This window comes from Schistocerca serialis, chromosome 10 (genome assembly GCF_023864345.2).
Source record: "Schistocerca serialis cubense isolate TAMUIC-IGC-003099 chromosome 10, iqSchSeri2.2, whole genome shotgun sequence".
NCBI classification, from domain to species: Eukaryota; Metazoa; Arthropoda; class Insecta; order Orthoptera; family Acrididae; genus Schistocerca; species Schistocerca serialis.
The window spans coordinates 1,606,416-1,678,504 of NC_064647.1; positions in this window are offsets into that span (position 1 = coordinate 1,606,416).

The window sequence follows — 72,089 nt, forward strand, 5'->3', positions numbered from 1 at the left end:
AGAGTCAGTCTTCTTGTACTTAAGTCGTCATTGTGCCTTTTATATTTAATCCCTATGCAATTTCTGTGTTTGATCGTCAATAAGAAGGTCCAAGGGATACAGTAAACCTGTAGTGAAGCGTCGGAATCTATAACTAGTGTCACAGGAATGGTTCAAAACATTGTCAGTAAGAAGAGTCGGTCTTCATGTACTTAAGTCTGCATTGTGCCTTTTGTATATAATTCCGATGCAATTTCTGTGTTTCATCGTCTATAAGAAGGTCCAAGGGATACAGTAAACCTGAAGTGAAGCATCGGAATCTAAAACTAGTGCCACAGGAATGGCTCAAAACATAGACAGTAAGAAGAGTCAGTCTTCTTGTACTTTAGTCGGCATTGTGCCTTTTCTATTAAAATCCGATGCAATCTCTGTGTTTCATCGTCAAAAAGAAGATCACAGGGATACAGTAAACCTGAAGTGAAGCATCGGAATCTATAACTAGTGTCACAGGAATGGTTCAAAACATAGTCAGTAAGAAGAGTCAGTCTTCTTGCACTTAAGTCGGCATTGTGCCTTTCGTATTTAATTCCGATGCAATTTCTGTGTTTCGCCGTCAATAAGAAGGACAGTGGGATACAGTAAACCTGAAGTGAAGCATCGGAATCTATAACTAGTGTCACAGGAATGGTTCAAACATAGACAGTAAGAAGAGTCAGTTTTCTTGTACTTAAGTCGGCATTGTGCCTTTTGTATTTAATTCCGATGCAATTTCTGTGTTTCATCGTCAATAAGAACTTCCAAGGTATACAGTAAACCTCAAGTGTAGCATCGGAATCTATAACTAGTGTCACAGGAATGGTTCAAAATATAGGCAGTAAGAAGAGTCAGTCTTCTTTTACATAAGTCGGCATTGTGCCTTTTATACCTAATGAAGATGCAATTTCTGTGTTTCATCGTCAATAACAAGGTCCAAGGGATACAGTGAACCTGGAGTGAAGCATCGGAATCCATAACTAGTGTCAATGGAATGGGTCAAAACATAGAGAGTTAGAAGAGTCAGTCTTCTTGTACTTAAGTCGGCATTATGCCTTTTGTATTTCATTCCGATGCAATTTCTGTGATTCATCGTCAATAAGAAGGTCAGAGGGATACAGTAAACCTGAAGTGAAACATCGGAATGTATTGCTAGTGTCACAGGAATGGTTCAAAACAGAGTCAGTAAGAAGAGTCAGTCTTCTTGTCCTTAAGTCGGCATTGTGCCTTTTGTATTTAATTCCGATGAAATTTCTGTGTTTCATCGTCAATAAGAAGGTCCAAGGGATACAGTAAACCTAGAGGTAAGCATTGGAATCAATAACTAGTGTCACAGGAATGGTTCAAAACATAGACAGTATGAAGAGTCAGTCTTCTTGTCCTTAAGTCGGCATTGTGCCTTTTGTATTTAATTCCGAAGCAATCTCTGTGTTTTATCGGCAATAAGGTCAGAGGGATACAGTAAACCTGAAGTGAAGCATCGGAATCTATAACTAGTGTCACAGGAATGGTTCAAAACATAGACAGTACGAAGAGTCAGACTTCTTGTACTTAAGTCGGCATTGTGACTTTTGTATTTAATTCCGAAGCAATTTCTGTGTTTTATCGGCAATAAGGTCAGAGGGATACAGTAAACCTGAAGTGAAGCATCGGAATCTATAACTAGTGTCACAGGAATGGTTCAAAACATAGACAGTACCAAGAGTCAGACTTCTTGTACTTAAGTCGGCATTGTGCCCTTTGTACTTATTTCCGATGCAATTTCTGTGTTTCATTGTCAATTAGATGGTCAGAGTGATACAGTAAATCTGAAATGAAGCATCGGAATCCAAAACTAGTGTCGCAGGAATGGTTCAAAACATAGACAGTAGGAAGAGTCAGTCTTCTTGTACTTCAGTCGGCATTGTGCCTTTTGTATTTAATTCCGATGCAATTTCTGTGTTTCATCGTCAATAACAAGGTCCAAGGGATACAGTGAACCTGGAGTGAAGCATCGGAATCCATAACTAGTGTCAATGGAATGGGTCAAAACATAGAGATTAAGAAGAGTCAGTCTTCTTGTACTTAAGTCGGCATTATGCATTTTGTTTTTAATTCCGATGCAATTTCTGTGTTTCATCGTCAATAAGAAGGTCAGAGGGATACAGTAAACCTGAAGTGAAGCATCGGAATCTATAACTAGTGTCACAGGAATGGTTCAAAACATAGACAGTACGAAGAGTCAGACTTCTTGTACTTAAGTCGGCATTGTGCCTTTTGTACTTATTTCCGATGCAATTTCTGTGTTTCATTGTCAATTAGATGGTCAGAGTGATACAGTGAACCTGAAATGAAGCATCGGAATCCAAAACTAGTGTCGCAGGAATGGTTCAAAACATAGAAAGTAGGAAGAGTCAGTCTTCTTGTACTTCAGTCGGCATTGTGCCTTTTGTATTTAATTCCGATGCAATTCCTGTGTTTCATCGTCAATAAGAAGGTCCAAGGTACACAGTAAACCTGAAGTAAAGTATCGGAATCTATAACTAGTGTCACAGGAATGGTTCAAACTATAATCAGTAAGAAGAGTCAGTCTTCTTGTACTTAAGACGGCATTGTGCCTTTTCTATTTAATTCCGATGCAATTTCTGTGTTTCATCGTCAATAACAAGGTCCAAGGGATACAGTAAACCTAGAGTGAAGCATCGGAATCTATAACTAGTGTCACAAGAATAGTACAATACATAGACAGTAAGAAGAGTCAGTCTTCTTTTACTTAAGTCGTCATTGTGCATTTTATATTTAATCCCTATGCAATTTCTGTGTTTGATCGTCAATAAGAAGGTCCAAGGGATACAGTAAACCTGTAGTGAAGCGTCGGAATCTATAACTAGTGTCACAGGAATGGTTCAAAACATTGTCAGTAAGAAGAGTCAGTCTTCTTGTACTTAAGTCGGCATTGTGCCTTTCGTATTTAATTCCGATGCAATTTCTGTGTTTCACCGTCAATAAGAAGGTCAGAGGCATACAGTAAACCGGAAGTGAATCATCGGAATCTATAACTAGTGTCACAGGAATGGTTCAAACATAGACAGTAAGAAGAGTCAGTCTTCTTGTACTTAAGTCGGCATTGTGCCTTTTGTATTTAATTCCGATGCAATTTCTGTGATTCATGGTCAATAAGAAGGTCCAAGGGATACAGTAAACCTGGAGTGAAGCATCGGAATCTATAACTAGTGTTACAGTAATGGTTCAAAACATAGATAGTAAGAAGAGTCAGTCTTCTTGTACTTAAGTCGGCATTGTGCCTTTTGTATTTATTTCCGATGCAATTACTGTGTTTTAATCGTCAATAAGAAGGTCCAAGGAATACCGTAAACCTGAAGTGAAGCATCGGAATCTATAACTAGTGTCACTGGAACGGTTCAAAATATAGACAGTAAGAAGAGTCAGTCATCTTGTACTTTAGTCGGCATTGTGCCTTTATTGTTTACAATATACATAAATGACTTAGTTGACAACATCGGTAGCTTCGTGAGGCTATTTGCAGATGACACGGTTGTCTACAAGAAAGTAGCAACATCAGAAGACTCGTACGTACTCCAGGAGGACCTGCAGAGGATTAATGCATGGTGCGACAGCTGGCAGCTTTCCCTAAACGTAGATAAATGTAATATAATGCGCATACATAGGGGCAGAAATCCATTCCAGTACGATTATGCCATAGGTGGTAAATCATTGGAAGCGGTAACGACCGTAAAATACTTAGGAGTTACTATCCGGAGCGATCTGAAGAGGAATGATCACATAAAACAAATAGTGGGAAAAGCAGGCGCCAGGTTGAGATTCATAGGAAGAATTCTAAGAAAATGTGACTCATCGACGAAAGAAGTAGCTTACAAAACGCTTGTTCGTCCGATTCTTGAGTATTGCTCATCAGTATGGGACCCTTACCAGGTTGGATTAATAGAAGAGATAGACATGATCCAGCGAAAAGCAGCGCGATTCGTCATGGGGACATTTAGTCAGCGCGAGAGCGTTACGGAGATGCTGAACAAGCTCCAGTGGCGGACACTTCAAGAAAGGCGTTACGCAATACGGAGAGGTTTATTATCGAAATTACGAGAGAGCACATTCCGGGAAGAGATGGGCAACATATTACTACCGCCCACATATATCTCGCGTAATGATCACAACGAAAAGATCCGAGAAATTAGAGCAAATACGGAGACTTACAAGCAGTCGTTCTTTCCACGCACAATTCGTGAATGGAACAGGGAAGGGGGGATCAGATAGTGGTACAATAAGTAACCTCCGCCACACACCGTAAGGTGGCTCGCGGAGTATAGATGTAGATGTAGATGTATTTAATTGCGATGCAATTTCTGTGATTCATCGTCAATAAGAAGGTCCAAGGGATACAGTAAACCTGAAGTGAAGCATCGGACTCTATAAATCGTGTCACAGAAATGGTTCAAATCATAGACAGTAGGAAGAGTCTGTCTTCTTGTACTTAAGTCGGCATTGTGCCTTTTCTATTTAATTCCGATGCAATTTCTGTGATTCATCGTCAATAAGAAGGTCCAAGGCAAACAGTAAACCTGAAGTGAAGCATCGGAATCTAAAACTAGTGCCACAGGAATGGTTCAAAACATAGACAGTAAGAAGAGTCAGTCTTCTTGTACTTAAGTCAGCATTGTGCCTTTTCTATTTAATTCCGATGCAATCTCTGTGTTTCATCGTCATTAAGAAGGTCACAGGGATACAGTAAACCTGAAGTGAAGCATCGAAATCTATAACTAGTGTCACAGGTTTGGTTCAAAACATAGTCAGTAAGAAGAGTCAGTCTTCGTGCACTTATGTCGGCATTGTGCCTTTCGCATTTAATTCCGATGCAATATCTGTGTTTCACCGTCAATAAGAAGGACAGTGGGATACAGTAAACCTGAAGTGAAGCATCGGAATCTACAACTAGTGCCACAGGAATGGTTCAAAACATAGTCAGTAAGAAGAGAGAGTCTTCATGTCCTTAAGTCGCCATTGTGCCTTTTGTATTTAATTCCGATGCAATTTCGGTGTTTCATCGTCAATAAGAAGGTCAGAGGGATACAGTAAACCTGAAGTGAAGCATCGGAATCCACAACTAATGTCACAGGAATGGTTCAAAACATAGACAGTAGGAAGAATCAGCCTTCTTGTACTGAGGTCGGCATTGTGCCTTTTGTATTCAATTTCGATGCAATTTCTGTGTTTCATCGTCAATAAGAACTTCCAAGGTATACAGTAAACCTGAAGTGTAGCATCGGAATCTATAACTAGTGTCACAGGAATGGTTCAAAACATAGGCAGTAATAAGAGTCAGTCTTCTTGTACTTAAGTCGGCATTGTGCCTTTTCTATTTAATTCCGATGCAATTTCTGTGTTTCATCGTCAATAAGAAGGTCCAAGGGATACAGTAAACCTGAAGTGAAGCATCGGAATCTATAACTAGTGTCACAGGAATGGTTCAAAACATAGTCAGTATGAACAGTCAGTCTTCTTGTGTTTAAGTCGGCATTGTGCCTTTTGTATTTAATTCCGATGCAATTTCTGTGTTTCATCGTCAATAAGAAGGTCCAAGGGATACAGTAAACCTGAAGTGCAGCATCAGAATCCATAACTAGTTTCAATGGAATGGGTCAAAACATAGACAGTAAGAAGAGTCAGTCTTCTTGTACTTAAGTCGGCATTATGCCTTTTGTATTTAATTCCGATGCAATTTCTGTGCCTGATCGTCAATAAGAAAGTCAGAGGGATCAGTAAACCTGAAGTGAAGCATCGGAATCTATTGCTAGTGTCACAGGAATGGTTCAAAACAGAGTCAGTAAGAAGAGTCTGTCTTCTTGTCCTTTAGTCAGCATTGTGCCTTTTGTATTTAATTCCGATGCAATTTATGTGTTTCATCGTCAATAAGAAGGTCAGAGGGATACAGTAAAAATGGAGTGAAGCATCGGAATCTATAACTAGTGTCACAGGAATGGTTAAAACATAGTCAGTAAGAAGTCAGTCTTCTTGTACTTAAGTCGGCATTGTGCATTTTCAATTTAATTCCGATGCAATTTCTGTGTTTCATCGTCAATAAGAAGGCCCAAGGGATACAGTAAACCTGGAGTGAAGAATCGGAATCTATAACTAGTGTCAATGGAATGTTTCAATACATAGACAGTAAGAAGAGTCAGTCTTCTTGTACTTAAGTCGGCATTGTGCCTTTTGTATTTAATTGCGATGCAATTTCTGAGTTTCATCGTCAATAAGAAGGTCAGAGGGATACAGTAAACCTGAAGTGAATCATCGGAATCTATAACTAGTGTCACAGGAATGGTACAAAACATAGTCAGTAAAAGAGTCAGTCTTCTTCTCCTTTAGTCGGCATTGTGCCTTTTGTATTTAATTCCGATGCAATTTCGGTGTTTCATCGGCAATAAGGTCAGAGGGATACAGTAAACCTGAAGTGAAGCATCGGAATCTATAACTAGTGTCACAGGAAAGGTTCAAAACAAAGACAGTGGGAAGAGTCGGTCTTCTTGTACTTAAGTCGGCATTGTGCCCTTTGTATTTAATTCCCATGCAATTTCTGTGTTTCATTGTCAATAAGAAGGTCAGAGGGATACAGTAAACCTGAAGTGAAGCATCGGAATCCAAAACTAGTGTCACAGGAATGGTTCAAAACATAGACAGTAGGAAGAGTCAGTCTTCTTGTACTTAAGTCGGCATTCTGCCTTTTGTATTCAATTTCGATGCAATTTCTGTGTTTCATCGTCAATAAGAACTTCCAAGGTATACAGTAAACCTGAAGTGTAGCATCGGAATCTATAACAAGTGTCACAGGAATGGTTCAAAACATAGGCAGCAAGAAGAGTCAGTCTTCTTGTACTTAAGTCGGCATTGTGCCTTTTGTATTTAATTCCGATGCAATTTCTGTGTTTCATCGTCAATAAGAAGGTCAGAGGGATTCAGTAACCCTGAAGTGAATCATCGGAATCGATAACTAGTGTCACAGGAATGGTTAAAACATAGTCAGTAAGAAGTCAGTCTTCTTGTACTTAAGTCGGCGTTGTGCATTTTCAATTTAATTCCGATGCAATTTCTGTGTTTCATCGTCAATAAGAAGGCCCAAGGGATACAGTAAACCTGGAGTGAAGAATCGGAATCTATAACTAGTGTCAATGGAATGTTTCAAAAGATAGACAGTAAGAAGGGTCTGTCTTCTTGTACTTAAGTCGGCATTGTGCCTTTTGAATTTAATTGCAATGCAATTTCTGAGTTTCATCGTCAATAAGAAGGTCAGAGGGATACAGTAAACCTGAAGTGAATCATCGGAATCTATAACTAGTGTCACAGGAATGGTTCAAAACATAGTCAGTAAAAGAGTCAGTCTTCTTGTCCTTAAGTCGGCATTGTGCCTTTTGTATTTAATTCCGATGCAATTTCTGTGTTTCACCGTCAATAAGAAGGTCCAAGGGATATAGTAAACCTGGAGTGAAGCATCGGAATCTATAACTAGTGTCACAGGAATGGTTCATAACATAGACTGTAAGAAGAGTCAGTCTTCTTGTACTTATGTCGGCATTGTGCCTTTTTTATTTAATTCCGATGCATCTTCTGTGTTTCATCGTCAATAAGAATGTCCAAGGGATACAGTAAAAATGAAGTGAAACATCGGAATCTATAACTAGTGTCGCAAGAATGGTTCAAATCATTGTCAGTAAGAAGAGTCGGTCTTCATGTACTTAAGTCGGCATTGTGCCTTTTGTATATAATTCCGATGCAATTTCTGTGTTTCATCGTCTATAAGAAGGTGCAAGGGATACAGTAAACCTGAAGTGAAGCATTGGAATCTACAACAAGTGCCACAGGAATGGTTCAAAACATAGACAGTAAGAAGAGTCAGTCCTCTTGTACTTAAGTCGGCATTGTGCCTTTTCTATTTAATTCCGATGCAATCCCTGTGTTTCATCGTCAATAAGAAGGTCACAGGGAAACAGTAAACCTGATGTGAAGCATTGAAATCTATAACTAGTGTCACAGGGATGGTTCAAAACATAGTCAGTAAGAAGAGTCAGTCTTCTTGCTCTTAAGTCGGCATTGTGCCTTTCGTATTTAATTCCGATGCAATTTCTGTGTTTCACCTTCAATAAGAAGGACAGTGGAATACAGTAAACCTGAAGTGAATCATCGGAATCTATAACTAGTGTCACAGGAATGGTTCAAAACATAGTCAGTAAAAGAGTCGGTGTTCTCGTCCTTAAGTCGGCATTGTGCCTTTTGTATTTAATTCCGATGCAATTTCTGTATTTCATCGTCAATAAGAACGTCCAAGGGATACAGTAAACCTGAAGTGCAGCATCGGACTCTATAACTAGTGTCACAGAAATGGTTCAAAACGTAGACAGTAGGAAGAGACAGTCTTCTTGTACTTAAGTCGGCATTGTGCCTTTTGTTTTTAATTCCGATGCAATTTCTGTGTTTCATTCGCAATAGGAAGGTCCAAGGGAGACAGTAAACCTGAAGTGAAGCATCGCAATCTATAACTAGTGTCACAGGAATGGTTCAAAACATAGTCAGTAAGAAGAGACAGTCTTCTTGTCCTTAGGTCGCCATTGTGCCTTTTGTATTTAATTCCGAAGCAATTTCTGTGTTTCATCGGCAATTAGGTCAGAGGGACACAGTAAACCTGAAGTGAAGCATCGGAATCTATAACTAGTGTCACAGGAATGGTTCAAAACATAGACAGTAGGATGAGTCAGTTTTATGTACTTAAGTCGGCATTGTGCCTTTTGTATTTAATTCCCATGCAATTTCTGTGTTTCATTGTCAATAAGAAGGTCAGAGAGATACAGTAAACCTGAAGTGAAGCATCGGAATCCAAAACTAGTGTCACAGGAATGGTTCAAATATAGACAATAGGAAGAGTCAGTCTTCTTGTACTTAAGTCGGCATTGTGCCTTTTGTATTTAATTCCGATGCAATTTCTGTGTTTCATCGTCAATAAGAACGTACTAGGTATACAGTAAACCTGAAGTGTAGCATCGGAATTTATAACTAGTGTCACAGGAATGGTTCAAAACATAGGCAGTAAGAAGAGTCAGGTTTCTTGTACTTAAGTCGGCATTGTGCCTTTTCTATTTAATTCCGATGCAATTTCTGTGTTTCATCGTCAATATGAAGGTCCAAGGGATACAGTAAACCTGGAGTGAAGCATCGGAATCTATAACTAATAACTAGTGTCACAGGAACGGTTCAAAACATAGACAGTAAGAAGAGTCAGTCTTCTTGTACTTAAGTCGACATTGTGCCTTTTCTATTTCATTCCGATGCAATTTCTGTACTTCATCGTCAATAAGAAGGTCAGAGGGACACAAAAAACATGAAGTGAAGCATCGGAATTTATAACTAGTGTCACAGGAATGGTTCAAACCTAAGTCAGTAAGAAGAGTCAGTCTTCTTGTCCTTAAGTCGGCATTGTGCCTTTTGTATATAATTCCGATGCAATTTCTGTGTTTCATCGTCAATAAGGAGGTCCAGGGGATACAGTAAACCTGGAGTGTAGCATCGGGATCCATAACTAGTGTCACAGGAACGGTTCAAAACATAGACAGTAAGAAGAGTCAGTCTTCATGTACTAAAGTTGGCAATTTGCCTTTTGTATTTAATTCCGATGCAATTTCTGTGTTTCATCGTCAATAAAAAGGTCCAAGGGATACTGTAAACCTGAAGTGAAGCATCGGAATCCATTACTAGTGTCACAGGAATGGTTCAAAACATAGTCAGTAAGAAGATTCGGTCTTCTTGTACTTAAGTCGGCATTGTGCCTTTTCTACTTAATTCCGATGCAATTCTGTGTTTCATCGTCAATAACAAGGTCCAAGGGATACAGTGAACCTAGAGTGAAGCATCGGAATCCATAACTAGTGTCAATGGAATGGGTCAAAACATAGACAGTAAGAAGAGTCAGTCTTCTTGAACTTAAGTCGGCATTATACCTTTTGTATTTAATTCCGATGCAATTTCTGTGTTTCATCGTCAATAAGAAGGTCAGAGGGATACAGTAAACCTGAAGTGAAGCATCGGATTCTATAACTAGTGTCACAGGAATGGTTCAAACATAGACAGTAAGAAGAGTCAGTCTTCGGGTACTTAAGTCGGCATTGTCCCTTTTGTATTTAATTCCGATGCAATTTCTGTGTTTCATCGTCAATAAGAAGGTCAGAGGGATACAGTAAACCTGAAGTGAAGCATCGGAATCTATAACTATTGTCACAGGAATGGTTCGAGACATAGTCAGTAAGAAGAGTCAGTCTTCTTGTACTTAAGTCGGCATTGTGCCTTTTGTATTTAATTCCGATGCAATTTCTGTGTTTCATCGTCAATTAGAATGTCCAAGGGATACAGTAAACCTGGAGTGAAGCATCGGAATCAATAACTAGCGTCACAGGAATGGTTCAAAATATAGACAGTAAGAAGAGTCAGTCTTCATGTACTAAAGTTGGCAATTTTCCTTTTGTATTTAATTACGATGCAATTTCTGTGTTTCATCGTCAATAAGAAGGACCAAGGGATAGAGTAAACCTGGAATGAAGCATCGGAATCTACAACTAGTGTCACAAGAATGGTGCAATACATAGACAGTAAGAAGAGTCAGTCTTCTTGTACTTAAGTCGGCATTGTGCCTTTCGTATTTAATTCCGATGCATTTTCTGTTTTTCACCGTCAATAAGAAGGTCAGAGGGATACAGTAAACCTGAAGTGAAGCATCGGAATCTATAACTAGTGTCACAGGAATGGTTCAAAACATAATCAGTAAGTAGAGTCAGTCTTCTTGTACTTAAGTCGGCATTGTGCCTTTTGTATTTAATTCCTATGCAATTTCTGTGTTTCATCGTCAATAAGAAGGTCCAAGGGATACAGTAGACCTGGAGAGAAGCATCGGAATCTATAACTAGTGTCAATGGAATGGTCCAATTCATAGACAGTAAGAAGAGTCAGTGTTCTTGTACTTAAGTCGGCAATGTGCCTTTTGTATTTAATTCCGATGCAATTTCTGAGTTTCATCGTCAATATGAAGGTCAGAGGGATACAGTAACCCTGAAGTGAAACATCGGAATCTATAACTAGTGTCACAGGAATAGTTAAAACATGGTCAGTAAGAAGTCAGTCTTCTTGTACTTAAGTCGGCATTGTGCATTTTCAATTTAATTCCGATGCAATTTCTGTGTTCCATCGTCAATAAGAAGGCCCAAGGGATACAGTAAACCTGGAGTGAAGCATCGGAATCTATAACTAGTGTCAATGGAATGGTTCAATACATACCCAGTAAGAAGAGTCAGTCTTCTTGTACTTATGTCGGCATTGTGCCTTTTCTATTTAATTCCGATGCAATCTCTGTGTTTCATCGTCTATAAGAAGGTCACAGGGATACAGTAAACCTGAAGTGAATCATCGGAATCTATAACTAGTATCACAGGAATGGTTCAAAACATAGACAGTAAGAAGAGTCAGTCTTCTTGTACTTAAGTCGGCATTGTGCCTTTTGTATTTAATTCCGATGCAATTTCTGTGTTTCATCGTCAATAAGAAGCTCCAAAGGATACAGTAAACCTCCAGTGAAGCATCGGAATCTACAACTAGTGCCACAGGAATGGTTCAAAACATAGACAGTAAGAAGAGTCAGTCTTCTTGTACTTATGTCGGCATTGTGCCTTTTCTATTTAATTCCGATGCAATCTCTGTGTTTCATCGTCTATAAGAAGGTCACAGGGATACAGTAAACCTGAAGTGAATCATCGGAATCTATAACTAGTATCACAGGAATGGTTCAAAACATAGTCAGTAAAAGAGTCAGTCTTCTTGTCCTTAAGTCGGCATTGTGCCGTTTGTATTTAATTCCGATGCAATTTCTGTGTTTCATCGTCAATAAGAAGGTCCAAGGGATATAGTAAACCTGGAGTGAAGCATCGGAATCTATAACTAGTGTCACAGGAATGGTTCATAACATAGACTGTAAGAAGAGTCAGTCTTCTTGTACTTAAGTCGGCATTGTGCCTTTTTTATTTAATTCCGATGCAATTTCTGTGTTTCATCGTCAATAAGAATGTCCAAGGGATACAGTAAAAGTGAAGTGAAGCATCGGAATCTATAACTAGTGTCACAAGAATGCTTCAAATCATTGTCAGTAAGAAGAGTGCTTCTTCATGTACTTAAGACGGCATTGCGCCTTTTGTATATAATTCCGATGCAATTTCTGTGTTTCATCGTCTATAAGAAGGTCCAAGGGATACAGTAAACCTGAAGTGAAGCATTGGAATCTACAACTAGTGCTACAGGAATGGTTCAAAACTTAGACAGTAAGAAGAGTCAGTCCTCTTGTACTTAAGTCGGCATTGTGCTTTTCTATTTAATTCCGATGCAATCTCTGTGTTTCATCGTCTATAAGAAAGTCACAGGGATACAGTAAACCTGAAGTGAAGCATCGGAATCTATAACTAGTGTCACAGGAATGGTTCTATACATAGTCAGTATGAACAGTCAGTCTTCTTGTCCTTAAGTCGGCATTGTGATTTTGTATTTAATTCCGATGCAATTTCTGTGTTTCATCGTCAATAAGAACGTCCAAGGGATACAGTAAACCTGGAGTGCAGCATCGGACTCTATAACTAGTGTCACAGAAATGGTTCACAACGTAGACAGTAGGAAGAGTCAGTCTTCTTGTACTTAAGTCGGCATTGTGCCTTTTGTTTTTAATTCCGATGCAATTTCTGTGTTTCATTCGCAATAAGAAGGTCCAAGGGTGACAGTAAACCTGAAGTGAAGCATCGCAATCTATAACTAGTGTCACAGGAATGGTTCAAAACATAGTCAGTAAGAAGAGACAGTCTTCTTGTCCTTAGGTCGCCATTGTGCCTTTTATATTAAATTCCGAAGCAATTTCTGTGTTTCATCGGCAATAAGGTCAGAGGGATTCAGTAAACCTGAAGTGAAGCATCGGAATCTATAACTAGTGTCACAGGAATGGTTCTACACATAGTCAGTATGAACAGTCAGTCTTCTTGTCCTTAAGTCGGCATTGTGCCTTTTGTATTTAATTCCGATGCAATTTCTGTGTTTCATCGTCAATAAGAACGTCCAAGGGATACAGTAAACCTGAAGTGCAGCATCGGACTCTATAACTAGTGTCACAGAAATGGTTCACAACGTAGACAGTAGGAAGAGTCAGTCTTCTTGTACTTAAGTCGGCATTGTGCCTTTTCTATTTAATTCCGATGCAATTTCTGTGTTTCATCGTCAATATGAAGGTCCAAGGGATACAGTAAACCTGGAGTGAAGCATCGGAATCTATAACTAGTGTCACAGGAATGGTTCAAAACATAGACAGTAAGAAGAGTCAGTCTTCTTGTACTTAAGTCGACATTGTGCCATTTCTATTTCATTCCGATGCAATTTCTGTACTTCATCGTCAATAAGAAGGTCAGAGGGACACAAAAAACATGAAGTGAAGCATCGTAATTTATAACTAGTGTCACAGGAATGGTTCAAAACTAAGTCAGTAAGTAGAGTCAGTCATTGTGCCTTTTGTATTTAATTCCGATGCAATTTCTATGTTTCATCGTCAATAAGGAGGTCCAGGGGATACAGTAAACCTGGAGTGTAGCATCGGGATCCATTACTAGTGTCGCAAGAATGGTTCAAAACATAGACAGTAAGAAGAGTCAGTCTTCGTGTACTAAAGTTGGCAATTTGCCTTTTGTATTTAATTCCGATGCAATTTCTGTGTTTCATCGTCAATAACAAGGTCCAAGGGATACAGTGAACCTGGAGTGAAGCATCGGAATCAGTAACTAGTGTCAATGGAATGGGTCAAAACATAGACAGTAAGAAGAGTCAGTCTTCTTGAACTTAAGTCGGCATTATACCTTTTGTATTTAATTCCGATGCAATTTCTGTGTTTCGTCGTCAATAAGAAGGTCAGAGGGATACAGTAAACCTGAAGTGAAGCATCGGAATCCACAACTAGTGTCACAGGAATGGTTCAAAACATAGACAGTAGGAAGAATCAGCCTTCTTGTACTTATGTCGGCATTGTGCCTTTTGTATTTAATTCCGATGCAATTTCCGTATTTCATCGTTAGTAAGAAGGTCAGAGGGATACAGTAAACCTGAAGTGAAGCATCGGAATCTATAATTAGTGTCACAGGAATGGTTCAAGACATAGTCAGTAAGAAGAGTCAGTCTTCGGGTACTTGAGTCGGCATTGTCCCTTTTGTATTTAATTCCGATGCAATTTCTGTGTTTCATCGTCAATAAGAAGTTCCAAGGGATACAGTAAACCTGGAGTGAAGCATCGGAATCTATAACTAGTGTCACAGTAATGGTTCAAAACATAGACAGTAAGAAGAGTCAGTCTTCTTGTACTTAAGTCGGCATTGTGCCTTTTGTATTTAATTCCGATGCAATTTCTGTGTTTCATTGTTAATAAGAAGGTCAGAGGGATAAAGTAAACCTGAAGTGAAGCATCGGAATCCAAAACTAGTGTCACAGGAATGGTTCAAAACATAGACAGTGGGAAGAGTCAGTCTTCTTGTACTTAAGCCGGCATTGTGCCTTTTCTATTTAATTCAGATGCAATTTCTGTGTTTTATCGTCAATAAGAAGGTCCAAGGGATACAGTAAACCTGGAGCGAAACATCGGAATCTATGACTAGTGTCACAGGAATGGATCAAAACATAGACAGTAAGAGGAGTCAGTCTTCTTGCACTTAATTCGGCATTGTGCCTTTTCTATTTATTTCCGATGCAATTTCTGTGTTTCATCGTCAATAAGTAGGTCAGAGGGATACAGTAAACCTGAAGTGAAGCATCGGAATCTATAACTAGTGTCACAGGAATGGTTCAAAACATAGTCAGTAAGAAGAGTCGGTCTTCTTGTACTTAAGTCGGCATTGTGCCTTTTCTACTTTATTCCGATGCAATTTCTGTGTTTCATCGTCAATAACAAGGTCCAAGGGATATAGTGAACCTAGAGTGAAGCATCGGAATCCATAACTAGTGTCAATGGAATGGGTCAAAACATAGACAGTAAGAAGAGTCAGTCTTCTTGGACTTAAGTCGGCATTATACCTTTTGTATTTAATTCCGATGCAATTTCTGTGTTTCATCGTCAATAAGAAGGTCAGAGGGATACAGTAAACCTGAAGTGAAGCATCGGAATCTATAACTAGTGTCACAGGAATGGTTCAAACATAGACAGTAAGAAGAGTCAGCCTTCGGGTACTTAAGTCGGCATTGTCCCTTTTGTATTTAATTCCGATGCAATTTCTGTGTTTCATCGTCAATAAGAAGGTCAGAGGGATACAGTAAACCTGAAGTGAAGCATCGGAATCTATAACTAGTGTCACAGGAATGGTTCAAGACATAGTCAGTAAGAAGAGTCAGTCTTCTTGTACTCAAGTCGGCATTGTGCCTTTTGTATTTAATTCCGATGCAATTTCTGTGTTTCATCGTCAATAAGAAGGTCCAAGGGATTCAGTAGACCTGGAGAGATGCATCGGAATCTATAACTAGCGTCAGTGGAATGGTTCAATTCATAGACAGTAAGAAGAGTCAGTGTTCTTGTACTTAAGTCGGCAATGTGCCTTTTGTATTTAATTCCGATGCAATTTCTGAGTTTCATCGTCAATATGAAGGTCAGAGGGATACAGTAACCCTGAAGTGAAGCATCGGAATCTATAACTAATGTCACAGGAATAGTTAAAACATAGTCAGTAATAAGTCAGTCTTCATGTACTTAAGTCGGCATTGTGCATTTTCAATTTAATTCCGATGCAATCTCTGTGTTTCATCGTCTATAAGAAGGTCACAGGGATACAGTAAACCTGAAGTGAATCATCGGAATCTATAACTAGTATCACAGGAACGGTTCAAAACATAGTCAGAAAAAGAGTCAGTCTTCTTGTCCTTAAGTCGGCATTGTGCCTTTTCTATTTAATTCCGATGCAATCTCTGTGTTTCATCGTCAATAAGAAGGTCACAGGGAAACAGTAAACCTGAAGTGAAGCATTGAAATCTATAACTAGTGTCACAGGGATGGTTCAAAACATACTCAGTAAGAAGAGTCAGTCTTCTTGCACTTAAGTCGGCATTGTGCCTTTCGTATTTAATTCCGATGCAATTTCTGTGTTTCACCTTCAATAAGAAGGACAGTGGGATACAGTAAACCTGAAGGGAAGCATCGGAATCTATAACAAGTGTCACAGGTATGGTTCAAACATAGACAGTAAGTAGAGTCAGTTTTCTTGTACTTAAGTCGGCATTGTGCCATTTGTATTTAATTCCGATGCAATTTCTGTGTTTCATCGGCAATAAGAAGGTCCAAGGGATACAGTAAACCTCCAGTGAAGCATCGGAATCTACAACTAGTGCCACAGGAATGGTTCAAACATAGACAGTAAGAGGAGTCAGTCTTCTTGTACTTATGTCGGCATTGTGCCTTTTCTATTTAATTCCGATGCAAACTCTGTGTTTCATCGTCTATAAGAAGGTCACAGGGATACAGTAAACCTGAAGTGAATCATCGGAATCTATAACTAGTATCACAAAAATGGTTCAAAACATAGTCAGTAAAAGAGTCAGTCTTCTTGTCCTTAAGTCGGCATTGTGCCTTTTGTATTTAATTCCGATGCAATTTCTGTGTTTCATCGTCAATAAGAAGGTCCGAGGGATATAGTAAACCTGGAGTGAAGCATCGGAATCTATAACTAGTGTCACAGGAATGGTTCATAACATAGACTGTAAGAAGAATCAGCCTTCTTGTACTTAAGTCGGCATTGTGCCTTTTTTCCGATGCAAATTCTGTGTTTCATCGTCAATAAGAATGTCCAAGGGATACAGTAAAAGTGAAGTGAAGCATCGGAATCTATAACTAGTGTCACAAGAATGGTTCAAATCATTGTCAGTAAGAAGAGTCCTTCTTCATGTACTTAAGACGGCATTGTGCCTTTTGTATATAATTCCGATGCAATTTCTGTGTTTCATCGTCTATAAGAAGGTCCAAGGGATACAGTAAACCTGAAGTGAAGCATTGGAATCTACAACTAGTGCTACAGGAATGGTTCAAAACTTAGACAGTAAGAAGAGTCAGTCCTCTTGTACTTAAGTCGGCATTGTGCTTTTCTATTTAATTTCGATGCAATCTCTGTGTTTCATCGTCTATAAGAAAGTCACAGGGATACAGTAAACCTGAAGTGAAGCATCGGAATCTATAACTAGTGTCACAGGAATGGTTCTACACATAGTCAGTATGAACAGTCAGTCTTCTTGTCCTTAAGTCGGCATTGTGCCTTTTGTATTTAATTCCGATGCAATTTCTGTGTTTCATCGTCAATAAGAACGTCCAAGGGATACAGTAAACCTGAAGTGCAGCATCGGACTCTATAACTAGTGTCACAGAAATGGTTCACCACGTAGACAGTAGGAAGAGTCAGTCTTCTTGTACTTAAGTCGGCATTGTGCCTTTTGTTTTTAATTCCGATGCAATTTCTGTGTTTCATTCGCAATAAGAAGGTCCAAGGGAGACAGTAAACCTGAAGTGAAGCATCGCAATCTATAACTAGTGTCACAGGAATGGTTCAAAACATAGTAAGTAAGAAGAGACAGTCTTCTTGTCCTTAGGTCGCCATTGTGCCTTTTATATTAAATTCCGAAGCAATTTCTGTGTTTCATCGGCAATAAGGTCAGAGGGATACAGTAAACCTGAAGTGAAGCATCGGAATCTATAACTAGTGTCACAGGAATGGTTCTACACATAGTCAGTATGAACAGTCAGTCTTCTTGTCCTTAAGTCGGCATTGTGCCTTTTGTATTTAATTCCGATGCAATTTCTGTGTTTCATCGTCAATAAGAACGTCCAAGGGATACAGTAAACCTGAAGTGCAGCATAGGACTCTATAACTAGTGTCACAGAAATGGTTCACAACGTAGACAGTAGGAAGAGTCAGTCTTCTTGTACTTAATTCGGCATTGTGCTTTTTCTATTTAATTCCGATGCAATTTCTGTGTTTCATCGTCAATATGAAGGTCCAAGGGATACAGTAAACCTGGAGTGAAGCATCTGAATCTATAACTAGTGTCACAGGAATGGTTCAAAACATAGACAGTAAGAAGAGTCAGTCTTCTTGTACTTAAGTCGACATTGTGCCATTTCTATTTCATTCCGATGCAATTTCTGTGCTTCATCGTCAATAAGAAGGTCAGAGGGACACAAAAAACATGAAGTGAAGCATCGGAATTTATAACTAGTGTCACAGGAATGGTTCAAAACTAAGTCAGTAAGAAGAGTCAGTCATTGTGCCTTTTGTATTAAATTCCGATGTAATTTCTGTGTTTCATCGTCAATAACAAGGTCCAAGGGATACAGTGAACCTGGAGTGAAGCACCGGAATCAGTAACTAGTGTCAATGGAATGGGTCAAAACATAGACAGTAAGAAGAGTCAGTCTTCTTGAACTTAAGTCGGCATTATACCTTTTGTATTTAATTCCGATGCAATTTCTGTGTTTCATCCTCAATAAGAAGGTCAGAGGGATACAGTAAACCTGAAGTGAAGCATCGGAATCTATTGCTAGTGTCACAGGAATGGTTCAAAGCAGAGTCAGTAAGAAGAGTCAGTCTTCTTGTCCTTAAGTCGGTATTGTGCCTTTTGTATTTAATTCCGATGCAATTTCTGTGTTTCATCGTCAATAAGAAAGTCAGAGGGTTATAGTAAACCTGAAGTGAAGCATCGGAATCCACAACTAGTGTCACAGGAATGGTTCAAAACATAGACAGTAGGAAGAATCAGCCTTCTTGTACTTATGTCGGCATTGTGCCTTTTGTATTTAATTCCGATGCAATTTCCGTGTTTCATCGTTAATAAGAAGGTCAGAGGGATACAGTAAACCTGAAGTGAAGCATCGGAATCTATAACTAGTGTCACAGGAATGGTTCAAGGCATAGACAGTAAGAAGAGTCAGTCTTCGGGTACTTGAGTCGGCATTGTCCCTTTTGTATTTAATTCCGATGCAATTTCTGTGTTTCATCGTCAATAAGAAGTTCCAAGGGATACAGTAAACCTGAAGTGAAGCATCGGACTCTATAACTAGTGTCACAGCAATGGTTCAAACTATAATCACTAAGAGGAGTCAGTCTTCTTGTACTTAAGTCGGCATTGTGCCTTTTCTATTTAATTCAGATGCAATTTCTGTGTTTTATCGTCAATAAGAAGGTCCAAGGGATACAGTAAACCTGGAGCGAAACATCGGAATCTATAACTAGTGTCACAGGAATGGATCAAAACGTAGACAGTAAGAGGAGTCAGTCTTCTTGTACTTAAGTCGGCATTGTGCCTTTTCTATTTATTTCCGATGCAATTTCTGTGTTTCATGGTCAATAAGAAGGTCAGAGGGATACAGTAAACCTGAAGTGAAGCATCGGAATCTATAACTAGTGTCACTGGAATGGTTCAAAATATAGACAGTAAGAAGATTCAGTCTTCTTGTACTTAAGTCGGCATTGTGCCTTGTGTATTTAATTCCGATGCAATACCTGTGATTCATCGTCAATAAGAAGGTCCAAGCGATACAGTAAACCTGAAGTGAAGCATCGGACTCTATTACTAGTGTCACAGAATTGGTTCAAAACATAGACAGTAGGAAGAGTCAGTCATCTTGTACTTAATTCGGCATTGTGCCTTTTGTATTTAATTCCGATGAACTTTCTGTGTTTCATCGTCAATAAGAAGGTCCAAGGAATTCAGTAAACCTGAAGTGAGGCATCGGAATCTATAACTAGTGTCACTGGAATGGTTCAAAATATAGACAGTAAGAAGAGTCAGTGTTCTTGTCCTTAAGTCGGCATTGTGCCTTTTGTATTTAATTCCGATCCAATTTCTGTGATTCATAGTCAATAAGAAGTTCCAAGAGTTACAGTAAACCTGAAGTGAAGCTTTGGACTCTATAACTAGTGTCACAGAATTGGTTCAAAACATAGACAGTACGAAGAGTCAGTCCTCTTGTACTTAAGTCGGCATTGTGCCTTTTGTATTTAATTCCGATGCAATTTCTGTGTTTCATCGTCAATAAGAACTTCGAAGGTATACAGTAAACCTGAAGTGTAGCATCGGAATCTATAACTAGTGTCACAGGAATGGTTCAAAACATAGGCAGTAAGAAGAGTCAGGTTTCTTGTACTTAAGTCGGCATTGTGCCTTTTCTATTTAATTCCGATGCAATTTCTGTGTTTCATCGTCAATATGAAGGTCCAAGGGATACAGTAAACCTGGAGTGAAGCATCGGAATCTATAACTAGTGTCACAGGAATGGTTCAAAACATAGACAGTAAGAAGAGTCAGTCTTCTTGTACTTAAGTCGACATTGTGCCATTTCTATTTCATTCCGATGCAATTTCTGTACTTCATCGAAATAAGAAGGTCAGAGGGACACAAAAAACATGAAGTGAAGCATCGGAATTTATAACTAGTGTCACAGGAATGGTTCAAATCTAAGTCAGTAAGAAGAGTCAGTCATTGTGCCTTTTGTATTTAATTCCGAAGCAATTTCTGTGGTTCATCGTCAATAAGGAGGTCCAGGGGATACAGTAAACCTGGAGTGTGGCATCGGGATCCATATCTAGTGTCACAGGAATGGTACAAAACATAGACAGTAAGAAGAGTCAGTCTTCGTGTACTAAAGTTGGCAATTTGCCTTTTGTATTTAATTCCGATGCAATTTCTGTGTTTCATCGTCAATAACAAGGTCCAAGGGATACAGTGAACCTGGAGTGAAGCATCGGAATCAGTAACTAGTGTAAATGGAATGGGTCAAAACATAGACAGTAAGAAGAGTCAGTCTTCTTGAACTTAAGTGTGCATTATACCTTTTGTATTTAATTCCGATGCAATTTCTGTGTTTCATCGTCAATAAGAAGGTCAGAGGGATACAGTAAACCTGAAGTGAAGCATCGGAATCTATTGCTAGTGTCACAGGAATGGTTCAAAGCAGAGTCAGTAAGATGAGTCAGTCTTCTTGTACTTAAGTCGGCATTGTGCGTTTTCTATTTAATTCCGAAGCAATTTCTATGTTTCATCGTCAATAAAAAGGTCCAAGGGATACAGTAAACCTGGAGTGAAGCATCGGAACTATAACTAGTGTCACATTAATGGTTCAAAACATAGACAGTAAGAAGAGTCAGTCTTCTTGTACTTAAGTCGACATTGTGCCTTTTCTATTTAATTCCGATGCAATTTCTGTGTTTCATCGTCAATAAGAATGTCCAAGGTATACAGTAAACCTGAAGTAAAGCGTCGGAATCTATAACTAGTGTCAGAGCAATGGTTCAAACTATAATCACTAAGAGGAGTCAGTCTTCTTGTACTTAAGTCGGCATTGTGCCTTTTCTATTTAATTCCGATGCAATTTCTGTGTTTCATCGTCAATAAGAAGGTCCAAGGGATACAGTAAACCTGGAGCGAAGCATCGGAATCTATAACTAGTGTCACAGGAATGGATCGAAACATAGACAGTAAGAGGAGTCAGTCTTCTTGTACTTAAGTCGGCATTGTGCCTTTTCTATTTATTTCCGATGCAATTTCTGTGTTTCATCGTCAATAAGAAGGTCAGAGGGATACAGTAAACCTGAAGTGAAGCATCGGAATCTATAACTATTGTCACAGGAATGGTTCAAAACATAGTGAGTAAGAAGAGTCAGTCTTCTTGTACTTAAGTCGGCATTGTGCATTTTGTATTTAATTCCGATGCAATTTCTGTGTTTCATCGTCAATAAGAAGGTCAGAGGGCTACAGTAAACCTGAAGTGAAGCATCGGAATCTACAACTAGTGTCACAGGAATGGTTGAAACATAGACAGTAAGAATAGACAGTCTTCTTGTACTTAAGTCGGCATTGTGCCTTTTGTATTTAATTCCGATGCAATTTCTGTGTTTCATCGTCAATAAGAAGGTCCAAGGGATACAGTAAACATGAAGTGAAGCATCGGAATCTATAACTAGTGTCACAGTAATGATTCAAAACATAGTCAGTAAGAAGAAACAGTCTTCTAGTCCTTAAGTCGACATTGTGCCTTTTTTATTTAATTCCGATGCAATTTCTGTGTTTCATTGTCAACAAGAAGGTCCAAGGGATACAGCAAACCTGGAGTGGAGCATCGGAATCTATAACTAGTGTCACAGTAATGGTTCAAAACATTGACAGTAAGAAGAGTCAGTGTTCTTGTACTTAAGTCGGCATTGTACCTTTTGTATTTAGTTTCGATGGAATTTCTGTGTTTCATCGTCAAAAAGAAGGTCCAAGGAATACAGTAAACCTGAATTGAAGCATCGGAATCTATAACTAGTGTCACTGGAATGGTTCAAAATATAGACAGTAAGAAGAGTCAGTCTTCTTGTAGTTAAGTCGGCATTGTGCCTTGTGTATTTAATTCCGATGCAATTCCTGTGATTCATCGTCAATAAGAAGGTCCAAGCGATACAGTAAACCTGAAGTGAAGCATCGGACTCTATTACTAGAGTCACAGAATTGGTTCAAAACATAGACAGTAGGAAGAGTCAGTCATCTTGTACTTAATTCGGCATTGTGCCTTTTGTATTTAATTCCGATGAAATTTCTGTGTTTCATCGTCAATAAGAAGGTTCAAGGAATTCAGTAAACCTGAAGTGAAGCATCGGAATCTATAACTTGTGTCACTGGAATGGTTCAAAATATAGACAGTAAGAAGAGTCAGTCTTCTTGTCCTTAAGTCGGCATTGAGCCTTTTGTATTTAATTCCGATCCAATTTCTGTGATTCATAGTCAATAAGAAGTTCCAAGGGATACAGTAAACCTGAAGTGAAGCTTTGGACTCTATAACTAGTGTCACAGAATTGGTTCAAAACATAGACAGTAGGAAGAGTCAGTCCTCTTGTACTTAAGTCGGCATTGTGCCTTTTGTATTTAATTCCGATGCAATTTCTGTGTTTCATCGTCAATAAGAAGGTCCAAGGGAAACAGTAAACCTGAAGTGAAGCATCGGAATCTCTAACTAGTGTCACAGGAATGGTTCAAATCATAGACAGTAAGAAGAGTCAGTCTTCTTGTACTTAAGTCGGCATTGTGGCTTTTGTATTTAATTACGATGCAATTTCTGTGTTTCATCGTCAATATGAAGGTCAGAGGGATACACTAAACCTGAAGTGAAGCATCGGAATCTATAACTAGTGTCACAGGAAAGGTTCAAAACATAGTCAGTAAGAAGAGTCAGTCTTCTTGTACTTAAGTCTGCATTGTGCTTTTTTATTTAATTCCGATGCAATTTCTGTGTTTCATCGTCAATAAGAAGGTCCAAGGGATACAGTAAACCTTGAGTGAAGCATCGGAATCTATAACTAGTGTCACAGGAATGGTTCAAAACATAGACAGTAAGAAGAGTCTGTCTTCTTGTGCTTAATTTGACATTGTGTCTTTTCTATTTAATTCCGATGCATTTTCTGTGTTTCATCGTCAATAAGAATGTCCAAGGTATACAGTAAACCTGAAGTAAAGCGTCGGAATCTATAACTAGTGACACAGCAGTGGTTCAAACTATTATCACTAAGAAGAGTCAGTCTTCTTGTACTTAAGTCGGCATTGTGCTTTTTCTATTTAATTCCGATGCAATTTCTGTGTTTCATCGTCAAAAAGAAGGTCCAAGGGATACAGTAAACCAGGAGTGAAGCATCGGAATCTATAACTAGTGTCAATGGAATGGTTCAATACATAGACAGTAAGAAGAGTCAGTCTTCTTCTACTTAAGTCGGCACTGTGCCTTTTCTATTTAATTCCGAAGCAATCTCTGTGTTTCATCGTCAATAATAAGGTCAGAGGGATACAGTAAACCTGAAGTGAAGCATCGGAATCTATAACTAGTGTCACAGTAATGGTTCAAACATTGACAGTAAGAAGAGTCAGTCTTCTTGTACTTAAGTCGGCATTGTACCTTTTGTATTTAGTTTCGATGCAATTTCTGTGTTTCATCGTCAATAAGAAGGTCCAAGGAATACAGTAAACCTGAATTGAAGCATCGGAATCTATAACTAGTGTCACTGGAATGGTTCAAAATATAGACAGTAAGAAGAGTCAGTCTACTTGTAGTTAAGTCGGCATTGTGCCTTGTGTATTTAATTCCGATGCAATTCCTGTGATTCATCGTCAATAAGAAGGTCCAAGCGATACAGTAAACCTAAAGTGAAGCATCGGACTCTATTACTAGAGTCACAGAATTAGTTCAAAACATAGACAGTAGGAAGAGTCAGTCATCTTGTACTTAATTCGGCATTGTGCCTTTTGTATTTAATTCCGATGAAATTTCTGTGTTTCATCGTCAATAAGAAGGTTCAAGGAATTCAGTAAACCTGAAGTGAAGCATCGGAATCTATAACTTGTGTCACTGGAATGGTTCAAAATATAGACAGTAAGAAGAGTCAGTCTTCTTGTCCTTAAGTCGGCATTGAGCCTTTTGTATTTAATTCCGATCCAATTTCTGTGATTCATAGTCAATAAGAAGTTCCAAGGGATACAGTAAACCTGAAGTGAAGCTTTGGACTCTATAACTAGTGTCACAGAATTGGTTCAAAACATAGACAGTAGGAAGAGTCAGTCCTCTTGTACTTAAGTCGGCATTGTGCCTTTTGTATTTAATTCCGATGCAATTTCTGTGTTTCATCGTCAATAAGAAGGTCCAAGGGAGCAGTAAACCTGAAGTGAAGCATCGGAATCTCTAACTAGTGTCACAGGAATGGTTCAAATCATAGACAGTAAGAAGAGTCAGTCTTCTTGTACTTAAGTCGGCATTGTGGCTTTTGTATTTAATTACGATGCAATTTCTGTGTTTCATCGTCAATATGAAGGTCAGAGGGATACACTAAACCTGAAGTGAAGCATCGGAATCTATAACTAGTGTCACAGGAAAGGTTCAAAACATAGTCAGTAAGAAGAGTCAGTCTTCTTGTGCTTAATTTGACATTGTGTCTTTTCTATTTAATTCCGATGCATTTTCTGTGTTTCATCGTCAATAAGAATGTCCAAGGTATACAGTAAACCTGAAGTAAAGCGTCGGAATCTATAACTAGTGACACAGCAGTGGTTCAAACTATAATCACTAAGAAGAGTCAGTCTTCTTGTACTTAAGTCGGCATTGTGCTTTTTCTATTTAATTCCGATGCAATTTCTGTGTTTCATCGTCAAAAAGAAGGTCCAAGGGATACAGTAAACCAGGAGTGAAGCATCGGAATCTATAACTAGTGTCAATGGAATGGTTCAATACATAGACAGTAAGAAGAGTCAGTCTTCTTCTACTTAAGTCGGCACTGTGCCTTTTCTATTTAATTCCGAAGCAATCTCTGTGTTTCATCGTCAATAATAAGGTCAGAGGGATACAGTAAACCTGAAGTGAAGCATCGGAATCTATAACTAGTGTCACAGGAATAGTTAAAAACATAGTCAGTAAGAAGTCAGTCTTCTTGTACTTAAGTCGGCACGGAACCTTTTCAATTTAATTCCCATGCAATTTCTGTGTTTCATCGTCAATAAGAAGGTCCAAGGGATACAGTAAACCTGAAGTGAAGCATCGGAATCTATAACTAGTGTCACAGGAATGGTTCAAAACGTAGACAGTAGGAAGAGTCAGTCATCTTGTATGTAAGTGGGCATTGTGCTTTCTGTATTTAATTCCCATGCAATTTCTGTGTTTCATTGTCAATAAGAAGGTCAGAGGGATACAGTAAACCTGAAGTGAAGCATCGGAATCCAAAACTAGTGTCACAGGAATGGTTCAAAACATAGACAGTAGGAAGAGTCAGTCTTCTTGTACTTAAGTCGGCATTGTGCCTTTTGTATTTAATTGCGATGCAATATCTGTGTTTCATCGTCAATAAGAACTTCCAAGGTATACAGTAAACCTGAAGTGTAGCATCGGAATCTATAACTAGTGTCACAGGAATGGTTCAAAACATAGGCAGTAAGAAGAGTCAGGCTTCTTGTACTTAAGTCGGCATTGTGCCTTTTCTATTAAATTCCGATGCAATTTCTGTGATTCATCGTCAATAAGGAGGTCCAAGGGATACAGTAAACATGAAGTGAAGCATCGGAATCTATAACTAGTGTCACAGGAATGGTTCAAAACATAGTCAGTAAGAAGAAACAGTCTTCTTGTCCTTAAGTCGGCATTGTGCCTTTTTTATTTAATTCCGATGCAATTTCTGTGTTTCATTGTCAACAAGAAGGTCCAAGGGATACAGTAAACCTGGAGTGAAGCATCGGAATCTCTAACTAGTGTCACTCGAATGGTTCATAACATAGTCAGTAAGAAGAAACGGTCTTCTTGTCCTTAAGTCGGCATTGTGCCTTTTCTATTTAATTCCTATGCAATTTCTGTGTTTCATCGTCAATAAGAAGGTCCAAGGGATACAGTAAACCTGGAGTGAAGCATCGGAATCTATAACTAGTGTCACAGGAATGGTTCAAATCATAGACAGTAAGAAGAGTCAGTCTTCTTGTAGTTAAGTCGGCATTGTGCCTTGTGTATTTAATTCCGATACAATTCCTGTGATTCATCGTCAATAAGAAGGTCCAAGCGATACAGTAAACCTGAAGTGAAGCATCGGACTCTATTACTAGTGTCACAGAATTGGTTCAAAACATAGACAGTAGGAAGAGTCAGTCATCTTGTACTTAATTCGGCATTGTGCCTTTTGTATTTAATTCCGATGAAATTTCTGTGTTTCATCGTCAATAAGAAGGTCCAAGGAATTCAGTAAACCTGAAGTGAAGCATCGGAATCTATAACTAGTGTCACTGGAATGTTTCAAAATATAGACAGTAAGAAGAGTCAGTCTTCTTGTCCTTAAGTCGGCATTGTGCCTTTTGTATTTAATTCCGATCCAATTTCTGTGATTCATAGTCAATAAGAAGTTCCAAGAGATACATTAAACCTGAAGTGAAGCTTTGGACTCTATAACTAGTGTCACAGAATTGGTTCAAAACATAGACAGTAGGAAGAGTCAGTCCTCTTGTACTTAAGTCGGCATTGTGCCTTTTGTATATAATTCCGATGCAATTTCTGTGTTTCATCGTCAATAAGAAGGTCCAAGGGAAACAGTATACCTGAAGTGAAGCATCGGAATCTATAACTAGTGTCACAGGAATGGTTCAAATCATAGACAGTAAGAAGAGTCAGTCTTCTTGTACTTAAGTCGGCATTGTGGCTTTTGTATTTATTTACGATGCAATTTCTGTGTTTCATCGTCAATAAGAAGGTCAGAGGGATACAGTAAACCTGAAGTGAAGCATCGGAATCTATAACTAGTGTCACAGGAATGGTTCAAAACATAGTCAGTAAGAAGAGTCAGTCTTCTTGTCCTTAAGTCGGCATTGTGCCTTTTTTATTTAATTCCTATGCAATTTCTGTGTTTCATCGTCAATAAGAAGGTCCAAGGGATACAGTAAACCTGGAGTGAAGCATCGGAATCTATAACTAGTGTCACAGGAATGGTTCAAAACATAGACAGTAAGAAGAGTCAGTCTTCTTGTGCTTAATTTGACATTGTGTCTTTTCTATTTAATTCCGATGCATTTTCTGTGTTTCATCGTCAATAAGAATGTCCAAGGTATACAGTAAACCTGAAGTAAAGCGTCGGAATCTATAACTAGTGACACAGCAGTGGTTCAAACTATAATCACTAAAAAGAGTCAGTCTTCTTGTACTTAAGTCGGCATTGTGCTTTTTCTATTTAATTCCGATGCAATTTCTGTGTTTCATCGTCAAAAAGAAGGTCCAAGGGATACAGTAAACCAGGAGTGAAGCATCGGAATCTATAACTAGTGTCAATGGAATGGTTCAATACATAGACAGTAAGAAGAGTCAGTCTTCTTCTACTTAAGTCGGCACTGTGCCTTTTCTATTTAATTCCGAATTAATCTCTGTGTTTCATCGTCAATAATAAGGTCAGAGGGATACAGTAAACCTGAAGTGAAGCATCGGAATCTATAACTATTGTCACAGGAATAGTTAAAAACATAGTCAGTAAGAAGTCAGTCTTCTTGTACTTAAGTCGGCACGGAACCTTTTCAATTTAATTCCCATGCAATTTCTGTGTTTCATCGTCAATAAGAAGGTCCAAGGGAAACAGTAAACCTGAAGTGAAGCATCGGAATCTATAACTAGTGTCACAGGAATGGTTCAAAACATAGTCAGTAAGAAGAAACAGTCTTCTTGTCCTTAAGTTGGCATTGTGCCTTTTTTATTTAATTCCGATGCAATTTCTGTGTTTCATTGTCAACAAGAAGGTCCAATGGATACAGTAAACCTGGAGTGAAGCATCGGAATCTCTAACTAGTGTCACAGGAATGGTTCATAACATAGTCAGTAAGAAGAAACAGTCTTCTTGTCCTTAAGTCGGCATTGTGCCTTTTTTATTTAATTCCGATGCGATTTCTGTGTTTCATTGTCAACAAGAAGGTCCAAGGAATACAGTAAACCTGAATTGAAGTATCGGAATCTATAACTAGTGTCACTGGAATGGTTCAAAATATAGACAGTAAGAAGAGTCAGTCTTCTTGTAGTTAAGTCGGCATTGTGCCTTGTGTATTTAATTCAGATACAATTCCTGTGATTCATCGTCAATAAGAAGGTCCAAGCGATACAGTAAACCTGAAGTGAAGCATCGGACTCTATTACTAGTGTCACAGAATTGGTTCAAAACATAGACAGTAGGAAGAGTCAGTCATCTTGTACTTAAGTCGGCATTGTGCCTTTTGTATTTAATTCCGATGAAATTTCTGTGTTTCATCGTCAATAAGAAGGTCCAAGGAATTCAGTAAACCTGAAGTGAAGCATCGGAATCTATAACTAGTGTCACTGGAATGTTTCAAAATATAGACAGTAAGAAGAGTCAGTCTTCTTGTCCTTAAGTCGGCATTGTGCCTTTTGTATTTAATTCCGATCCAATTTCTGTGATTCATAGTCAATAAGAAGTTCCAAGAGATACATTAAACCTGAAGTGAAGCTTTGGACTCTATAACTAGTGTCACAGAATTGGTTCAAAACATAGACAGTAGGAAGAGTCAGTCCTCTTGTACTTAAGTCGGCATTGTGCCTTTTGTATATAATTCCGATGCAATTTCTGTGTTTCATCGTCAATAAGAAGGTCCAAGGGAAACAGTATACCTGAAGTGAAGCATCGGAATCTATAACTAGTGTCACAGGAATGGTTCAAATCATAGACAGTAAGAAGAATCAGTCTTCTTGTACTTAAGTCGGCATTGTGGCTTTTGTATTTATTTACGATGCAATTTCTGTGTTTCATCGTCAATAAGAAGGTCAGAGGGATACAGTAAACCTGAAGTGAAGCATCGGAATCTATAACTAGTGTCACAGGAATGGTTCAAAACATAGTCAGTAAGAAGAGTCAGTCTTCTTGTCCTTAAGTCGGCATTGTGCCTTTTTTATTTAATTCCTATGCAATTTCTGTGTTTCATCGTCAATAAGAAGGTCCAAGGGATACAGTAAACCTGGAGTGAAGCATCGGAATCTATAACTAGTGTCACAGGAATGGTTCAAAACATAGACAGTAAGAAGAGTCAGTCTTCTTGTGCTTAATTTGACATTGTGTCTTTTCTATTTAATTCCGATGCATTTTCTGTGTTTCATCGTCAATAAGAATGTCCAAGGTATACAGTAAACCTGAAGTAAAGCGTCGGAATCTATAACTAGTGACACAGCAGTGGTTCAAACTATAATCACTAAAAAGAGTCAGTCTTCTTGTACTTAAGTCGGCATTGTGCTTTTTCTATTTAATTCCGATGCAATTTCTGTGTTTCATCGTCAAAAAGAAGGTCCAAGGGATACAGTAAACCAGGAGTGAAGCATCGGAATCTATAACTAGTGTCAATGGAATGGTTCAATACATAGACAGTAAGAAGAGTCAGTCTTCTTCTACTTAAGTCGGCACTGTGCCTTTTCTATTTAATTCCGAATTAATCTCTGTGTTTCATCGTCAATAATAAGGTCAGAGGGATACAGTAAACCTGAAGTGAAGCATCGGAATCTATAACTATTGTCACAGGAATAGTTAAAAACATAGTCAGTAAGAAGTCAGTCTTCTTGTACTTAAGTCGGCACGGAACCTTTTCAATTTAATTCCCATGCAATTTCTGTGTTTCATCGTCAATAAGAAGGTCCAAGGGAAACAGTAAACCTGAGGTGAAGCATCGGAATCTATAACTAGTGTCACAGGAATGGTTCAAAACATAGTCAGTAAGAAGAAACAGTCTTCTTGTCCTTAAGTTGGCATTGTGCCTTTTTTATTTGATTCCGATGCAATTTCTGTGTTTCATTGTCAACAAGAAGGTCCAATGGATACAGTAAACCTGGAGTGAAGCATCGGAATCTCTAACTAGTGTCACAGGAATGGTTCATAACATAGTCAGTAAGAAGAAACAGTCTTCTTGTCCTTAAGTCGGCATTGTGCCTTTTTTATTTAATTCCGATGCGATTTCTGTGTTTCATTGTCAACAAGAAGGTCCAAGGAATACAGTAAACCTGAATTGAAGTATCGGAATCTATAACTAGTGTCACTGGAATGGTTCAAAATATAGACAGTAAGAAGAGTCAGTCTTCTTGTAGTTAAGTCGGCATTGTGCCTTGTGTATTTAATTCAGATACAATTCCTGTGATTCATCGTCAATAAGAAGGTCCAAGCGATACAGTAAACCTGAAGTGAAGCATCGGACTCTATTACTAGTGTCACAGAATTGGTTCAAAACATAGACAGTAGGAAGAGTCAGTCATCTTGTACTTAAGTCGGCATTGTGCCTTTTGTATTTAATTCCGATGAAATTTCTGTGTTTCATCGTCAATAAGAAGGTCCAAGGAATTCAGTAAACCTGAAGTGAAGCATCGGAATCTATAACTAGTGTCACTGGAATGGTTCTAAATATAGACAGTAAGAAGAGTCAGTCTTCTTGGGCTTAAGTCGGCATTGTGCCTTTTGTATTTAATTCCGATGCAATTTCTGTGTTTCATCGTCAATAAGAAGGTCCAAGGGAAACAGTATACCTGAAGTGAAGCATCGGAATCTATAACTAGTGTCACAGGAATGGTTCAAATCATAGACAGTAAGAAGAGTCAGTCTTCTTGTACTTAAGTCGGCATTGTGGCTTTTGTATTTAATTACGATGCAATTTCTGTGTTTCATCGTCAATAAGAAGGTCCAAGGGATACAGTAAACCTGAAGTAATGCATCGGAATCTATAACTAGTGTCACAGGAATTCTTCAAACATAGTCAGTAAGAAGAGTCAGTCTTCTTGTACTTAAGTCCGCATTCTGCCTTTCGTATTTAATTCCGATGCAATGTCTGTGTTTCACCGTCAATAAGAAGTTCAGAGGGATACAGTAATCCTGAAGTGAAGCATCGGAATCTATAACTAATGTCACAGGAATGGTTCAAACATTGACAGTAAGAAGAGTCAGTCTTCAGGTACTTAAGGTGGCATTGTCCCTTTTGTATTTAATTCCGATGCAATTTCCATGTTTCATCGTTAATAAGAAGGTCAGAGGGATACAGTAAACCTGAAGTGAAGCATCGGAATCTATAACTAGTGTCACAGGAATGGTTCAAGGCATAGTCAGTAAGAAGGGGCAGTCTTCGGGTACTTGAGTCGGCATTGTCCCTTTTGTATTTAATTCCGATGCAATTTCTGGGTTTCATTGTCAATAAGAAGGTCAGAGGGATACAGTAAACCTGAAGTGAAGCATCGGAATCCAAAACTAGTGTCACAGGAAGGGTTCAAAACATAGACAGTGGGAAGAGTCAGTCTTCTTGTACTTAAGTCGGCATTGTGCCTTTTGTATTTAATTCCGATGCTATTTCTGTGTTTCATCGTCAATAAGAAGGTCCAAGGTATACAGTAAACCTGAAGTGAAGCATCGCAATTTATAACTAGTGTCACAGGAATGGTTCAAAACATAGTCAGTAAGAAGAGTCAGTCTTCTTGTAATTAAGTCGGCATTGTGCGTTTTCTATTTAATTCCGAAGCAATTTCTATGTTTCATCGTCAATAAAAAGGTCCAAGGGATACAGTAAACCTGGAGTGAAGCATCGGAACTATAACTAGTGTCACATTAATGGTTCAAAACATAGACAGTAAGAAGAGTCAGTCTTCTTGTACTTAAGTCGACATTGTGCCATTTCTATTTAATTCCGATGCAATTTCTGTGTTTCATCGTCAATAAGAATGTCCAAGGTATACAGTAAACCTGAAGTAAAGCGTCGGAATCTATAACTAGTGTCAGAGCAATGGTTCAAACTATAATCACAAAGAGGAGTCAGTCTTCTTGTACTTAAGTCGGCATTGTGCCTTTTCTATTTAATTCCGATGCAATTTCTGTGTTTCATCGTCAATAAGAAGGTCCAAGGGATACAGTAAACATGAAGTGAAGCATCGGAATCTATAACTAGTGTCACAGGAATGATTCAAAACATAGTCAGTAAGAAGAAACAGTCTTCTTGTCCTTAAGTCGACATTGTGCCTTTTTTATTTAATTCCGATGCAATTTCTGTGTTTCATTGTCAACAAGAAGGTCCAAGGGATACAGCAAACCTGGAGTGGAGCATCGGAATCTATAACTAGTGTCACAGTAATGGTTCAAAACATTGACAGTAAGAAGAGTCAGTCTTCTTGTACTTAAGTCGGCATTGTACCTTTGTATTTAGTTTCGATGCAATTTCTGTGTTTCATCGTCAATAAGAAGGTCCAAGGAATACAGTAAACCTGAATTGAAGCATCGGAATCTATAACTAGTGTCACTGGAATGGTTCAAAATATAGACAGTAAGAAGAGTCAGTCTTCTAGTAGTTAAGTCGGCATTGTGCCTTGTGTATTTAATTCCGATGCAATTCCTGTGATTCATCGTCAATAAGAAGGTCCAACCGATACAGTAAACCTGAAGTGAAGCATCGGACTCTATTACTAGTGTCACAGAATTGGTTCAAAACATAGACAGTAGGAAGAGTCAGTCATCTTGTACTTAATTCGGCATTGTGCCTTTTGTATTTAATTCCGATGAAATTTCTGTGTTTCATCGTCAATAAGAAGGTCCAAGGAATTCAGTAAACCTGAAGTGAAGCATCGGAATCTATAACTAGTGTCACTGGAATGGTTCAAAATATAGACAGTAAGAAGAGTCAGTCTTCTTGTCCTTAAGTCGGCAATGAGCCTTTTGTATTTAATTCCGATCCAATTTCTGTGATTCATAGTCAATAAGAAGTTCCAAGGGATACAGTAAACCTGAAGTGAAGCTTTGGACTCTATAACTAGTGTCACAGAATTGGTTCAAAACATAGACAGTAGGAAGAGTCAGTCCTCTTGTACTTAAGTCGGCATTGTGCCTTTTGTATATAATTCCGATGCAATTTCTGTGTTTCATCGTCAATAAGAAGGTCCAAGGGAAACAGTAAACCTGAAGTGAACCATCGGAATCTATAACTAGTGTCACAGGAATGGTTCAAATCATAGACAGTAAGAAGAGTCAGTCTTCTTGTACTTAAGTCGGCATTGTGGCTTTTGTATTTAATTACGATGCAATTTCTGTGTTTCATCGTCAATAAGAAGGTCAGAGGGATACACTAAACCTGAAGTGAAGCATCGGAATCTATAACTAGTGTCACAGGAAAGGTTCAAAACATAGTCAGTAAGAAGAGTCAGTCTTCTTGTACTCAAGTCGGCATTGTGCCTTTATTATTTAATTCCGATGCAATTTCTGTGTTTCATCGTCAATAAGAAGGTCCAAGGGATACAGTAAACCTGGAGTGAAGCATCGGAATCTATAACTAGTGTCACAGGAATGGTTCAAAACATAGACAGTAAGAAGAGTCAGTCTCCTTGTGCTTAATTTGACATTGTGTCTTTTCTATTTAATTCCGATGCATTTTCTGTGTTTCATCGTCAATAAGAATGTCCAAGGTATACAGTAAACCTGAAGTAAAGCGTCGGAATCTATAACTAGTGACACAGCAGTGGTTCAAACTATAATCACTAAGAAGAGTCAGTCTTTTTGTACTTAAGTCGGCATTGTGCTTTTTCTATTTAATTCCGATGCAATTTCTGTGTTTCATCGTCAAAAAGCAGGTCCAAGGGATACAGTAAACCAGGAGTGAAGCATCGGAATCTATAACTAGTGTCAATGGAATGGTTCAATACATAGACAGTAAGAAGAGTCAGTCTTCTTCTACTTAAGTCGGCACTGTGCCTTTTCTATTTAATTCCGAAGCAATCTCTGTGTTTCATCGTCAATAATAAGGTCAGAGGGATACAGTAAACCTGAAGTGAAGCATCGGAATCTATAACTAGTGTCACAGGAATAGTTAAAAACATAGTCAGTAAGAAGTCAGTCTTCTTGTACTTAAGTCGGCACGGAACCTTTTCAATTTAATTCCCATGCAATTTCTGTGTTTCATCGTCAATAAGAAGGTCCAAGGGATACAGTAAACCTGAAGTGAAGCATCGGAATCTATAACTAGTGTCACAGGAATGGTTCAAAACATAGACAGTAGGAAGAGTCAGTCTTCTTGTATGTAAGTGGGCATTGTGCTTTCTGTATTTAATTCCCATGCAATTTCTGTGTTTCATTGTCAATAAGAAGGTCAGAGGGATATAGTACACCTGAAGTGAAGCATCGGAATCCAAAACTAGTGTCACAGGAATGGTTCAAAACATAGACAGTAGGAAGAGTCAGTCTTCTTGTACTTAAGTCGGCATTGTGCCTTTTGTATTTAATTGCGATGCAATTTCTGTGTTTCATCGTCAATAAGAACTTCCAAGGTATACAGTAAACCTGAAGTGTAGCATCGGAATCTATAACTAGTGTCACAGGAATGGTTCAAAACATAGGCAGTAAGAAGAGTCAGGCTTCTTGTACTTAAGTCGGCATTGTGCCTTTTCTATTTAATTACGATGCAATTTCTGTGTTTCATCGTCAATAAGAAGGTCAGAGGGATACACTAAACCTGAAGTGAAGCATCGGAATCTATAACTAGTGTCACAGGAAAGGTTCAAAACATAGTCAGTAAGAAGAGTCAGTCTTCTTGTACTCAAGTCGGCATTGTGCCTTTTTTATTTAATTCCGATGCAATTTCTGTGTTTCATCGTCAATAAGAAGGTCCAAGGGATACAGTAAACCTGGAGTGAAGCATCGGAATCTATAACTAGTGTCACAGGAATGGTTCAAAACATAGACAGTAAGAAGAGTCAGTCTCCTTGTGCTTAATTTGACATTGTGTCTTTTCTATTTAATTCCGATGCATTTTCTGTGTTTCATCGTCAATAAGAATGTCCAAGGTATACAGTAAACCTGAAGTAAAGCGTCGGAATCTATAACTAGTGACACAGCAGTGGTTCAAACTATAATCACTAAGAAGAGTCAGTCTTTTTGTACTTAAGTCGGCATTGTGCTTTTTCTATTTAATTCCGATGCAATTTCTGTGATTCATCGTCAATAAGGAGGTCCAAGGGATACAGTAAACAAGAAGTGAAGCATCGGAATCTATAACTAGTGTCACAGGAATGGTTCAAAACATAGTCAGTAAGAAGAAACAGTCTTCTTGTCCTTAAGTCGGCATTGTGCCTTTTTTATTTAATTCCGATGCAATTTCTGTGTTTCATTGTCAACAAGAAGGTCCAAGGGATACAGTAAACCTGGAGTGAAGCATCGGAATCTCTAACTAGTGTCACAGGAATGGTTCATATCATAGTCAGTAAGAAGAAACAGTCTTCTTGTCCTTAAGTCGGCATTTTGCCTTTTTTATTTAATTCCGATGCAATTTCTGTGTTTCATTGTCAACAAGAAGGTCCAAGGGATACAGCAAACCTGGAGTGGAGCATCGGAATCTATAACTAGTGTCACAGTAATGGTTCAAAACATTGACAGTAAGAAGAGTCAGTCTTCTTGTACTTAAGTCGGCATTGTACCTTTTGTATTTAGTTTCGATGCAATTTCTGTGATTCATCGTCAATAAGAAGGTCCAAGGAATATAGTAAACCTGAATTGAAGTATCGGAATCTATAACTAGTGTCACTGGAATGGTTCAAAATATAGACAGTAAGAAGAGTCAGTCTTCTTGTAGTTAAGTCGGCATTGTGCCTTGTGTATTTAATTCCGATACAATTCCTGTGATTCATCGTCAATAAGAAGGTCCAAGCGATACAGTAAACCTGAAGTGAAGCATCGGACTCTATTACTAGTGTCACAGAATTGGTTCAAAACATAGACAGTAGGAAGAGTCAGTCATCTTGTACTTAATTCGGCATTGTGCCTTTTGTATTTAATTCCGATGAAATTTCTGTGTTTCATCGTCAATAAGAAGGTCCAAGGAATTCAGTAAACCTGAAGTGAAGCATCGGAATCTATAACTAGTGTCACTGGAATGGTTCAAAATATAGACAGTAAGAAGAGTCAGTCTTCTTGTCCTTAAGTCGGCATTGTGCCTTTTGTATTTAATTCCGATCCAATTTCTGTGATTCATAGTCAATAAGAAGTTCCAAGGGATACAGTAAACCTGAAGTGAAGCTTTGGACTCTATAACTAGTGTCACAGAATTGGTTCAAAACATAGACTGTAGGAAGAGTCAGTCCTCTTGTACTTAAGTCGGCATTGTGCCTTTTGTATTTAATTCCGATGCAATTTCTGTGTTTCATCGTCAATAAGAAGGTCCAAGGGAAACAGTATACATGAAGTGAAGCATCGGAATCTATAACTAGTGTCTCAGGAATGGTTCAAATCATAGACAGTAAGAAGAGTCAGTCTTCTTGTACTTAAGTCGGCATTGTGGCTTTTGTATTTAATTACGATGCAATTTCTGTGTTTCATTGTCAATAAGAAGGTCAGAGGGATACAGTAAACCTGAAGTGAAGCATCGGAATCTATAACTAGTGTCACAGGAATGGTTCAAAACATAGTCAGTAAGAAGAGTCAGTCTTCTTGTGCTTAAGTTGACATTGTGTCTTTTCTATTTAATTCCGATGCATTTTCTGTGTTTCATCGTCAATAGAATGTCCAAGGTATACAGTAAACCTGAAGTAAAGGGTCGGAATCTATAACTAGTGACACAGCAGTGGTTCAAACTATAATCACTAAGAAGTGTCAGTCTTCTTGTACTTAAGTCGGCATTGTGCTTTTTCTATTTAATTCCGATGCAATTTCTGTGTTTCATCGTCAAAAAGAAGGTCCAAGGGATACAGTAAACCAGGAGTGAAGCATCGGAATATATAACAAGTGTCAATGGAATGGTTCAATACATAGACAGTAAGAAGAGTCAGTCTTCTTGTACTTAAGTCGGCACTGTGCCTTTTCTATTTAATTCCGAAGCAATCTCTGTGTTTCATCGTCAATGAGAAGGTCAGAGGGATACAGTAAACCTGAAGTGAAGCATCGGAATCTATAACTAGTGTCACAGGAATAGTTAAAAACATAGTCAGTAAGAAGTCAGTCTTCTTGTACTTAAGTCGGCACGGTACCTTTTCAATTTAATTCCCATGCAATTTCTGTGTTTCATCGTCAATAAGAAGGTCCAAGGGATACAGTAAACCTGAAGTGAAGCATCGGAATCTATAACTAGTGTCACAGGATGGTTCAAAACATAGACAGTAGGAAGAGTCAGTCTTCTTGTATGTAAGTGGGCATTGTGCCTTCTGTACTTAATTCCCATGCAATTTCTGTGTTTCATTGTCAATAAGAAGGTCAGAGTGATACAGTAAACCTGAAGTGAAGCATCGGAAACCAAAACTAGTGTCACAGGAATGGTTCAAAACATAGACAGTAGGAAGAGTCAGTCTTCTTGTACTTAAGTCGGCATTGTGCCTTTTGTATTTAATTGCGATGCAATTTCTGTGTTTCATCGTCAATAAGAACTTCGAAGGTATACAGTAAACCTGAAGTGTAGCATCGGAATCTATAACTAGTGTCACAGGAATGGTTCAAAACATAGGCAGTAAGAAGAGTCAGGCTTCTTGTACTTAAGTCAGCATTGTGCCTTTTCTATTAAATTCCGATGCAATTTCTGTGTATCATCGTCAATAAGAAGGTCCAAGGGATACAGTAAACTTGAAGTGAAGCATCGGAATCTATAACTAGTGTCACAGGAATGGTTCAAAACATAGTCAGTAAGAAGAAACAGTGTTCTTGTCCTTAAGTCGGCATTGTGCCTTTTTTATTTAATTCCGATGCAATTTCTGTATTTCATTGTCAACAAGAAGGTCCAAGGGATACAGTAAACCTGGAGTGAAGCATCAGAATCTATAACTAGTGTCACAGGAATGGTTCAAAACATAGTCAGTAAGAAGAAACAGTCTTCTTGTCCTTAAGTCGGCATTGTGCCTTTTTTATTTAATTCCGATGCAATTTCTGTGTTTCATTGTCAACAAGAAGGTCCAAGGGATACAGCAAACCTGGAGTGGAGCATCGGAATCAATAACTAGTGTCACAGTAATGGTTCAAAACATTGACAGTAAGAAGAGTCAGTCTTCTTGTACTTAAGTCGGCATTGTACCTTTTGTATTTAGTTTCGATGCAATTTCTGTGATTCATCGTCAATAAGAAGGTCCAAGGAATACAGTAAACCTGAATTGAAGTATCGGAATCTATAACTAGTGTCACTGGAATGGTTCAAAATATAGACAGTAAGAAGAGTCAGTCTTCTTGTAGTTAAGTCGGCATTGTGCCTTGTGTATTTAATTCCGATACAATTCCTGTGATTCATCGTCAATAAGAAGGTCCAAGCGATACAGTAAACCTGAAGTGAAGCATCGGACTCTATTACTAGTGTCACAGAATTGGTTCAAAACATAGACAGTAGGAAGAGTCAGTCATCTTGTACTTAATTCGGCATTGTGCCTTTTGTATTTAATTCCGATGAAATTTCTGTGTTTCATCGTCAATAAGAAGGTCCAAGGAATTCAGTAAACCTGAAGTGAAGCATCGGAATCTATAACTAGTGTCACTGGAATGGTTCAAAATATAGACAGTAAGAAGAGTCAGTCTTCTTGTCCTTAAGTCGGCATTGTGCCTTTTGTATTTAATTCCGATCCAATTTCTGTGATTCATAGTCAATAAGAAGTTCCTAGGGATACAGTAAACCTGAAGTGAAGTTTTGGACTCTATAACTAGTGTCACAGAATTGGTTCAAAACATAGACAGTAGGAAGAGTCAGTCCTCTTGTACTTAAGTCGGCATTGTGCCTTTTGTATTTAATTCCGATGCAATTTCTGTGTTTCATCGTCAATAAGAAGGTCCAAGGGAAACAGTATACATGAAGTGAAGCATCGGAATCTATAACTAGTGTCACAGGAATGGTTCAAATCATAGACAGTAAGAAGAGTCAGTCTTCTTGTTCTTAAGTCGGCATTGTGGCTTTTGTATTTAATTACGATGCAATTTCTGTGTTTCATCGTCAATAAGAAGGTCAGAGGGATACAGTAAACCTGAAGTGAAGCATCGGAATCTATAACTAGTGTCACAGGAATGGTTCAAAACATAGTCAGTAAGAAGAGTCAGTCTTCTTGTGCTTAAGTTGACATTGTGTCTTTTCTATTTAATTCCGATGCATTTTCTGTGTTTCATCGTCAATAGAATGTCCAAGGTATACAGTAAACCTGAAGTAAAGGGTCGGAATCTATAACTAGTGACACAGCAGTGGTTCAAACTATAATCACTAAGAAGTGTCAGTCTTCTTGTACTTAAGTCGGCATTGTGCTTTTTCTATTTAATTCCGATGCAATTTCTGTGTTTCATCGTCAAAAAGAAGGTCCAAGGGATACAGTAAACCAGGAGTGAAGCATCGGAATCTATAACAAGTGTCAATGGAATGGTTCAATACATAGACAGTAAGAAGAGTCAGTCTTCTTGTACTTAAGTCGGCACTGTGCCTTTTCTATTTAATTCCGAAGCAATCTCTGTGTTTCATCGTCAATAAGAAGGTCAGAGGGATACAGTAAACCTGAAGTGAAGCATCGGAATCTATAACTAGTGACACAGGAATAGTTAAAAACATAGTCAGTAAGAAGTCAGTCTTCTTGTACTTAAGTCGGCACGGTACCTTTTCAATTTAATTCCCATGCAATTTCTGTGTTTCATCGTCAATAAGAAGGTCCAAGGGATACAGTAAACCTGAAGTGAAGCATCGGAATCTATAACTAGTGTCACAGGATGGTTCAAAACATAGACAGTAGGAAGAGTCAGTCTTCTTGTATGTAAGTGGGCATTGTGCCTTCTGTACTTAATTCCCATGCAATTTCTGTGTTTCATTGTCAATAAGAAGGTCAGAGTGATACAGTAAACCTGAAGTGAAGCATCGGAATCCAAAACTAGTGTCACAGGAATGGTTCAAAACATAGACAGTAGGAAGAGTCAGTCTTCTTGTACTTAAGTCGGCATTGTGCCTTTTGTATTTAATTGCGATGCAATTTCTGTGTTTCATCGTCAATAAGAAATTCGAAGGTATACAGTAAACCTGAAGTGTAGCATCGGAATCTATAACTAGTGTCACAGGAATGGTTCAAAACATAGGCAGTAAGAAGAGTCAGGCTTCTTGTACTTAAGTCGGCATTGTGCCTTTTCTAGTAAATTCCGATGCAATTTCTGTGTATCATCGTCAATAAGAAGGTCCAAGGGATACAGTAAACTTGAAGTGAAGCATCGGAATCTATAACTAGTGTCACAGGAATGGTTCAAAACATAGTCAGTAAGAAGAAACAGTGTTCTTGTCCTTAAGTCGGCATTGTGCCTTTTTTATTTAATTCCGATGCAATTTCTGTATTTCATTGTCAACAAGAAGGTCCAAGGGATACAGTAAACCTGGAGTGAAGCATCAGAATCTATTACTAGTGTCTCAGGAATGGTTCAAAACATAGTCAGTAAGAAGAAACAGTCTTCTTGTCCTTAAGTCGGCATTGTGCCTTTTTTATTTAATTCCGATGCAATTTCTGTGTTTCATTGTCAACAAGAAGGTCCAAGGGATACAGCAAACCTGGAGTGGAGCATCGGAATCAATAACTAGTGTCACAGTAATGGTTCAAAACATTGACAGTAAGAAGAGTCAGTCTTCTTGTACTTAAGTCGGCATTGTACCTTTTGTATTTAGTTTCGATGCAATTTCTGTGATTCATCGTCAATAAGAAGGTCCAAGGAATACAGTAAACCTGAATTGAAGTATCGGAATCTATAACTAGTGTCACTGGAATGGTTCAAAATATAGACAGTAAGAAGAGTCAGTCTTCTTGTAGTTAAGTCGGCATTGTGCCTTGTGTATTTAATTCCGATACAATTCCTGTGATTCATCGTCAATAAGAAGGTCCAAGCGATACAGTAAACCTGAAGTGAAGCATCGGACTCTATTACTAGTGTCACAGAATTGGTTCAAAACATAGACAGTAGGAAGAGTCAGTCATCTTGTACTTAATTCGGCATTGTGCCTTTTGTATTTAATTCCGATGAAATTTCTGTGTTTCATCGTCAATAAGAAGGTCCAAGGAATTCAGTAAACCTGAAGTGAAGCATCGGAATCTATAACTAGTGTCACTGGAATGGTTCAAAATATAGACAGTAAGAAGAGTCAGTCTTCTTGTCCTTAAGTCGGCATTGTGCCTTTTGTATTTAATTCCGATCCAATTTCTGTGATTCATAGTCAATAAGAAGTTCCAAGGGATACAGTAAACCTGAAGTGAAGTTTTGGACTCTATAACTAGTGTCACAGAATTGGTTCAAAACATAGACAGTAGGAAGAGTCAGTCCTCTTGTACTTAAGTCGGCATTGTGCCTTTTGTATTTAATTCCGATGCAATTTCTGTGTTTCATCGTCAATAAGAAGGTCCAAGGGAAACAGTATACATGAAGTGAAGCATCGGAATCTATAACTAGTGTCACAGGAATGGTTCAAATCATAGACAGTAAGAAGAGTCAGTCTTCTTGTACTTAAGTCGGCATTGTGGCTTTTGTATTTAATTACGATGCAATTTCTGTGTTTCATCGTCAATAAGAAGGTCAGAGGGATACAGTAAACCTGAAGTGAAGCATCGGAATCTATAACTAGTGTCACAGGAATGGTTCAAAACATAGTCAGTAAGAAGAGTCAGTCTTCTTGTGCTTAAGTTGACATTGTGTCTTTTCTATTTAATTCCGATGCATTTTCTGTGTTTCATCGTCAATAGAATGTCCAAGGTATACAGTAAACCTGAAGTAAAGGGTCGGAATCTATAACTAGTGACACAGCAGTGGTTCAAACTATAATCACTAAGAAGTGTCAGTCTTCTTGTACTTAAGTCGGCATTGTGCTTTTTCTATTTAATTCCGATGCAATTTCTGTGTTTCATCGTCAAAAAGAAGGTCCAAGGGATACAGTAAACCAGGAGTGAAGCATCGGAATCTATAACAAGTGTCAATGGAATGGTTCAATACATAGACAGTAAGAAGAGTCAGTCTTCTTGTACTTAAGTCGGCACTGTGCCTTTTCTATTTAATTCCGAAGCAATCTCTGTGTTTCATCGTCAATAAGAAGGTCAGAGGGATACAGTAAACCTGAAGTGAAGCATCGGAATCTATAACTAGTGTCACAGGAATAGTTAAAAACATAGTCAGTAAGAAGTCAGTCTTCTTGTACTTAAGTCGGCACGGTACCTTTTCAATTTAATTCCCATGCAATTTCTGTGTTTCATCGTCAATAAGAAGGTCCAAGGGATACAGTAAACCTGAAGTGAAGCATCGGAATCTATAACTAGTGTCACAGGATGGTTCAAAACATAGACAGTAGGAAGAGTCAGTCTTCTTGTATGTGAGTGGGCATTGTGCCTTCTGTACTTAATTCCCATGCAATTTCTGTGTTTCATTGTCAATAAGAAGGTCAGAGTGATACAGTAAACCTGAAGTGAAGCATCGGAATCCAAAACTAGTGTCACAGGAATGGTTCAAAACTTAGACAGTAGGAAGAGTCAGTCTTCTTGTACTTAAGTCGGCATTGTGCCTTTTGTATTTAATTGCGATGCAATTTCTGTGTTTCATCGTCAATAAGAACTTCGAAGGTATACAGTAAACCTGAAGTGTAGCATCGGAATCTATAACTAGTGTCACAGGAATGGTTCAAAACATAGGCAGTAAGAAGAGTCAGGCTTCTTGTACTTAAGTCGGCATTGTGCCTTTTCTATTAAATTCCGATGCAATTTCTGTGTTTCATCGTCAATAAGAAGGTCCAAGGGATACAGTAAACTTGAAGTGAAGCATCGGAATGTATAACTAGTGTCACAGGAATGGTTCAAAACATAGTCAGTAAGAAGAAACAGTGTTCTTGTCCTTAAGTCGGCATTGTGCCTTTTTTATTTAATTCTGATGCAATTTCTGTGTTTCATTGTCAACAAGAAGGTCCAAGGGATACAGTAAACCTGGAGTGAAGCATCAGAATCTATAACTAGTGTCACAGGAATGGTTCAAAACATAGTCAGTAAGAAGAAACAGTCTTCTTGTCCTTAAGTCGGCATTGTGCCTTTTTTATTTAATTCCGATGCAATTTCTGTGTTTCATTGTCAACAAGAAGGTCCAAGGGATACAGCAAACCTGGAGTGGAGCATCGGAATCTATAATTAGTGTCACAGTAATGGTTCAAAACATTGACAGTAAGAAGAGTCAGTCTTCTTGTACTTAAGTCGGCATTGTACCTTTCGTATTTAGTTTCGATGCAATTTCTGTGTTTCATCGTCAATAAGAAGGTCCAAGGAATACAGTAAACCTGAATTGAAGTATCGGAATCTATAACTAGTGTCACTGGAATGGTTCAAAATATTGACAGTAAGAAGAGTCAGTCTTCTTGTAGTTAAGTCGGCATTGTGCCTTGTGTATTTAATTCCGATACAATTCCTGTGATTCATCGTCAATAAGAAGGTCCAAGCGATACAGTAAACCTGAAGTGAAGCATCAGACTCTATTACTAGTGTCACAGAATTGGTTCAAAACATAGACAGTAGGAAGAGTCAGTCATCTTGTACTTAATTCGGCATTGTGCCTTTTGTATTTAATTCCGATGAAATTTCTGTGTTTCATCGTCAATAAGAAGGTCCAAGGAATTCAGTAAACCTGAAGTGAAGCATCGGAATCTATAACTAGTGTCACTGGAATGGTTCAAAATATAGACAGTAAGAAGAGTCAGTCTTCTTGTCCTTAAGTCGGCATTGTGCCTTTTGTATTTAATTCCGATCCAATTTCTGTGATTCATAGTCAATAAGAAGTTCCAAGGGATACAGTAAACCTGAAGTGAAGCTTTGGACTCTATAACTAGTGTCACAGAATTGGTTCAAAACATGGCCAGTAGGAAGAGTCAGTCCTCTTGTACTTAAGTCGGCATTGTGCCTTTTGTGTTTAATTCCGATGCAATTTCTGTGTTTCATCGTCATTAAGAAGGTCCAAGGGAAACAGTATACCTGAAGTGAAGCATCGGAATCTATAACTAGTGTCACAGGAATGGTTCAAATCATAGACAGTAAGAAGAGTCAGTCTTCTTGTACTTAAGTCGGCATTGTGGCTTTTGTATTTAATTACGATGCAATTTCTGTGTTTCATCGTCAATAAGAAGGTCAGAGGGATACAGTAAACCTGAAGTGAAGCATCGGAATCTATAACTAGTGTCACAGGAATGGTTCAAAACATAGTCAGTAAGAAGAGTCAGTCTTCTTGTGCTTAAGTTGACATTGTGTCTTTTCTATTTAATTCCGATGCATTTTCTGTGTTTCATCGTCAATAGAATGTCCAAGGTATACAGTAAACCTGAAGTAAAGGGTCGGAATCTATAACTAGTGACACAGCAGTGGTTCAAACTATAATCACTATGAAGTGTCAGTCTTCTTGTACTTAAGTCGGCATTGTGCTTTTTCTATTTAATTCCGATGCAATTTCTGTGTTTCATCGTCAAAAAGAAGGTCCAAGGGATACAGTAAACCAGGAGTGAAGCATCGGAATCTATAACAAGTGTCAATGGAATGGTTCAATACATAGACAGTAAGAAGAGTCAGTCTTCTTGTACTTAAGTCGGCACTGTGCCTTTTCTATTTAATTCCGAAGCAATCTCTGTGTTTCATCGTCAATAAGAAGGTCAGAGGGATACAGTAAACCTGAAGTGAAGCATTGGAATCTATAACTAGTGTCACAGGAATAGTTAAAAACATAGTCAGTAAGAAGTCAGTCTTCTTGTACTTAAGTCGGCACGGTACCTTTTCAATTTAATTCCCATGCAATTTATGTGTTTCATCGTCAATAAGAAGGTCCAAGGGATACAGTAAACCTGAAGTGAAGCATCGGAATCTATAACTAGTGTCACAGGATGGTTCAAAACATAGACAGTAGGAAGAGTCAGTCTTCTTGTATGTAAGTGGGCATTGTGCCTTCTGTACTTAATTCCCATGCAATTTCTGTGTTTCATTGTCAATAAGAAGGTCAGAGTGATACAGTAAACCTGAAGTGAAGCATCGGAATCCAAAACTAGTGTCACAGGAATGGTTCAGACCATAGACATTAGGAAGAGTCAGTCTTCTTGTACTTAAGTCGGCATTGTGCCTTTTGTATTTAATTGCGATGCAATTTCTGTGTTTCATCGTCAATAAGAACTTCCAAGGTATACAGTAAACCTGAAGTGTAGCATCGGAATCTATAACTAGTGTCACAGGAATGGTTCAAAACATAGGCAGTAAGAAGAGTCAGGCTTCTTGTACTTAAGTCGGCATTGTGCCTTTTTTATTTAATTCCGATGCAATTTCTGTGTTTCATTGTCAACAAGAAGGTCCAAGGGATACAGTAAACCTGGAGTGAAGCATCAGAATCTATTACTAGTGTCACAGGAATGGTTCAAAACATAGTCAGTAAGAAGAAACAGTGTTCTTGTCCTTAAGTCGGCATTGTGCCTTTTTTATTTAATTCTGATGCAATTTCTGTGTTTCATTGTCAACAAGAAGGTCCAAGGGATACAGTAAACCTGGAGTGAAGCATCAGAATCTATAACTAGTGTCACAGGAATGGTTCAAAACATAGTCAGTAAGAAGAAACAGTCTTCTTGTCCTTAAGTCGGCATTGTGCCTTTTTTATTTAATTCCGATGCAATTTCTGTGTTTCATTGTCAACAAGAAGGTCCAAGGGATACAGCAAACCTGGAGTGGAGCATCGGAATCTATAACTAGTGTCACAGTAATGGTTCAAAACATTGACAGTAAGAAGAGTCAGTCTTCTTGTACTTAAGTCGGCATTGTACCTTTTGTATTTAGTTTCGATGCAATTTCTGTGATTCATCGTCAATAAGAAGGTCCAAGGAATACAGTAAACCTGAATTGAAGTATCGGAATCTATAACTAGTGTCACTGGAATGGTTCAATATATTGAAAGTAAGAAGAGTCAGTCTTCTTGTAGTTAAGTCGGCATTGTGCCTTGTGTATTTAATTCCGATACAATTCCTGTGATTCATCGTCAATAAGAAGGTCCAAGCGATACAGTAAACCTGAAGTGAAGCATCAGACTCTATTACTAGTGTCACAGAATTGGTTCAAAACATAGACAGTAGGAAGAGTCAGTCATCTTGTACTTAATTCGGCATTGTGCCTTTTGTATTTAATTCCGATGAAATTTCTGTGTCTCATCGTCAATAAGAAGGTCCAAGGAATTCAGTAAACCTGAAGTGAAGCATCGGAATCTATAACTAGTGTCACTGGAATGGTTCAAAATATAGACAGTAAGAAGAGTCAGTCTTCTTGTCCTTAAGTCGGCATTGTGCCTTTTGTATTTAATTCCGATCCAATTTCTGTGATTCATAGTCAATAAGAAGTTCCAAGGGATACAGTAAACCTGAAGTGAAGCTTTGGACTCTATAACTAGTGTCACAGAATTGGTTCAAAACATAGACAGTAGGAAGAGTCAGTCCTCTTGTACTTAAGTCGGCATTGTGCCTTTTGTATTTAATTCCGATGCAATTTCTGTGTTTCATCGTCAATAAGAAGGTCCAAGGGAAACAGTATACCTGAAGTGAAGCATCGGAATCTATAACTAGTGTCACAGGAATGGTTCAAATCATAGACAGTAAGAAGAGTCAGTCTTCTTGTACTTAAGTCGGCATTGTGGCTTTTGTATTTAATTACGATGCAATTTCTGTGTTTCATCGTCAATAAGAAGGTCAGAGGGATACAGTAAACCTGAAGTGAAGCATCGGAATCTATAACTAGTGTCACAGGAATGGTTCAAAACATAGTCAGTAAGAAGAGTCAGTCTTCTTGTGCTTAAGTTGACATTGTGTCTTTTCTATTTAATTCCGATGCATTTTCTGTGTTTCATCGTCAATAGAATGTCCAAGGTATACAGTAAACCTGAAGTAAAGGGTCGGAATCTATAACTAGTGACACAGCAGTGGTTCAAACTATAATCACTAAGAAGTGTCAGTCTTCTTGTACTTAAGTCGGCATTGTGCTTTTTCTATTTAATTCCGATGCAATTTCTGTGTTTCATCGTCAAAAAGAAGGTCCAAGGGATACAGTAAACCAGGAGTGAAGCATCGGAATCTATAACAAGTGTCAATGGAATGGTTCAATACATAGACAGTAAGAAGAGTCAGTCTTCTTGTACTTAAGTCGGCACTGTGCCTTTTCTATTTAATTCCGAAGCAATCTCTGTGTTTCATCGTCAATAAGAAGGTCAGAGGGATACAGTAAACCTGAAGTGAAGCATCGGAATCTATAACTAGTGTCACAGGAATAGTTAAAAACATAGTCAGTAAGAAGTCAGTCTTCTTGTACTTAAGTCGGCACGGTACCTTTTCAATTTAATTCCCATGCAATTTCTGTGTTTCATCGTCAGTAAGAAGGTCCAAGGGATACAGTAAACCTGAAGTGAAGCATCGGAATCTATAACTAGTGTCACAGGATGGTTCAAAACATAGACAGTAGGAAGAGTCAGTCTTCTTGTATGTAAGTGGGCATTGTGCCTTCTGTACTTAATTCCCATGCAATTTCTGTGTTTCATTGTCAATAAGAAGGTCAGAGTGATACAGTAAACCTGAAGTGAAGCATCGGAATCCAAAACTAGTGTCACAGGAATGGTTCAAAACATAGACAGTAGGAAGAGTCAGTCTTCTTGTACTTAAGTCGGCATTGTGCCTTTTGTATTTAATTGCGATGCAATTTCTGTGTTTCATCGTCAATAAGAAATTCGAAGGTATACAGTAAACCTGAAGTGTAGCATCGGAATCTATAACTAGTGTCACAGGAATGGTTCAAAACATAGGCAGTAAGAAGAGTCAGGCTTCTTGTACTTAAGTCGGCATTGTGCCTTTTCTATTAAATTCCGATGCAATTTCTGTGTATCATCGTCAATAAGAAGGTCCAAGGGATACAGTAAACTTGAAGTGAAGCATCGGAATCTATAACTAGTGTCACAGGAATGGTTCAAAACATAGTCAGTAAGAAGAAACAGTGTTCTTGTCCTTAAGTCGGCATTGTGCCTTTTTTATTTAATTCCGATGCAATTTCTGTATTTCATTGTCAACAAGAAGGTCCAAGGGATACAGTAAACCTGGAGTGAAGCATCAGAATCTATTACTAGTGTCTCAGGAATGGTTCAAAACATAGTCAGTAAGAAGAAACAGTCTTCTTGTCCTTAAGTCGGCATTGTGCCTTTTTTATTTAATTCCGATGCAATTTCTGTGTTTCATTGTCAACAAGAAGGTCCAAGGGATACAGCAAACCTGGAGTGGAGCATCGGAATCAATAACTAGTGTCACAGTAATGGTTCAAAACATTGACAGTAAGAAGAGTCAGTCTTCTTGTACTTAAGTCGGCATTGTACCTTTTGTATTTAGTTTCGATGCAATTTCTGTGATTCATCGTCAATAAGAAGGTCCAAGGAATACAGTAAACCTGAATTGAAGTATCGGAATCTATAACTAGTGTCACTGGAATGGTTCAAAATATAGACAGTAAGAAGAGTCAGTCTTCTTGTAGTTAAGTCGGCATTGTGCCTTGTGTATTTAATTCCGATACAATTCCTGTGATTCATCGTCAATAAGAAGGTCCAAGCGATACAGTAAACCTGAAGTGAAGCATCGGACTCTATTACTAGTGTCACAGAATTGGTTCAAAACATAGACAGTAGGAAGAGTCAGTCATCTTGTACTTAATTCGGCATTGTGCCTTTTGTATTTAATTCCGATGAAATTTCTGTGTTTCATCGTCAATAAGAAGGTCCAAGGAATTCAGTAAACCTGAAGTGAAGCATCGGAATCTATAACTAGTGTCACTGGAATGGTTCAAAATATAGACAGTAAGAAGAGTCAGTCTTCTTGTCCTTAAGTCGGCATTGTGCCTTTTGTATTTAATTCCGATCCAATTTCTGTGATTCATAGTCAATAAGAAGTTCCAAGGGATACAGTAAACCTGAAGTGAAGTTTTGGACTCTATAACTAGTGTCACAGAATTGGTTCAAAACATAGACAGTAGGAAGAGTCAGTCCTCTTGTACTTAAGTCGGCATTGTGCCTTTTGTATTTAATTCCGATGCAATTTCTGTGTTTCATCGTCAATAAGAAGGTCCAAGGGAAACAGTATACATGAAGTGAAGCATCGGAATCTATAACTAGTGTCACAGGAATGGTTCAAATCATAGACAGTAAGAAGAGTCAGTCTTCTTGTACTTAAGTCGGCATTGTGGCTTTTGTATTTAATTACGATGCAATTTCTGTGTTTCATCGTCAATAAGAAGGTCAGAGGGATACAGTAAACCTGAAGTGAAGCATCGGAATCTATAACTAGTGTCACAGGAATGGTTCAAAACATAGTCAGTAAGAAGAGTCAGTCTTCTTGTGCTTAAGTTGACATTGTGTCTTTTCTATTTAATTCCGATGCATTTTCTGTGTTTCATCGTCAATAGAATGTCCAAGGTATACAGTAAACCTGAAGTAAAGGGTCGGAATCTATAACTAGTGACACAGCAGTGGTTCAAACTATAATCACTAAGAAGTGTCAGTCTTCTTGTACTTAAGTCGGCATTGTGCTTTTTCTATTTAATTCCGATGCAATTTCTGTGTTTCATCGTCAAAAAGAAGGTCCAAGGGATACAGTAAACCAGGAGTGAAGCATCGGAATCTATAACAAGTGTCAATGGAATGGTTCAATACATAGACAGTAAGAAGAGTCAGTCTTCTTGTACTTAAGTCGGCACTGTGCCTTTTCTATTTAATTCCGAAGCAATCTCTGTGTTTCATCGTCAATAAGAAGGTCAGAGGGATACAGTAAACCTGAAGTGAAGCATCGGAATCTATAACTAGTGTCACAGGAATAGTTAAAAACATAGTCAGTAAGAAGTCAGTCTTCTTGTACTTAAGTCGGCACGGTACCTTTTCAATTTAATTCCCATGCAATTTCTGTGTTTCATCGTCAATAAGAAGGTCCAAGGGATACAGTAAACCTGAAGTGAAGCATCGGAATCTATAACTAGTGTCACAGGATGGTTCAAAACATAGACAGTAGGAAGAGTCAGTCTTCTTGTATGTGAGTGGGCATTGTGCCTTCTGTACTTAATTCCCATGCAATTTCTGTGTTTCATTGTCAATAAGAAGGTCAGAGTGATACAGTAAACCTGAAGTGAAGCATCGGAATCCAAAACTAGTGTCACAGGAATGGTTCAAAACATAGACAGTAGGAAGAGTCAGTCTTCTTGTACTTAAGTCGGCATTGTGCCTTTTGTATTTAATTGCGATGCAATTTCTGTGTTTCATCGTCAATAAGAACTTCGAAGGTATACAGTAAACCTGAAGTGTAGCATCGGAATCTATAACTAGTGTCACAGGAATGGTTCAAAACATAGGCAGTAAGAAGATTCAGGCTTCTTGTACTTAAGTCGGCATTGTGCCTTTTCTATTAAATTCCGATGCAATTTCTGTGTTTCATCGTCAATAAGAAGGTCCAAGGGATACAGTAAACTTGAAGTGAAGCATCGGAATGTATAACTAGTGTCACAGGAATGGTTCAAAACATAGTCAGTAAGAATAAACAGTGTTCTTGTCCTTAAGTCGGCATTGTGCCTTTTTTATTTAATTCTGATGCAATTTCTGTGTTTCATTGTCAACAAGAAGGTCCAAGGGATACAGTAAACCTGGAGTGAAGCATCAGAATCTATAACTAGTGTCACAGGAATGGTTCAAAACATAGTCAGTAAGAAGAAACAGTCTTCTTGTCCTTAAGTCGGCATTGTGCCTTTTTTATTTAATTCCGATGCAATTTCTGTGTTTCATTGTCAACAAGAAGGTCCAAGGGATACAGCAAACCTGGAGTGGAGCATCGGAATCTATAATTAGTGTCACAGTAATGGTTCAAAACATTGACAGTAAGAAGAGTCAGTCTTCTTGTACTTAAGTCGGCATTGTACCTTTCGTATTTAGTTTCGATGCAATTTCTGTGTTTCATCGTCAATAAGAAGGTCCAAGGAATACAGTAAACCTGAATTGAAGTATCGGAATCTATAACTAGTGTCACTGGAATGGTTCAAAATATTGACAGTAAGAAGAGTCAGTCTTCTTGTAGTTAAGTCGGCATTGTGCCTTGTGTATTTAATTCCGATACAATTCCTGTGATTCATCGTCAATAAGAAGGTCCAAGCGATACAGTAAACCTGAAGTGAAGCATCAGACTCTATTACTAGTGTCACAGAATTGGTTCAAAACATAGACAGTAGGAAGAGTCAGTCATCTTGTACTTAATTCGGCATTGTGCCTTTTGTATTTAATTCCGATGAAATTTCTGTGTTTCATCGTCAATAAGAAGGTCCAAGGAATTCAGTAAACCTGAAGTGAAGCATCGGAATCTATAACTAGTGTCACTGGAATGGTTCAAAATATAGACAGTAAGAAGAGTCAGTCTTCTTGTCCTTAAGTCGGCATTGTGCCTTTTGTATTTAATTCCGATCCAATTTCTGTGATTCATAGTCAATAAGAAGTTCCAAGGGATACAGTAAACCTGAAGTGAAGCTTTGGACTCTATAACTAGTGTCACAGAATTGGTTCAAAACATAGACAGTAGGAAGAGTCAGTCCTCTTGTACTTAAGTCGGCATTGTGCCTTTTGTGTTTAATTCCGATGCAATTTCTGTGTTTCATCGTCATTAAGAAGGTCCAAGGGAAACAGTATACCTGAAGTGAAGCATCGGAATCTATAACTAGTGTCACAGGAATGGTTCAAATCATAGACAGTAAGAAGAGTCAGTCTTCTTGTACTTAAGTCGGCATTGTGGCTTTTGTATTTAATTACGATGCAATTTCTGTGTTTCATCGTCAATAAGAAGGTCAGAGGGATACAGTAAACCTGAAGTGAAGCATCGGAATCTATAACTAGTGTCACAGGAATGGTTCAAAACATAGTCAGTAAGAAGAGTCAGTCTTCTTGTGCTTAAGTTGACATTGTGTCTTTTCTATTTAATTCCGATGCATTTTCTGTGTTTCATCGTCAATAGAATGTCCAAGGTATACAGTAAACCTGAAGTAAAGGGTCGGAATCTATAACTAGTGACACAGCAGTGGTTCAAACTATAATCACTATGAAGTGTCAGTCTTCTTGTACTTAAGTCGGCATTGTGCTTTTTCTATTTAATTCCGATGCAATTTCTGTGTTTCATCGTCAAAAAGAAGGTCCAAGGGATACAGTAAACCAGGAGTGAAGCATCGGAATCTATAACAAGTGTCAATGGAATGGTTCAATACATAGACAGTAAGAAGAGTCAGTCTTCTTGTACTTAAGTCGGCACTGTGCCTTTTCTATTTAATTCCGAAGCAATCTCTGTGTTTCATCGTCAATAAGAAGGTCAGAGGGATACAGTAAACCTGAAGTGAAGCATCGGAATCTATAACTAGTGTCACAGGAATAGTTAAAAACATAGTCAGTAAGAAGTCAGTCTTCTTGTACTTAAGTCGGCACGGTACCTTTTCAATTTAATTCCCATGCAATTTCTGTGTTTCATCGTCAGTAAGAAGGTCCAAGGGATACAGTAAACCTGAAGTGAAGCATCGGAATCTATAACTAGTGTCACAGGATGGTTCAAAACATAGACAGTAGGAAGAGTCAGTCTTCTTGTATGTAAGTGGGCATTGTGCCTTCTGTACTTAATTCCCATGCAATTTCTGTGTTTCATTGTCAATAAGAAGGTCAGAGTGATACAGTAAACCTGAAGTGAAGCATCGGAATCCAAAACTAGTGTCACAGGAATGGTTCAAAACATAGACATTAGGAAGAGTCAGTCTTCTTGTACTTAAGTCGGCATTGTGCCTTTTGTATTTAATTGCGATGCAATTTCTGTGTTTCATCGTCAATAAGAACTTCCAAGGTATACAGTAAACCTGAAGTGTAGCATCGGAATCTATAACTAGTGTCACAGGAATGGTTCAAAACATAGGCAGTAAGAAGAGTCAGGCTTCTTGTACTTAAGTCGGCATTGTGCCTTTTTTATTTAATTCCGATGCAATTTCTGTGTTTCATTGTCAACAAGAAGGTCCAAGGGATACAGTAAACCTGGAGTGAAGCATCAGAATCTATAACTAGTGTCACAGGAATGGTTCAAAACATAGTCAGTAAGAAGAAACAGTCTTCTTGTCCTTAAGTCGGCATTGTGCCTTTTTTATTTAATTCCGATGCAATATCTGTGTTTCATTGTCAACAAGAAGGTCCAAGGGATACAGCAAACCTGGAGTGGAGCATCGGAATCTATAACTAGTGTCACAGTAATGGTTCAAAACATTGACAGTAAGAAGAGTCAGTCTTCTTGTACTTAAGTCGGCATTGTACCTTTTGTATTTAGTTTCGATGCAATTTCTGTGTTTCATCGTCAATAAGAAGGTCCAAGGAATACAGTAAACCTGAATTGAAGTATCGGAATCTATAACTAGTGACACTGGAATGGTTCAAAATATTGACAGTAAGAAGAGTCAGTCTTCTTGTAGTTAAGTCGGCATTGTGCCTTGTGTATTTAATTCCGATACAATTCCTGTGATTCATCGTCAATAAGAAGGTCCAAGCGATACAGTAAACCTGAAGTGAAGCATCGGACTCTATTACTAGTGTCACAGAATTGGTTCAAAACATAGACTGTAGGAAGAGTCAGTCATCTTGTACTTAATTCGGCATTGTGCCTTTTGTATTTAATTCCGATGAAATTTCTGTGTTTCATCGTCAATAAGAAGGTCAGAGGGATACAGTAAACCTGAAGTGAAGCATCGGAATCTATAACTAGTGTCACAGGAATGGTTCAAAACATAGTCAGTAAGAAGAGTCAGTCTTCTTGTCCTTAAGTCGGCATTGTGCCTTTTCTATTTAATTCCGATGCAATTTCTGTGTTTCATCGTCAATAAGAAGGTCCAAGGGATACGGTAAACCTGGAGTGAAGCATCGGAATCTATAACTAGTGTCACAGGAATGGTTCAAATCATAGACAGTAAGAAGAGTCAGTCTTCTTGTGCTTAAGTTGACATTGTGTCTTTTCTATTTAATTCCGATGCATTTTCTGTGTTTCATCGTCAATAGAATGTCCAAGGTATACAGTAAACCTGAAGTAAAGGGTCGGAATCTATAACTAGTGACACAGCAGTGGTTCAAACTATAATCACTAAGAAGTGTCAGTCTTCTCGTACTTAAGTCGGCATCGTGTTTTTTCTATTTAATTCCGATGCAATTTCTGTGTTTCACCGTCAAAAAGAAGGTCCAAGGGATACAGTAAACCAGGAGTGAAGCATCGGAATCTATAACTAGTGTCAATGGAATGGTTCAATACATAGACAGTAAGAAGAGTCAGTCTTCCTGTGTTTAAGTCGGCACTGTGCCTTTTCTATTTAATTCCGAAGCAATCTCTGTGTTTCATCTTCAATAAGAAGGTCAGAGGGATACAGTAAACCTGAAGTGAAGCATCGGAATCTATAACTAGTGTCACAGGAATATTTAAAAACATAGTCAGTAAGAAGTCAGTCTTCTTGTACTTAAGTCGGCACGGTACCTTTTCAATTTAATTCCCATGCAATTTCTGTGTTTCATCGTCAATAAGAAGGTCCAAGGGATACAGTAAACCTGAAGTAAAGCATCGGAATCTATAACTAGTGTCACAGGAATTCTTCAAACATAGTCAGTAAGAAGAGTCAGTCTTCTTGTACTTAAGTCCGCATTCTGCCTTTCGTATTTAATTCCGATGCAATGTCTGTGTTTCACCGTCAATAAGAAGTTCAGAGGGATACAGTAATCCTGAAGTGAAGCATCGGAATCTATAACTAATGTCACAGGAATGGTTCAAACATTGACAGTAAGAAGAGTCAGTCTTCGGGTACTTAAGGTGGCATTGTCCCTTTTGTATTTAATTCCGATGCAATTTCCATGTTTCATCGTTAATAAGAAGGTCAGAGGGATACAGTAAACCTGAAATGGAGCATCGGAATCTATAACTAGTGTCACAGGAATGGTTCAAGGCATAGTCAGTAAGAAGAGTCAGTCTTTGGGAACTTGAGTCGGCATTGTCCCATTTGTATTTAATTCCGATGCAATTTCTGTGTTTCATTGTCAATAAGAAGGTCAGAGGGATACAGTAAACCTGAAGTGAAGCATCGGAATCCAAAACTAGTGTTACAGGAAGGGTTCAAAACATAGACAGTGGGAAGAGTCAGTCTTCTTGTACTTAAGTCGGCATTGTGCCTTTTGTATTTAATTCCGATGCTATGTCTGTGCTTCATCGTCAATAAGAAGGTCCAAGGTATACAGTAAACCTGAAGTGAAGCATCGCAATTTATAACTAGTGTCACAGGAATGGTTCAAAACATAGTCAGTAAGAAGAGTCAGTCTTCTTGTACTTAAGTCGGCATTGTGCGTTTTCTATTTAATTCCGAAGCAATTTCTATGTTTCATCGTCAATAAAAAGGTCCAAGGGATACAGTAAACCTGGAGTGAAGCATCGGAACTATAACTAGTGTCACATTAATGGTTCAAAACATAGACAGTAAGAAGAGTCAGTCTTCTTGTACTTAAGTCGACATTGTGCCTTTTCTATTTAATTCCGATGCAATTTCTGTGTTTCATCGTCAATAAGAATGTCCAAGGTATACAGTAAACCTGAAGTAAAGCGTCGGAATCTATAACTAGTGTCAGAGCAATGGTTCAAACTATAATCACTAAGACGAGTCAGTCTTCTTGTACTTAAGTCGGCATTGTGCCTTTTCTATTTAATTCCGATGCAATTTCTGTGTTTCATCGTCAATAAGAAGGTCCAAGGGATACAGTAAACCTGGAGCGAAGCATCGGAATCTATAACTAGTGTCACAGGAATGGATCAAAACATAGACAGTAAGAGGAGTCAGTTTTCTTGTACTTAAGTCGGCATTGTGCCTTTTCTATTTATTTCCGATGCAATTTCTGTGTTTCATCGTCAATAAGGTCAGAGGGATACAGTAAACCTGAAGTGATGCATCGGAATCTATAACTAGTGTCACAGGAATGGTTCAAAACATAGTGAGTAAAAAGAGTCAGTCTTCTTGTACTTAAGTCGGCATTGTGCATTTTGTATTTAATTCCGATGCAATTTCTGTGTTTCATCGTCAATAAGAAGGTCAGAGGGCTACAGTAAACCTGAAGTGAAGCATCGGAATCTACAACTAGTGTCACAGGAATGGTTGAAACATAGACAGTAGGAATAGACAGTCTTCTTGTACTTAAGTCGGCATTGTGCCTTTTGTATTTAATTCCGATGCAATTTCTGTGTTTCATCGTCAATAAGAAGGTCCAAGGGATACAGTAAACATGAAGTGAAGCATCGGAATCTATAACTAGTGTCACAGGAATGATTCAAAACATAGTCAGTAAGAAGAAACAGTCTTCTTGTCCTTAAGTCGACATTGTGCCTTTTTTATTTAATTCCGATGCAATTTCTGTGTTTCATTGTCAACAAGAAGGTCCAAGGGATACAGCAAACCTGGAGTGAAGCATCGGAATCTATAACTAGTGTCACAGGAATGGTTCAAAACATAGACAGTAAGAAGAGTCAGTCTTCATGTGCTTAATTTGACATTGTGTCTTATCTATTTAATTCCGATGCATTTTCTGTGTTTCATCGTCAATAAGAATGTCCAAGGTATACAGTAAACCTGAAGTAAAGCGTCGGAATCTATAACTAGTGACACAGCAGTGGTTCAAACTATAATCACTAAGAAGAGTCAGTCTTTTTGTACTTAAGTCGGCATTGTGCTTTTTCTATTTAATTCCGATGCAATTTCTGTGTTTCATCGTCAAAAAGAAGGTCCAAGGGATACAGTAAACCAGGAGTGAAGCATCGGAATCTATAACTAGTGTCAATGGAATGGTTCAATACATAGACAGTAGGAAGAGTCAGTCTTCTTCTACTTAAGTCGGCACTGTGCCTTTTCTATTTAATTCCGAAGCAATCTCTGTGTTTCATCGTCAATAATAAGGTCAGAGGGATACAGTAAACCTGAAGTGAAGCATCGGAATCTATAACTAGTGTCACAGGAATAGTTAAAAACATAGTCAGTAAGAAGTCAGTCTTCTTGTACTTAAGTCGGCACGGAACCTTTTCAATTTAATTCCCATGCAATTTCTGTGTTTCATCGTCAATAAGAAGGTCCAAGGGATACAGTAAACCTGAAGTGAAGCATCGGAATCTATAACTAGTGTCACAGGAATGGTTCAAAACATAGCAGTAGGAAGAGTCAGTCTTCTTGTATGTAAGTGGGCATTGTGCTTTCTGTATTTAATTCCCATGCAATTTCTGTGTTTCATTGTCAATAAGAAGGTCAGAGGGATATAGTAAACCTGAAGTGAAGCATCGGAATCCAAAACTAGTGTCACAGGAATGGTTCAAAACATAGACAGTAGGAAGAGTCAGTCTTCTTGTACTTAAGTCGGCATTGTGCCTGTTGTATTTAATTGCGATGCAATTTCTGTGTTTCATCGTCAATAAGAACTTTCAAGGTATACAGTAAACCTGAAGTGTAGCATCGGAATCTATAACTAGTGTCACAGGAATGGTTCAAAACATAGGCAGTAAGAAGAGTCAGGCTTCTTGTACTTAAGTCGGCATTGTGCCTTTTCTATTAAATTCCGATGCAATTTCTGTGATTCATCGTCAATAAGGAGGTCCAAGGGATATAGTAAACCTGAAGTGAAGCATCGGAATCCAAAACTAGTGTCACAGGAATGGTTCAAAACATAGACAGTAGGAAGAGTCAGTCTTCTTGTCCTTAAGTCGGCATTGTGCCTTTTGTATTTAATTCCGATCCAATTTCTGTGATTCATAGTCAATAAGAAGTTCCAAGGGATACAGTAAACCTGAAGTGAAGCTTTGGACTCTATAACTAGTGTCACAGAGTTGGTTCAAAACATAGACAGTAGGAAGAGTCAGTCCTCTTGTACTTAAGTCGGCATTGTGCCTTTTGTATTTAATTCCGATGCAATTTCTGTGTTTCATCGTCAATAAGAAGGTCCAAGGGAAACAGTATACCTGAAGTGAAGCATCGGAATCTATAACTAGTGTCACAGGAATGGTTCAAATCATAGACAGTAAGAAGAGTCAGTCTTCTTGTACTTAAGTCGGCATTGTGGCTTTTGTATTTAATTACGATGCAATTTCTGTGTTTCATCGTCAATAAGAAGGTCAGAGGGATACAGTAAACCTTAAGTGAAGCATCGGAATCTATAACTAGTGTCACAGGAATGGTTCAAAACATAGTCAGTAAGAAGAGTCAGTCTTCTTGTCCTTAAGTCGGCATTGTGCCTTTTCTATTTAATTCCGATGCAATTTCTGTGTTTCATCGTCAATAAGAAGGTCCAAGGGATACAGTAAACATGGAGTGAAGCATCGGAATCTCTAACTAGTGTCACAGGAATGGTTCAAATCATAGACTGTAAGAAGAGTCAGTCTTCTTGTGCTTAAGTTGACATTGTGTCTTTTCTATTTAATTCCGATGCATTTTCTGTGTTTCATCGTCAATAGAATGTCCAAGGTATACAGTAAACCTGAAGTAAAGGGTCGGAATCTATAACTAGTGACACAGCAGTGGTTCAAACTATAATCACTAAGAAGTGTCAGTCTTCTTGTACTTAAGTCGGCATTGTGCCTTTTCTATTTAATTCCGAAGCAATCTCTGTGTTTCATCGTCAAAAAGAAGGTCCAAGGGATACAGTAAACCAGGAGTGAAGCATCGGAATGTATAACAAGTGTCAATGGAATGGTTCAATACATAGACAGTAAGAAGAGTCAGTCTTCTTGTACTTAAGTCGGCACTGTGCCTTTTCTATTTAATTCCGAAGCAATCTCTGTGTTTCATCGTCAATAAGAAGGTCAGAGGGATACAGTAAACCTGAAGTGAAGCATCGGAATCTATAACTAGTGTCACAGGAATAGTTAAAAACATAGTCAGTAAGAAGTCAGTCTTCTTGTACTTAAGTCGGCACGGTACCTTTTCAATTTAATTCCCATGCAATTTCTGTGTTTCATCGTCAATAAGATGGTCCAAGGGATACAGTAAACCTGAAGTGAAGCATCGGAATCTATAACTAGTGTCACAGGATGGTTCAAAACATAGACAGTAGGAAGAGTCAGTCTTCTTGTATGTAAGTGGGCATTGTGCCTTCTGTACTTAATTCCCATGCAATTTCTGTGTTTCATTGTCAATAAGAAGGTCAGAGTGATACAGTAAACCTGAAGTGAAGCATCGGAATCCAAAACTAGTGTCACAGGAATGGTTCAAAACATAGACAGTAGGAAGAGTCAGTCTTCTTGTACTTAAGTCGGCATTGTGCCTTTTGTATTTAATTGCGATGCAATTTCTGTGTTTCATCGTCAATAAGAACTTCCAAGGTATACAGTAAACCTGAAGTGTAGCTTCGGAATCTATGACTAGTGTCACAGGAATGGTTCAAAACATAGGCAGTAAGAAGAGTCAGGCTTCTTGTACTTAAGTCGGCATTGTGCCTTTTCTATTAAATTCCGATGCAATATCTGTGTTTCATCGTCAATAAGAAGGTCCAAGGGATACAGTAAACTTGAAGTGAAGCATCGGAATCTATAACTAGTGTCACAGGAATGGTTCAAAACATAGTCAGTAAGAAGAAACAGTCTTCTTGTCCTTAAGTCGGCATTGTGCCTTTTTTATTTAATTCCGATGCAATTTCTGTGTTTCATTGTCAATAAGAAGTTCCAAGGGATACAGTAAACCTGAAGTGAAGCTTTGGACTCTATAACTAGTGTCACAGAATTGGTTCAAAACATAGACAGTAGGAAGAGTCAGTCCTCTTGCACTTAAGTCGGCATTGTGCCTTTTGTATTTAATTCCGATGCAATTTCTGTGTTTCATCGTCAATAAGAAGGTCCAAAGGAAACAGTAAACCTGAAGTGAAGCATCGGAATGTATAACTAGTGTCACAGTAATGGTTCAAATCATAGACAGTAAGAAGAGTCAGTCTTCTTGTACTTAAGTCGGCATTGTGGCTTTTGTATTTAATTACGATGCAATTTCTGTGTTTCATCGTCAATAAGAAGGTCAGAGGGAAACAGTAAACCTGAAGTGAAGCATCGGAATCTATAACTAGTGTCACAGGAATGGTTGAAAACATAGTCAGTAAGAAGAGTCAGTCTTCTTGTACTTAAGTCGGCATTGTGCCTTTTCTATTTAATTCCGATGCAATATCTGTGTTACATCGTCAATAAGAATGTCCAAGGTATACAGTAAACCTGAAGTAAAGCGTCGGAATCTATAACTAGTGACACAGCAGTGGTTCAAACAATAATCACTAAGAAGAGTCAGCCTTCTTGTACTTAAGTCGGCATTGTGCTTTTTCTATTTAATTCCCATGCAATTTCTGTGTTTCATCGTCAAAAAGAAGGTCCAAGGGATACAGTAAACCAGGAGTGTAGCATCGGAATCTATAACTAGTGTCAATGGAATGGTTCAATACATAGACAGTAAGAAGAGTCAGTCTTCTTGTACTTAAGTCGGCACTGTGCCTTTTCTATTTAATTCCGAAGCAATCTCTGTGTTTCATCGTCAATAAGAAGGTCAGAATGATACAGTAAACCTGAAGTGAAGCATCGGAATCTATAACTAGTAGTCACAGGAATGGTTAAAAACATAGTCAGTAAGAAGTCAGTCTTCTTGTACTTAAGTCGGCACGGTACATTTTCAATTTAATTCCCATGCAATTTCTGTGTTTCATCGACAATAAGAAGGTCCAAGGGATACAGTAAACCTGAAGTGAAGCATCGGAATCTATAACTAGTGTCACAGGAATGGTTCAAAACTAAGTCAGTAAGAAGAGTCAGTCTTCTTGCATTTAAGTCGGAATTGTGCCTTTTCTACTTAATTCCGACGCAATTTCTGTGTTTCATCGTCAATAACAAGGTCCAAGGGATACAGTGAACCTGGAGTGAGACATCGGAATCCATAACTAGTGTCAATGGAATGGGTCAAAACATAGACAGTAAGAAGAGTAAGTCTTCTTGTACTTAAGTCGGCATTATGCCTTTTGTATTTAATTCCGATGCAATTTCTGAGTTTCATCGTCTATAAGAAGGTCAGAGGGATACAGTAAACCTGAAGTGAAGCGTTGGAATTTGTAACTAGTGTCACAGGAATGGTTCAAAACAGAGTCAGTAAGAGGAGTCAGTCTTCTTGTCCTTAAGTCGGCATTGTGCATTTTGTATTTAATTCCGATGCAATTTCTGTGTTTCATCGGCAATAAGGTCAGAGGGATACAGTAAACATGAAGTCAAACATCGGAATCTATAACTAGTGTCACAGGAATGGTTCAAAACATAGACAGTAGGAAGAGTCAGTCTTCTTGTACTTAAGTCGGCATTGTGCCTTTTGTATTTAATTGCGATGCAATTTCTGTGTTTCATCGTCAATAAGAACTTCCAAGGTATACAGTAAACCTGAAGTGTAGCATCGGAATCTATAACTAGTGTCACAGGAATGGTTCAAAACATAGACAGTAGGAAGAGTCAGTCTTCTTGTACTTAAGTCGACATTGTGCCTTTTGTATTTAATTCCAATGCGATTTCTGTGTTTCATCGTGAATAAGAAGGTCAGAGGGATACAAAAAACCTGAAGTGAATCATCGGAATCTATAACTAGTGTCACAGGAATGGTTCAAAACTAAGTCAGTAAGAAGAGTCAGTCTTCTTGTCCTTAAGTCGGCATTGTGCCTTTTGTATTTAATTCCGATGCAATTTCCGTGTTTCATCGTCAATAAGAAAGTCCAGGGGATACAGTAAACCTGGAGTGTAGCATCGGGATCCATAACTAGTGTCACAGGAATGGTTCAAAACATAGACAGTATGAAGAGTCAGTCTTCTTGTACTTAAGTCGGCATTGTGGGTTTTGTGTTTAATTACGATGCAATTTCTGTGTTTCATCGTCAATAAGTAGGTCAGAGGGATACAGTAAACCTGAAGTGAAGCATCCGAATCTATAACTAGACTCACAGGAATGGTTCAAAACATAGTAAGTAAGAAGAGTCAGTCTTCTTGTCCTTAAGTCGGCATTGTGCCTTTGGTATTTAATTACGATGCAATTTCTGTGTTTCATCGGCTATAAAGTCAGAGGGATACAGTAAACCTGAAGTGAAGAATCGGAATCTATAACTAGTGTCACAGGAATGGTTCAAAGCATAGACAGTAGGAACAGTCAGTCTTCTTTTACTTAAGTCGGCATTGTGCCTTTTGTATTTAATTCCGATGCAATTTCTGTGTTTCATTGTCAATAAGAAGGTCAGAGGGATACAGTAAACCTGAAGTGAAGCATCGGAATCCAAAACTAGTGTCACAGGAAGGGTTCAAAATATAGACAGTGGGAAGAGTCAGTCTTCTTGTACGTAAGTCGGCATTGTGCCTTTTGTATTTAATTCCGATGCTATTTCTGTGTTTCATCGTCAATAAGAAGGTCCAAGGTATACAGTAAACCTGAAGTGAAGCATCGCAATCTATAACTAGTGTCACAGGTATGGTTTAAAACATAGTCAGTAAGAAGAGTTAGTCTTCTTGTACTTAAGTCGGCATTGTGCGTTTTCTATTTAATTCCGATGCAATTTCTGTGTTTCATCGTCAATAAAAAGATCCAAAGGATACAGTAAACCTGGAGTGAAGCATCGGAATCTATAACTAGTGTCACAGGAATGGTTCAAAACATAGACAGTAAGAAGAGTCAGTCTTCTTGTACTTAAGCCGGCATTGTGCCTTATCTATTTATTTCCGATGCAATTTCTGTGTTTCATCGTCAATAAGAAGGTCAGAGGGATACAGTAAACCTGAAGTGAAGCATCGGAATCTATAACTAGTGTCACAGGAATGGTTCAAAAGATAGTCAGTAAGAAGAGTCAGTCTTCTTGTACTTAAGTCGGCATTGTGCCTTTTGTATTTAATTCCGATGCAATTTCTGTGTTTCATCGTCAATAAGAACGTTAGAGGGCTACAGTAAACCTGAAGTGAAGCATCGGAATCTACAACTAGTGTCACAGCAATGGTTGAAACATAGACAGTAAGAATAGACAGTCTTCTTGTACTTAAGTCGGCATTGTGCCTTTTGTATTTAATTCCGATGCAATTTCTGTGTTTCATCGTCAATAAGAAGGTCCAAGGGATACAGTAAACATGAAGTGAAGCATCGGAATCTATAACTAGTGTCACAGGAATGGTTCAAAACATAGTCAGTAAGAAGAAGCAGTCTTCTTGTCCTTAAGTCGGCATTGTGCCTTTTTTATTTAATTCCGATGCAATTTCTGTGTTTCATTGTCAACAAGAAGGTCCAAGGGATACAGCAAACCTGGAGTGGAGCATCGGAATCTATAACTAGTGTCACAGTAATGGTTCAAACATTGACAGTAAGAAGAGTCAGTCTTCTTGTACTTAAGTCGGCATTGTACCTTTTGTATTTAGTTTCGATGCAATTACTGTGTTTCATCGTCAATAAGAAGGTCCAAGGAATACAGTAAACCTGAATTGAAGCATCGGAATCTATAACTAGTGTCACTGGAATGGTTCAAAATATAGACAGTAAGAAGAGTCAGTCTTCTTGTAGTCAAGTCGGCATTGTGCCTTGTGTATTTATTTCCGATGCAATTCCTGTGATTCATCGTCAATAAGAAGGTCCAAGCGATACAGTAAACCTGAAGTGAAGCATCGGACTCTATTACTAGGTTCACAGAATTGGTTCAAAACATAGACAGTAGGAAGAGTCAGTCATCTTGTACTTAATTCGGCATTGTGCCTTTTGTATTTACTTCCGATGAAATTTCTGTGTTTCATCGTCAATAAGAAGGTCCAAGGAATTCAGTAAACCTGAAGTGAAGCATCGGAATCTATAACTAGTGTCACTGGAATGGTTCAAATTATAGACAGTAAGAAGAGTCAGTCCTCTTGTCCTTAAGTCGGCATTGTGCCTTTTGTATTTAATTCCGATCCAAATTCTGTGATTCATAGTCAATAAGAAGTTCCAAGGGATACAGTAAACCTGAAGTGAAGCATCGGAATCTATAACTAGTGTCACAGGAATGGTTCAAAACATAGTCAGTAAGAAGAGTCAGTCTTCTTGTACTTAAGTCGGCATTGTGCCTTTTCTATTTAATTCCGATGCAATTTCTGTGTTTGATCGTCAATAAGAAGGTCCAAGGGATACAGTAAACCTGGAGTGAAGCATCGGAATCTATAACTAGTGTCACAGGAATGGTTCAAAACATAGACAGTAAGAAGAGTTTGTCTTCTTGTGCTTAAGTTGACATTGTGTCTTTTCTATTTAATTCCGATGCATTTTCTGTGTTTCATCGTCAATAAGAATGTCCAAGGTATACAGTAAACCTGAAGTAAAGCGTCAGAATCTATAACTAGTGACACAGCAATGGTTCAATCTATAATCATTAAGAAGAGTCAGTCTTCTTGTACATAAGTCGGCATTGTGCTTTTTCTATTTAATTCCGATGCAATTTCTGTGTTTCATCGTCAAAAAGAAGGTCCAAGGGATACAGTAAACCAGGAGTGAAGCATCGGAATCTATAACTAGTGTCAATGGAATGGTTCAATACATAGACAGTAAGAAGAGTCAGTCTTCTTGTACTTAAGTCGGCACTGTGCCTTTTCTATTTAATTCCGAAGCAATCTCTGTGTTTAATCGTCAATAAGAAGGTCGGAGGGATACAGTAAACCTGAAGTGAAGCATCGGAATCTATAAATAGTGTCACAGGAATGGTTAAAAACATAGTCAGTAAGAAGTCAGCCTTCTTGTACTTAAGTCGGCACTGTACCTTCTCAATTTAATTCCCATGCAATTTCTGTGTTTCATCGTCAATAAGAAGGTCCAAGGGATGTAGTAAACCTGGAGTCAAGCATCGGAATCTATAACTAGTGTCACAGGAATGGTTCATAACATAGACAATAAGAAGAGTCAGTCTTCTTGTACTTAAGTCGGCATTGTGCCTTTTATATTTATTTCCGATGCAATTTCTGTGTTTCATCGTCAATAAGAATGTCCAAGGGATACAGTAAAAATGAAGTGAAGCTTCGGAATCTATAACTAGTGTCACAGGAATGGTTCAAATCATTGTCAGTAAGAAGATTCGGTCTTCATGTACTTAAGTCGGCATTGTGCCTTTTGTATATAATTCCGATGCAATTTCTGTGTTTCATCGTCTATAAGAAGGTCCAAGGGATACAGTAAACCTGAAGTGAAGCATCGGAATCTATAACTAGTGTCACAGGAATGGTTCAAAACATAGACAGTAGGAAGAGTCAGTCTTCTTGTATTTAAGTGGGCATTGTGCCTTTTGTATTTAATTCCCATGCAATTTCTGTGTTTCATTGTCAATAAGAAGGTCAGAGGGATACAGTAAACCTGAAGTGAAGCATCGGAATCCAAAACTAGGGTCACAGGAATGGTTCAAACATAGACAGTAGGAAGAGTCAGTCTTCTTGGACTTAAGTCGGCATTGTGCCTTTTGTATTTAATTGCGATGCAATTTCTGTGTATCATCGTCAATAAGAACTTCCAAGGTATACAGTAAACCTGAAGTGTAGCATCGGAATCTATAACTAGTGTCACAGGAATGGTTCAAATCATAGGCAGTAAGAAGAGTCAGGCTTCTTGTACTTAAGTCGGCATTGTGCCTTTTCTATTTAATTCCGATGCAATTTCTGTGTTTGATCGTCAATAAGAATGTCCAAGGGACACAGTAAACCTGGAATGAAGCATCGGAATCTATAACTAGTGTCACAGGAATGGTTCAAAACATAGACAGTAAGAAGAGTCAGTCTTCTTGTCCTTAAGTCGCCATTGTGCCTTTTGTATTTAATTCCGATGCAATTTCTGTGTTTCATCGGCAATAAGGTCAGAGGGATACAGTAAACCTGAAGTCAAGCATCGGAATCTATAACTAGTGTCACAGGAATGGTTCAAAACATAGACAGTAAGAAGAGTAAGTCTTCGTGTACTAAAGTTTGCAATTTGCCTTTTGTATTTTTTCCGATGCAATATCTGTGTTTCATCGTCAATAACAAGGTCCAAGGGATACAGTGAACCTGGAGTGAAGCATCGGAATCCATAACTAGTGTCAATGGAATGGGTCAAAACATAGACAGTAAGAAGAGTCAGTCTTCTTGTACTTAAGTCGGCATTATGCCTTTTGTATTTAATTCCGATGCAATTTCTGTGTTTCATCGTCAATAAGAAGGTCAGAGGGATACAGTAAACCTGAAGTGAAGCATCGGAATCTGTTGCTAGTGTCACAGGAATGGTTCAAAACAGAGTCAGTAAGAAGAGTCAGTCTCCTTGTCCTTAAGTCGGCATTGTGCCTTTTGTATTTAATTCCGATGCTATTTCTGTGTTTCATCGTCAATACGAAGGTCAGAGGGAAACAGTAAACCTGAAGTGAAGCATCGGAATCCATAACTAGTGTCACAGGAATGGTTCAAATCATAGACAGTAAGAACAGTCAGTCCTCTTGTACTTAAGTCGGCATTGTGGCTTTTGTATTTAATTACGATGCAATTTCTGTGTTTGATCGTCAATAAGAAGGTCCAAAGGATACAGTAAACCTGGAGTGAAGCATCGGAATCTATAACTAGTGTCACAGGAATGGTTCAAAACATAGGCAGTAAGAAGAGTCAGTCTTCTTGTCCTTAAGTCGCCATTGTGCCTTTTGTATTTAATTCCGATGCAATTTCTGTGTTTCATCGGCAATAAGGTAAGAGGGATACAGTAAACATGAAGTCAAACATCGGAATCTATAACTAGTGTCACAGGAATGGATCAAAACATAGACAGTAGGAAGAGTCAGCCTTCCTGTATTTAAGTCGGCATTGTGCCTTTTGTATTTAATTCCCATGCAATTTCTGTGTTTCATTGTCAATAAGAAGGTCAGAGGGATACAGTAAATCTGAAGTGAAGCATCGGAATCCTAAACTAGTGTCACAGGAATGGTTCAAAACATAGACAGTAGGAAGAGTCAGTCTTCTTGTACTTAAGTCGGCATTGTGCCTTTTGTATTTAATTGCGATGCAATTTCTGTGTTTCATCGTCAATAAGAACTTCCAAGGTATACAGTAAACCTGAAGTGTAGCATCGGAATCTATAACTAGTGTCACAGGAATGGTTCAAAACATAGACAGTAGGAAGAGTCAGTCTTCTTGTACTTAAGTCGACATTGTGCCTTTTGTATTTAATTCCAATGCGATTTCTGTGTTTCATCGTGAATAAGAAGGTCAGAGGGATACAAAAAACCTGAAGTGAATCATGGGAATCTATAACTAGTGTCACAGGAATGGTTCAAAACTAAGTCAGTAAGAAGAGTCAGTCTTCTTGTCCTTAAGTCGGCATTGTGCCTTTTGTATTTAATTCCGATGCAATTTCCGTGTTTCATCGTCAATAAGAAAGTCCAGGGGATACAGTAAACCTGGAGTGTAGCATCGGGATCCATAACTAGTGTCACAGGAATGGTTCAAAACATAGACAATATGAAGAGTCAGTCTTCTTGTACTTAAGTCGGCATTGTGGGTTTTGTGTTTAATTACGATGCAATTTCTGTGTTTCATCGTCAATAAGTAGGTCAGAGGGATACAGTAAACCTGAAGTGAAGCATCCGAATCTATAACTAGACTCACAGGAATGGTTCAAAACATAGTAAGTAAGAAGAGTCAGTCTTCTTGTCCTTAAGTCGGCATTGTGCCTTTTGTATTTAATTACGATGCAATTTCTGTGTTTCATCGGCTATAAAGTCAGAGGGATACAGTAAACCTGAAGTGAAGAATCGGAATCTATAACTAGTGTCACAGGAATGGTTCAAAGCATAGACAGTAGGAACAGTCAGTCTTCTTTTACTTAAGTCGGCATTGTGCCTTTTGTATTTAATTCCGATGCAATTTCTGTGTTTCATTGTCAATAAGAAGGTCAGAGGGATACAGTAAACCTGAAGTGAAGCATCGGAATCCAAAACTAGTGTCACAGGAAGGGTTCAAAATATAGACAGTGGGAAGAGTCAGTCTTCTTGTACGTAAGTCGGCATTGTGCCTTTTGTATTTAATTCCGATGCTATTTCTGTGTTTCATCGTCAATAAGAAGGTCCAAGGTATACAGTAAACCTGAAGTGAAGCATCGCAATCTATAACTAGTGTCACAGGTATGGTTTAAAACATAGTCAGTAAGAAGAGTTAGTCTTCTTGTACTTAAGTCGGCATTGTGCGTTTTCTATTTAATTCCGATGCAATTTCTGTGTTTCATCGTCAATAAAATGATCCAAGGGATACAGTAAACCTGGAGTGAAGCACCGGAATCTATAACTAGTGTCACAGGAATGGTTCAAAACATAGACAGTAAGAAGAGTCAGTCTTCTTGTACTTAAGTCGGCATTGTGCCTTATCTATTTATTTCCGATGCAATTTCTGTGTTTCATCGTCAATAAGAAGGTCAGAGGGATACTGTAAACCTGAAGTGAAGCATCGGAATCTATAACTAGTGTCACAGGAATGGTTCAAAAGATAGTCAGTAAGAAGAGTCAGTCTTCTTGTACTTAAGTCGGCATTGTGCCTTTTGTATTTAATTCCGATGCAATTTCTGTGTTTCATCGTCAATAAGAACGTTAGAGGGCTACAGTAAACCTGAAGTGAAGCATCGGAATCTACAACTAGTGTCACAGCAATGGTTGAAACATAGACAGTAAGAATAGACAGTCTTCTTGTACTTAAGTCGGCATTGTGCCTTTTGTATTTAATTCCGATGCAATTTCTGTGTTTCATCGTCAATAAGAAGGTCCAAGGGATACAGTAAACATGAAGTGAAGCATCGGAATCTATAACTAGTGTCACAGGAATGGTTCAAAACATAGTCAGTAAGAAGAAGCAGTCTTCTTGTCCTTAAGTCGGCATTGTGCCTTTTTTATTTAATTCCGATGCAATTTCTGTGTTTCATTGTCAACAAGAAGGTCCAAGGGATACAGCAAACCTGGAGTGGAGCATCGGAATCTATAACTAGTGTCACAGTAATGGTTCAAACATTGACAGTAAGAAGAGTCAGTCTTCTTGTACTTAAGTCGGCATTGTACCTTTTGTATTTAGTTTCGATGCAATTACTGTGTTTCATCGTCAATAAGAAGGTCCAAGGAATACAGTAAACCTGAATTGAAGCATCGGAATCTATAACTAGTGTCACTGGAATGGTTCAAAATATAGACAGTAAGAAGAGTCAGTCTTCTTGTAGTCAAGTCGGCATTGTGCCTTGTGTATTTATTTCCGATGCAATTCCTGTGATTCATCGTCAATAAGAAGGTCCAAGCGATACAGTAAACCTGAAGTGAAGCATCGGACTCTATTACTAGGTTCACAGAATTGGTTCAAAACATAGACAGTAGGAAGAGTCAGTCATCTTGTACTTAATTCGGCATTGTGCCTTTTGTATTTACTTCCGATGAAATTTCTGTGTTTCATCGTCAATAAGAAGGTCCAAGGAATTCAGTAAACCTGAAGTGAAGCATCGGAATCTATAACTAGTGTCACTGGAATGGTTCAAATTATAGACAGTAAGAAGAGTCAGTCTTCTTGTCCTTAAGTCGGCATTGTGCCTTTTGTATTTAATTCCGATCCAAATTCTGTGATTCATAGTCAATAAGAAGTTCCAAGGGATACAGTAAACCTGAAGTGAAGCATCGGAATCTATAACTAGTGTCACAGGAATGGTTCAAAACATAGTCAGTAAGAAGAGTCAGTCTTCTTGTACTTAAGTCGGCATTGTGCCTTTTCTATTTAATTCCGATGCAATTTCTGTGTTTGATCGTCAATAAGAAGGTCCAAGGGATACAGTAAACCTGGAGTGAAGCATCGGAATCTATAACTAGTGTCACAGGAATGGTTCAAAACATAGACAGTAAGGAGAGTTTGTCTTCTTGTGCTTAAGTTGACATTGTGTCTTTTCTATTTAATTCCGATGCATTTTCTGTGTTTCATCGTCAATAAGAATGTCCAAGGTATACAGTAAACCTGAAGTAAAGCGTCAGAATCTATAACTAGTGACACAGCAATGGTTCAATCTATAATCATTAAGAAGAGTCAGTCTTCTTGTACATAAGTCGGCATTGTGCTTTTTCTATTTAATTCCGATGCAATTTCTGTGTTTCATCGTCAAAAAGAAGGTCCAAGGGATACAGTAAACCAGGAGTGAAGCATCGGAATCTATAACTAGTGTCAATGGAATGGTTCAATACATAGACAGTAAGAAGAGTCAGTCTTCTTGTACTTAAGTCGGCACTGTGCCTTTTCTATTTAATTCCGAAGCATTCTCTGTGTTTAATCGTCAATAAGAAGGTCGGAGGGATACAGTAAACCTGAAGTGAAGCATCGGAATCTATAAATAGTGTCACAGGAATGGTTAAAAACATAGTCAGTAAGAAGTCAGCCTTCTTGTACTTAAGTCGGCACTGTACCTTCTCAATTTAATTCCCATGCAATTTCTGTGTTTCATCGTCAATAAGAAGGTCCAAGGGATATAGTAAACCTGGAGTCAAGCATCGGAATCTATAACTAGTGTCACAGGAATGGTTCATAACATAGACAATAAGAAGAGTCAGTCTTCTTGTACTTAAGTCGGCATTGTGCCTTTTATATTTATTTCCGATGCAATTTCTGTGTTTCATCGTCAATAAGAATGTCCAAGGGATACAGTAAAAATGAAGTGAAGCTTCGGAATCTATAACTAGTGTCACAGGAATGGTTCAAATCATTGTCAGTAAGAAGATTCGGTCTTCATGTACTTAAGTCGGCATTGTGCCTTTTGTATATAATTCCGATGCAATTTCTGTGTTTCATCGTCTATAAGAAGGTCCAAGGGATACAGTAAACCTGAAGTGAAGCATCGGAATCTATAACTAGTGTCACAGGAATGGTTCAAAACATAGACAGTAGGAAGAGTCAGTCTTCTTGTATTTAAGTGGGCATTGTGCCTTTTGTATTTAATTCCCATGCAATTTCTGTGTTTCATTGTCAATAAGAAGGTCAGAGGGATACAGTAAACCTGAAGTGAAGCATCGGAATCCAAAACTAGGGTCACAGGAATGGTTCAAACATAGACAGTAGGAAGAGTCAGTCTTCTTGGACTTAAGTCGGCATTGTGCCTTTTGTATTTAATTGCGATGCAATTTCTGTGTTTCATCGTCAATAAGAACTTCCAAGGTATACAGTAAACCTGAAGTGTAGCATCGGAATCTATAACTAGTGTCACAGGAATGGTTCAAATCATAGGCAGTAAGAAGAGTCAGGCTTCTTGTACTTAAGTCGGCATTGTGCCTTTTCTATTTAATTCCGATGCAATTTCTGTGTTTAATCGTCAATAAGACGGTCCAAGGGATACAGTGAACCTGGAGTGAAGCATCGGAATCTATAACTAGTGTCACAGGAATGGTTCAAAACATAGGCAGTAAGAAGAGTCAGGCTTCTTGTCCTTAAGTCGG